The sequence below is a fragment of the Hordeum vulgare genome, chromosome 7H (genome assembly GCF_904849725.1).
Source record: "Hordeum vulgare subsp. vulgare chromosome 7H, MorexV3_pseudomolecules_assembly, whole genome shotgun sequence".
Taxonomy (NCBI): domain Eukaryota; kingdom Viridiplantae; phylum Streptophyta; class Magnoliopsida; order Poales; family Poaceae; genus Hordeum; species Hordeum vulgare.
Genome location: NC_058524.1, coordinates 47138573 through 47210083, shown reverse-complemented (window position 1 = coordinate 47210083; position 71511 = coordinate 47138573). Strand labels below are relative to the sequence as shown.

Here is a 71511-nt window from a genome sequence, read left to right as displayed (position 1 = left end):
ACCTGGAGTCGTCGTCATATGTTGCTCGTTATTCATCGCTGTTGATTGTTGTTGACAACTGAGGGAGATGGAGGAGATGAGGAAAGGAGAAGGAGGCTTCGAATGTGCCACAACCATGTGAAGATTGCACAAGTGCGGAACGTCTTGATCAGGTCGATGCGCTTGAGGGGCGACGACTCCATGGTCGGAATCTCAAGGCTTGAACCCCCTAAACGCCTCTTTGGTGTGTTGTTGTTGTTTGTTCCTCACCCGAGTTTGCATGGATAAGGAAAAAAGAGAAATGAGAAAGATAAGGTGTGGACAGTGCGAGAGAGAAGGCATAAAGAAGAAGACACGTGCCAAGCAAAGAAGGTCGACACAAATGAGAAGGGATAGAGAAGAGGAAACGTGCCAAGCAAAGGAGAAGGTCGACACAACTGGGGGATCGCTACGCTTGCTTGTGCCCCGCCCGTAAGCTGAATCCACACTCATATAGCACCCAAGTATAAGGACCTCTTGACTAAGCTTATCATCTAGGTCAATTATGCCATCGCTGAAGTCCTACTCATCTGATCTGGTCGAATTGGGAATAAATAAATTGCAAAAATCAAATACTCCATGTGTGTATTCGTGCCGAGATGGAGGTAATCTAATCACTGAAATATTTCCTTTCTCAATCATGCTATCTTTTCACTTCCATCGGCTCACAACTTTTGCCAATGCATGCTTCCTTGGTTTCCTACTTTCTACACTGAAAGTGACTTTTTCACAAGAACAACTTCTCCTCCTTTTTGAGAGTCAAGCATCCCCGACAAGGCCTCGTCGCAACCTCGTCAGAGGTGGGGACCACACGGTGTCGCCGTCAGAAGAGTTAGCAGCACGACCACCCCTGATGGGGTCACCTACCAGGGATAGGGTCATGGACCAGACATCCAGGACCCACGTGGGGTCTCACACGACCATTAAAGTCCCAGGACTACCGATGCATATCCAGGTTTCACTCGGACCCATGGAGTCACTCGGACGTCTTCCAGTCAGTCGGGCATGCACCGGCACTCGAACAGAGGCAAGCATGGACGACGTGGTAGCTTCAACGATCAAGAAACTTAAAACCATACATGAAGTGCAGTCAAGACCAACGTTACCAGTAACGGCCTTAGTTAGTGCTACAATTTATAGTAACGCCGGTAGTTACTCTTATTTAATGTTCTTGTAATGACGCTCGACGGGTCCTGACGCACTTTATATGAGCCGCCCTCAAGCTCTGTGGCAAGGGTTCAACACCCTGTTGTAATCATACCCCTAGGAGTGGTGAATCTAGCATACAATGAAGGGTAGGCTTAAAACATCAAGTTTTTAAGCCTAATTAGCAAATGCATTGTGATTCTTGCATGTAAAGCATCTAATATAATTTTTAAGTGGATGATTAGCTGAAATATGTTTGTGGAGGGTAGGCTTAAGCCTCATGAAGCCTACATAGTAGACTCGCCACTGCCCCCTAGAGAAAACACAATCCTCTGGACAGTCCATGTGGATAGGATCGGACGGTCCATGTGAAATGGACTGAAAGTTACAAAATTTTCTGTCGCCTAATCTAATCTATGGGTGGTCCCTTGGAGGTGAGCATCAAGACATGATGCGTGCGTATCCTGGGTGGGTGGCGCGCACCACAGCCCCACTCGAGCACCCCGAATTGGGACGCTGGGCAGGTCATGGGCAACTTCGGGGACACCACCCAGGATTACGTTCGATCCTGGTATGATCCGCGCCACAACAACAGTACGTCGCTTTCAGTTCAGGCCCGGTCCAACCAACGGGGAATCCAAGAACAAAGCCTAGAATTTCCCAGCATGGTCCCGGCCCATCGCACCCGTCCGTCCCTGCTGCTGTCTTGCAGTTTGTAATAAAAACTAAAAACATGAGACCTGTGCATGATTTTTAGTTTCAAAATTCAAAAAGTTCCCGGCAGACCTGCCTGTGCTGCTGCTCATCATCATAAAACATATTATGGCAGACTAGTCTCGCTACCTGCCGCTAGTCTTGACTCTTGAGGCCTTCAAATGGACCGGGAAAAAGGAGCATCAGATGACGAGCGATATTTTACAGGGTTCTTCTCTCTAGCTACTACTACCAGGTGAAGCGCTCAGGCTGCTTCAAGAATTAACAGTAGTGGTACTATATCGCGGCGGCGGAGAGGTCAACGATTGAACTGTCGGACTTGCCGGTTAGCTAGATTACTGAAACTACGTCAAGATCGTCATCCTGCCTTCGCGCGCCGCCGGCTTCGGTGTTATTCCTAAGCTGTCAAAGACGAGGGTTCAGAGACAAAAAACAAGCTGTTATTATTCTGTCGATGCTTCTTTAAGATACAGGAATGAACGGGATAAATAACTGTTCTTTTGATCTAACTTAGCAATCGTAGCTGGTAGTATCACGGGGGAAACGGTTGATTATGTTAAGGAGGCACTAGTAATAAATTCGGCTAGGTTGGTTAGCTCAACTACCTGGAGGCTAGGTTGCTGTCACTGAAGACACTGAACCGATTAAATTAGCACAAAATCTTCTTAGTCAACTACTATATGTCTAAACATCTTACCTGTTTCATTACTGGCTGCAGTGTTTTTATTTACAGGGAGTTCAGGGTTAAAGCTGTACCAATAATTTTAAGCACATCCTAGACAACATGACAGTAAACGAGACACGCCAGTTCAAACTATATTTTTTTAGTCTGGCAATCAGGTTGGGCCGCAATCGAACTCCTTAGGCTCAGTTTGTGGTTGCTGAATTATGTCACGCTGAACATAGTTTTTACAATCTACTAAGGGGAAATAGCCACGAAGCAAGGAAAAACTCGTTAGCCAAACCACAGAATACAATAGACAAAACCTCGTTGGAGAAGTTGGATTATCATAATCTACCACCATGCCAAATGCAGCCTTAGTCTAAAAGGAGAAGCTAAAAGCAAATGGTATGTTGTGCATGTGATCACACTTAAAGCATGTTTATCCTCCTTTTAAAAAACTTATCAGCGCATATAAATATTTTTATATGGTTGGCTGATTGGCTCTTGAACCATGCCAAGAAAAACTCACCTACACATGCCGTGTATTTGCTGGTACCATATCATGGGACTGCTCTTTGCTACGTGAGCATCCATCAAAATGAGTGTTCAACATGGTTGATTCTTGCCTTAATGAGTTCATCTTGTTTCCTTCAAAGGGGAATTGTCATTATGATGAAAATGTGTGGTGTCCATGAGACAAATGAAAATGCTGGCAACAATAGCTAGTTAAATAAATTGTCACAAACCTGGTGGATCAGCTCTTTCCTGAGCTGATGTTAGGTGATGCTTCAGCATTATATCCCCTCGCAACATCATCTTTAAAACAGAAGGGTGCATGTCGTGTGAATTGTTTTCCTGAAACCTCGATACAATATTTACCGGAAATAAGGTAGTGGTCGGTTTTGTGCTCTGTTACCTGAGAGGATTCAGGCAACTGAAATGACTGAAGGTGGGACTGTGACGACTCCAAGTGAAATGGGGGCTCTGGAATCGTTGTTTTAGGGCAGCTTGCTAACACAAGAGGCTGTGGTTGATTTTGTTGAGGAGAATTCATCGGATCGAATGAAAGATGAGCTCCTGAACTTTGGTTTACAGGTGGCGCTACTGCCCCGGAGCTTGGTGCCGCCACATTTCTCCCACTAGCACCAAGTGCTGCAAACATTTGTGATGCCTGCACAGGCTCAAGTGCTCCAGATAGATACGATGGGTTCAAGTAAACCCCGTTTCTCATAGACAGCATCTGTAGGGGGGAAAGTAAGTACCGGAGCAAAAACTCTGTATTGATACTTGCATTTGAACTGTATATTTAAATTTCAAACGTACAGTTCAATTATTAGCACCTACCAACTGAATATAGCTAGCTAACATAAATGCAAGCTGGCACTGAATATAGCTAGCTAGCATGAATGTTAACTGGAAAATAGACCCAACATAACAGAAATTTTGATCAGCATTATAAATCCCACTGTGAATCCAAGGAGATCAACAGTTCTACTCGTGTGAAAATTTCCCCAAGGAAATCCAATGAGTACTTATAAGATATGGCTGGAAAACACTCGACAGAACAGAAAGTAGATACTGCCGTGCCATGCGAAAATTTCCCCAGCATTGGATAAAGAATCGATAAGGACAACACCCACAGTAAAACTCTTGCTCCTACGTCAATGTTTGCAGTTTGGACCGTCAGTTAAAATGAATGCACCAGCAAGTTGTAGCATCTACTCCTACTACCGTACTGCATCGTCCAGCCATCCGGGCACTCATTTACTGACCTGTACTTGGAGCTGCAGCTGCTTGAGATACTCAATGGCCTCGTCGAGCATCGACGCCTTGTCAGTCTGTAAAAACCCAAGCCACGAACCAACGCGTTCAGATTCAGGAGCGCTAATTCTGCAGCCCCGGAGTTCATGGGACGAAGAAAGAAAAATGAAGGGGGTGGTTTGGTTGGTTTTGTGCGCGTGTGCTGCTGCGGACCTTGTTGGAATTGGGTATCAGGCTCTGCAGCGCCTTCATCTTCTCGTTGATCCTGCTCCTCCGCCGCTGCGGTCCGGTCGAGCAAGCAAGCAATGAGCGGCGGGAAAACGGGCATGGCGAGAAGAGCGAGCAAGAAAGGAAGAGCGAGCTGAGGGGGAGAAGGGTTCGCGACGGAGAGCCAGCACCTTCTCGGAGAGGTTGTGCACCTCGGCGGCGCGGGTGCGCTTGCTGCCGGACCCGCCGCCCCCGCGCGGGCGGTCGGACGTCCCGTGCGGCTCGGGCTCCGACGACCCGCCCGCCTCGCTCTCGTAGAACGCGCCTCCGGCGCCGGCCCCGATGTCGCCGTACTCCGCCGCCTGGTGGTGGTGCTGCTGCTGGCCCAGCGCGGCCGCGGCCGCCGCGGCGTGGAAGGCCGCCCCTCCGCCGAACATCTGGCGCCGCACCTCCTCCTCCTCCTCCTCCCGCCGCCGCCTCCGCTCCTGCTGCATCAGCACCAGCTCCCTCACCGCCCCGCCCCCGCCCCCTCCAAACCCGCCGTCCCGCTGCTCCTCCTCCATCCCGCCCGGCCACGGCCACCTTCTCGCCGCCGCACGCCACCCCACGGAGCAGGGGGGGAGAGAGAAGCGTGGGGAGCGGAGCGGGGGGGAGAGAGAGGGAAGGGGAGGGGAGGGGAGGGAGGAAGGAAGGAGCGTGGCTTCTTTTTAGTGTTGCGCCCATGCCGCGCTGCTGCGCTGCCGTGCAGCGGGCTTTGCTTGCGCCCGCCCGCTGCTTGCCCGCTTCGGGTTCCGTTTGTTTTTTGGCGCAAACCAACTTTTTCCTCGGGTGCGTGGGTGGCGTGTCAGCGAACGCCCGGGTTGGCTCCACGACTGTTTGGTTTTCCTCTTCTGCCTGCTGCCTCTGTGTATGTGTCTGTGCTGCGGAAGGGGAGGGGAGGGGAGGGGAGGGGAGGGTTGCATGTATGCTGGCTTTCGGTTGAGTGTGGGCTTGGGATGCCTCACCTGACCTGACCTCAGCTCGGCTCAGCTCGTTGCTTCCTTCCTTCTGGGTTTCTGCGTCGAGGGTCTCTGTGGTACGGCGTGCTGTCCGCGTCGGCTGAGGTCACCCTCTCACGTACTCGTATGTACTGCCTGTGTTTCTTTCATCAATCAAAATAATAATTCAAGTTCTGGTACTTAGTACTACGTTTGTAGCAAGTCAAATCTGCTTAGGTTGACCACATTCACAGAAACATAAGATTTTCAAGGTCCACAACACCAAAAGTACTATCTATGTGAAGGAATAAGAGCGTTTAGATCGTTATAAAGTAATGATCTAAATGATTTTGTATTTTTATCATGGAGGACGTACAAATTATACTCCCTCCATAACTTAATGGAAGGCGTTTTCTCACAATGTGAAAGAAGTTTTATATCAGACCATTTTTTGACACTATAACAGTGTTAAAAAGGTCTTATAATAAGTTACGGAGGGAGCAAAGAATCTCACGAGGCTGAATCGGTGTCCTAAATGCTAATATATTTTTATATACTTGATCAAACTTAAGCTTCAAATTACTTTGGAGCGGAGGTAGTACACTCGTCATGCAAGGAGGATAATCCGTGAAGCGACAAAGCACACAAGTTCCACTCGACACCTCCCCTGTACCAGCACAAGATCAAGTTCAGATCCCCAAGTCCGAATCGGGGTGTCACCTGTGCAAAAGGCAAAGAGTGCGCCCAAGCCATTTGCCGCTATAGCACCCACACGGCCAAAAGACATAGCCACCTTGATTTATTGCTGGGAGTACTTATATCTATCAATTACGCCTTGTAGTTGATGCATGTAAGGTTTATTGATATATTCAAATTATTTATCATATATTTATACCCGTTGATCATGATTCATATAGTGTCTTATGAGTAGATTCATTAGTTCTTGGGACATGGGAGAAGTCTTGTTGCTAGTAACCATGTGAAGTTGAATATTGTTTAATGTTTTTCTGATACGTTGTGTTTTCCTTCTTCTAGTGGTGTTATGTGAGTGTGGACTATACGACACATCACCATCATTGTACCTAGGGGAAGACATTCTAGAATTAATTTATAGATGATGTGTTGCGAAAGTGATGAAAACCTAAACCTAAATTTATGAATTATTGTACGACGGGATGGTTTGGATCCTAATGTTTAGTGCTATGATTAAGTCTATCTCAATATTTCTCTTGTGTTTGTCGATGCTTGCATGAAGAGTATAATCCTAACTCATAAGCAGGTAATCGTTCAAGTAAGAACAATGCCTTAGTTTCACTCCACCCACACAACACTTACTAAATCAATGAACGGTAACTTAACAGGTTATGATGAAAGTACCTTGCCAAAATTCTTGCGAGTCCTCGATTGCGTTTGCTATTATAAGAAACGTCGTTGGCTTGTGCTTAGCATACATAAGGATTGTACCACTTGCTGCACCCTATTATTTTTCTTACTATTTATCTTGTTACAAATTATCCTGCTATCAAACAGCTATCAAATTATCGTTACAACATCTATAGTGTAACCTTATTAAAAACTACTTGTCAATTCTTTATGCTCCTCGTTGGATTTGACAGTCTTACTTATAAAAAGACTACGGTAGATCTACTATACTTGCGGGTCATTAGTGAACATATTCAGAGATGTAATGATAAATATGACAATTTAAAAGTGCAACTTTTTCACCAATAAAACATACATAGATCAACTACTATACCAACCGTTATCATTGATAAGTGATAATGGTAATTGATTCACACCAATTGTGCATAGATGGGAAGGAGATGGAGGGGATGATGGTGTTGGTGGAATGGTGAAGCTCGCTTGGATGAAAATGCTCCCCTTGAAGCACTAAAGTTGGTGATGACGATTACTTCAGATTTGCATCCCCGAAGAGGGGTAGGACTGGCTGGGAACAATCCTCAAGAAATAACACTAGGGTTCCGACTCAAAGAGGCGACAAAAAATTTGCTGAAAATAACATGTATAGTCTTTTCATCATGGGGGCGAGAGACATGCACCGGAGATGGCACATGGAGTGACATGTGGGCCCTAGGTTTGCACCGTGTGCATGATGTCTACTACATAACTTTATTCTTATAGACTTTGTTTGGCCCCCAAGCAAATTCCCATCAAATGGATGACATAAGGTTTATCACTCTGTCAAAGGTGTATGATGAAGATGGTTCTCTCTTAAATAGCCCTGCAATCAAATACAAGTAGTCTCTTGTGTTCCGAACACACGTAACACAACTGTCAGTTGTATAAGTGAACTATTTCGGTGAAGAGATGGTGATACAAGTGTCATATGAATGATATAAATAGGTTTTTATAATATAAAAAAATAAAAATAGCAAGACAAAAAGTAACAAAAATGTATGAAAATGTTGTCTCGATACTTAGAAACAAGACATAGGGTTCATACTTTCGCTAGTGCAGTCTCTCAACATCATTAATATAACTGAATCACATGAAAATTCCTCAAAGTGTGACAAAGAATCACTCTAAAATATGTATTCCTATTGAAGAAAGTAAGATGAAATCATGTAGGTAGTAAACCACCTCAAAGTTGTGTTTACAATCAATCTTATGAACCACCCCAAAGTGTCATGAATAGTTCTAGAGATTGTACTACGACAACACCATATGATACGCATCAATAACCATTATGTCACCTAGAACACCTCAATATCACCACGGGTATCCTTAAGTTAAGACATGCATCAAGTGATTTCAAATCCAAAATATTGAATACAACATAAAAAAATCTCAAAGAGCAAGACTCAACTCACCAAGAATGTAAGAGAGGGAGGTGGACATCATGTTATACAACTACATTGATAAAGCTTGATAAAGCTCAAGATACATCAACATCGTATCAAATCAAGAACATGAGAGGGAGAGAAATCAAATACATAGCTACCGATACAAACCTTCAGCCACGAGAATGAACTACTCACGCATCACCATGGAGGCATCAAGGAGGATGAAGATGGCCTCCCCAATGATTCCTCCCTCTGGTACGGTGCCAGAAAGGCTCCATGTGAGATCGCTTCAGAACAGAGGCATGTGGCGGCGGAGTAAAAAATTTAGGTTTATTTCTCGGGCTTTCTCTATTTGAAGGATTTTCCAACGTTGAAATCACGCAAAACAGAGTTACGAAGGACCCATAAGCTAGGGTGTCCCTCCCTACCCCAGGGCGGACCTGGCGGATCTTCTTGTTCTCCCCCGAAGCTTCGAGGGTCTCTTATGTTGCAAAAAAACCGTCATTTTTGTTCTATTTTGGACATTAGTAGGTATCGGTTTTGTGAAAACAAAATACAAATGGGAAACATTAACCGGCATTGGTCACTAGATTAATATGTTAGTCCATACAAATAATATAAAAGTGCACCAAAACCATATATAATTGATGTAAATATACCATGAATACTTAATAAATTATAGATACGTTAAAAACGTATCAGTGCGCGGGGCAAGTGGGTGCCTTGGTTAGGCACCCCCAACTGTGTGACTCTAGCATAGTGTTTCTTTTCATGTGTGGATGAGCCTTATATCTGTGCTTTATTTTCTTAAGCTTCTTGAATATACTTTGTTCATGAGCTTTTATTGCCCCGTATAATTATTCCAACAGTTCTCTCCATTATAAGATGAGCTCAAGGTGTATTCAGTCAATGATTTTCATGTGGATTCAATCACTCATTCATAGCGAAGATATTGCATAAATTTGCTACTATGTTGGTTAATAACCCAAAGAAGACCATAACCCATTAGGGTGGTTTTGAGTATTTGCTTGACATTAGTCATTTCTCTGTGTAAAATGAGCTTATCGGGTTCGTTGTGATGAACACCAACCATTGGTACCGCAACAAGGTCATCATCTTCAATACGAACATGGTGAATACGATATGTAATGTGCCATCCAGCATAAGGCCCGTCCAACTGCGAAAAGACTGGTTAGTCCAACCCTCGCAATGTCTATAAAATGGGGGATAGTGCTCCAATTGCCCACTCAATCATTTTGCTGCAAACATGCATCGAAACGGATGTGGTCACGATCAATGGGATGAACAGCTGCGATGAAAGAGGTAAGCACATTCCACGAGTAGAATCTAATTCACGCAAAAGAGGACGTGTCTAAGGCTTTTCAGGATTAGTTCATGCTTGCCCATGTTAGTGTTGTGCATTGTTTCATCTATGCCCTCTTTTTTGTGTATTCTTCTTATTCCGAACAATGCGAAATCTGCTTTTCCCCCTACAAATTGTGAGTATTTTTGTAAACGTACAATTTTTTTTCAAGTTTGTGAACATTCTTTTAAACAATTGAAAGCACGAACGTTTCTTTTGAATTTCTTGAATGCTAAAATTTATCGAAAGAACGCATCTTTTAAAATCCTAATATTATTTGAAAACTACATTTTTTTGGGCAGCCCGAATAATTTTTTGAATTTGTAAACTTTTTGAATTTCTCAAACATTTTTCTGAAGGAATTATTTTGAATTTGTGAACAACATTTTTAAACAGAAACATTTTTGAAAAACACAAACATCTTTTGAAATTTTGTAGTCCTTCCAATCCATATTACTTGTCATAACTTTTAGTACTAAAGCTGTGGCAAGTAATATGGATTGGAGAGACTACATTTTTACAATTTTGAATAATTTTTGAAAGAACACGTTTATTTTGGAAACATGATTTTTTAATGTATTTTTTAAAGGAAATTTAAAAAGAAAAGGAAAAAACCCTAACACCTCCTCATCCGCTTCCGCGGGGAAAGCCGGAATATGGTATTTGCCGTTTGTTGCGTCAAGCTGTCCGTGCTCGTACGTAAATATACCATGAATATCTAATAAATTATAGATATGTTGAAGACGTATCAGTGTCCGGGGAAAGTGGGTGCCTTGGTTAGGCACCCCCAACTGTGTGACTCTAGCATAGTGTTTCTTTTCATGTGTGGATGAGCCTTATATGTGTGCTTTATTTTCTTAAGCTTCTTGAATATACTATGTTCATGAGCTTTTATTGCCCCCTATAATTATTCCAACAGTTCTCTGCATTATAAGATGAGCTCAAGGTGTATTCAGTCAATGATTTTTATGTGGATTCAATCACTGATTCATAGCGAAGATATTGCATAAATTTGCTACTATGTTGGTTAATAACCCAAAGAAGACCATAACCCATTAGGGTGGTTTTGAGTATTTGCTTGACATTAGTCATTTCTCTGTGTAAAATGAGCTTATCGGGTTCGTTGTGATGAACACCAACCATTGGTACCGCAACAAGGTCATCATCTTCAATGCGAACATGGTGAATACCATATGTAATGTGCCATCCAGCATAAGGCCCGTCCAACTGCGAAAAGACTGGTTAGTCCAACCCTCACAACGTCTATAAAATGGGGGATAGTGCTCCAATTGCCCACTCAATCATTTTGTTGCAAACATGCGTCGAAACGGATGTGGTCACGATCAATGGGATGAACAGCTGCGATGAAAGAGGTAAGCACATTCCAGGAGTAGAATCTAATTCACGCAAAAGAGGACGTGTCTAAGGCTTTTCAAGATTAGTTCATGCTTGCCCATGTTACTGTTGTCCATTGTTACATCTATGCCCTCTTTTTTGTGTATTCTTCTTATTCCGAACAATGCGGAATCTGCTTTCCCCCCTACAAATTGTGAGTATTTTTGTAAACGTACAGTTTTTTTTCAAGTTTGTGAACATTCTTTTAAACAATTGAAAACACGAACGTTTCTTTTGAAATTCGTTTCTTGAATGCTAAAATTTATCGAAAGAACACATCTTTCAAAATCCTAATATTATTTGAAACTACATTTTTTTGGGCAACCCAAATATTTTTTTGAATTTTTACTTTTTGAATTTCTCAAACATTTTTCTGAAGGAATTATTTTGAATTTGTGAACAACATTTTTAAACAGAAACATTTTTGAAATACACAAACATCTTTTGAAATTTTGTAGTCCCTCCAATCCATATTACTTGTCATAACTTTTAGTACTAAAGCTGTGGCAAGTAATATGGATTGGAGAGAGTACATTTTTACAAATTTGAATAATTTTTGAGAGAACACGTTTATTTTGGAAACATGATTTTTTAATGTATTTTTTAAAGGAAATTTAAAAAGAAAAGGAAAAACCCTAACACCTCCCCATCCGCTTCCGCGGGGAAAGCCGGAATATGGTATTTGCCGTTTGTTGCGTCAAGCTGTCCGTGCTCGTACAAGCGAGCACCGAGCAGCGATGCAATGTGTCGGCCCATATAACTGTTCCAGCGCCACGGTTTTAGGAAACTTCTAGAAGGTTTTCTGAACCGGTTTTTTATTTTATTTTTTCTTTACTTTTTTGTTTCAAAAAATAATCTGGACTTCCAAAAGAAGTTTTATTTTCAAAAAATTCTGGATCTTTAATAATTATTCTGAATTTTCAATTGTTTTTTGTGATTTTATAAAATTACCCTTCAAATCCGTAAAATGTATTTGCTTTTAGAAAATGCGCGGGAGCAAATGAACCAAAAAGCCCGCCAGTAGGCTTCTGGTGTGCGAAGCCGCATCTATGCGTCCAATAGGACTTCCCGGGAAAACCAGTAGAGAAAACAAACAGGAAAAATGGAACCTATCGGAGTGTTTCGAAAACTGGGATCGTGGAACGGTAATCGAGCCGGCCCAGTTTCTTCGCTCCCTTCGCTGCCTTGTGCGACAGGGCGACTACTTAACGCACCCGCGCGTCAAATAAGAAGTCTGAAGCTTTTCGCTCGTGTGAACCTGAGAAAAAGGAGCGGCCGAAAATTTGGCCGAACCCAATCGAGATCTCGACGTGCAAATAGAGGCGTAGCTTTCTCTTCTTCACTTTCTACAAGAAGTCAATTTTACTGGCGAACATGACAGTCGATGTCACAGTTCACAGCCCTATAAAATTAGGCCTATAAATACGCCAATCCAAGCAAAACGACATACTCCATCAGCAAGCAGAACCACAAACAGAGACAGTCCCACAGAATTGACAGCAGTTATTACACTCATGGCCAAGGCACAGTCCATGGCGGCGCTGCTCGCCGTGGTGCTGGTCCTGGGCGCGTCGGCGGACGTAGCGCACGGCATATGCAACGTCTCGAGCGGCGGCATCCGTGCGTGCCAGCCGGCGGCGGCCGTCCGCAACCCGACGGACGCGCCGTCCGCCGGCTGCTGCGCGGCGCTGGCCGGGGCCGACCTGTCGTGCCTTTGCCGGTACAAGAACGTCGGCGCCATGTGGGCGAGGCTCTACAAGATCGACGTGAAGCGCGCCATGGCGTTGCCGCGCAAGTGCGGCCTCCCCATGCCCGCCAACTGCTGATGGGTTGCGTCACGAAATGTGTAATGGTCTAATGGACTCCAATACCTACATACAATAAATGAAGCACACAAAAGACCGTTTCGTGCTTCCCTTGGTGTGTGCTCTGGAGTACTGTACTACTTCATATGTGTTGCAGGGATATGAATCACGGTTGTGCATGGAAAAAATTAATCAATGCAGAAGTAAGTGCTGGAAATTATTCCCTCAAAAAATGTGCTGGGATATTAGCTGGAACCAGGAATCTTACATTCTTAAGAAATTGATTCTAATTCTCTCGACATGCAAAGTGTCCACCTCAACATCCCACTAAACAATGCATTAAAAGTTGATCCACTTCTCTAACATGCAAATTATCGACATCAACGCCCCCACTAAGCAATGCATTTAAGCCTTTTCTTTCACCAAGTCATGCAAAATCTGCCTGAGTCATGCATTCAATTTATAATTACAATTATTTTTGCATTAGTCTATGCATGTAACGCTGCCACATCATATATTCATAGTCATCCTTCACATTTTTGTTTGAAATGACATTTTAATTAAGTTGAAAAGTTTCTGTTATATTTTTAGACACTTTCTTTTATTCATTTTAAGCTTGTAGTACCTTATTTTCATTAAATTTAGCCATTACTTGAGCAATTTTCAACAAAGTTACCGCAGCAACGCATGAGGAGAGAGTCATCCTCACTACTCATGTCTAATTTTTCCTCAATGAAGATCACACCCACGCGGACAACTCCAAGGAATTTTAAACTCACATTGTGCTACTTATATTGCAAAAATATTTTACAACAATAAACTAATCAAGTGTAATAAATCTCATATATTTTTATTTTCATGCTCATATTGCGAATTGTAATATTCAGTATCATCTAAACATATTACCAACAATTTCTGCAGCAACGCGTTAAGAATTGTCTAGTACTTACAATACACATGTAAGAGCATCTCCAGTCAAGCCCCCCAACCCCTTGCCCCATATTTCCGGGTGAACAACTCGGATACTATCCGGGGACCGTCAAAATTCTTTTTAGAATTTTTTGGGGAAAATAATTCTTTTTTACATTGTTTGAGTAACTCCTTTTAGATGAACTGTTGCGTCAAATAGGAGGCAAATCGCACATGACGCTTGCTATTGGGCCGACCAATTGGAGTTGTACCTAAGCTACCCAGTAGCGATTGTTTCTTAAGTGTTGCGTTGTTTGTAGCAGAAAACATGGAAAACTTACTTATTTTAAAATATGAACATTTCGATTTTTTTAGAACATTTTCAGAAAGTCCATTCTTTTATAAAAAATAATTTAAAAAAGAACATTTTAATTACATTTTTCTACAACACTGAAAAAAACTTAGGAATGCAAATATTTTTTAACACAATATTTTTTTTAAACCTACACATTTTTTAGACTGAATATTTTTTTAAATAAACCCAAACCCAATAAATAAAAAAGAAATAAGGAAAAGAAAAGAAAACGGCCTGAAACTTTCTACATGCTTACCAAAATCGGTAAAAACACCTGTAGAGTTTTTAAAAAGTTCTCAAACCAGGATCCTTTAGTGCGCGTACTCTAGCTTTAACGGGTTGGCCGATCCTAAGCGCTCGCTTCGCACATTATTTGCAAAAGGCCGACTACTTGACGCAACAAGTATCAAATAGGATTTTACCATGATTTGGAGAAAAGAACACGTTCGAACGAAAAACGAGATCACCTATTTATGTGGATTGTTGGGGTCTCCCCAAACACAATCCATATGTGGTAAGGATATGGGATGTACGAACATATCCGGACAATCCACCACATAAGCTTAGATCTCACCTAGACCCACATGTTGGCACAATTCTCTCATCTTCCTCTCTCATCGCATACATTTTCCTACGCCTTGCATCCCGTTTGGCCACCGAGCTAGCCCCTTCCCCGTCGAGTCGGGCCCACCCCATCACTGATGTGTGTCTCTCCTTCTTTAGTGTGGAGTTGGCTTCCTATCACGACCTTTGAAGTGAGATCTGCTCTGTCCCTATCATCCATAGGCGTTTGTTGTCGAGACAGTGAGCTATGCACCGGGCATACACTGCAATGGACTATTGAGGTTACCTTCCCGTCTAGTTCTAGACGGCGATGACACCAACTGTACGTCTATGCGCGTAGGCTGGCAGCCTATCCATCTGCCACTACACTCTTAGGGCCGCACCCGTGGCAAGCATAGACCCCCATGCTCATACTCCTCTCTATCCTCGAGCGCTTACCCTTGTTCCATCTCTAGTTATAAAACTGAAAATAGGATTCCTTGAAATAGTTGCGAGATAATATGAGGGTAATATATGAATGTATTGGTAAATGTGCTCGAGTAGAGCAGCAAGGAGGTGTTGTAAGATTATGTGGGATCATTACCTTTCTTCATCAATGAACGAACAGTTGGGAATGTCTAGTGTGCGATGAAGTCCAGGTTGAGGGGTGGTTGTATGTAAGCTCACACTAAGGTAAGATCTCGGCATGTCTACCAAACTATCCCCTAGAAGTTTCTTAGTGATGCAATACTAATGAGACATCCATCTAATGTTTAGTAGTTTCTTGGTGATACAATACTAATGAGACATCTATCTAATGTTCGTAGAAAGTGCTTGACATCTCTATGAGTAATGTGTGATTGGTGCCATGTTACTTCTTATACCTTCATTTTTTCTAGCTGCTACTCCCGTAGGAGTTATTGGATTTCCACGAAGAGGAAAGGTGGTGTAGCACAACAACAAAATGTATTTCCTCAATTAAGAATCAAGGTTTATTGAATTAACATGAGCCTCCAAGCTAACAAAATAAACAACACCTACACACAAATAAAATAAATGCTTGCACCCAACTTCACAAGGGCTTTTTCAATCCCCTCGTCTTGCTAGTCGCAAGGTTAAAAGCAAATAGTGATAGGTAATGATAGGGTAAAACAACAAAATAGTAAAAGTAAATAAAGAGCAATAATGGAGTAATAAGTATTGATAGAGAATGGACCCATGGGCCATATGTTCACTAGTGGCAACTCACTCGAAAGCAGGTAATGGCATGGTAAAAAATTATCATTGGCCAATTGACAAAAAGTAGCAATCCATAACTATGATCATTCATAGGCCTGATATGTCTCAAATGTATCTATTTTTTCAAACACTTTTGCTTTTGTTTTGGACTCAAATTTACATGATTTGAAAGAAGCTAACACGAGTTGACGTTGTTCTCGGTAGAACTACTATGGTGTTGTTTTTGTGCAGAAATAAAAGTTCTCGGAATTGGATGAAACTTTCGGAAGATTTTTATGAAATATGTAAAAAAGTATTGAAGTGAAGATCCATCGGAGGTTTTCATCGTGGTTTCCACCAAGACACCAGGGCGCGTCCACCCCATAGGGTGCGCCCCGTTACCTTGTGGGGCCCACATGGCTCCGTTGACCCTAATTCCAAGCCTATATATTCCTATTCCCCAAGAAAAAAATAGGAGATAAGTTTTCATCATGGTTTACGCGAAGGAGCCATCGCCACCTCCCGTTCTTCCTTGGGAGGGCTGACGTGGAGTCCGTTTGGGGCTCTAGAGAGGGGGATACGTTGTCGTCATGATCATCAACCCTTCTCCATGAACAATTCCATGATGCTCACCCCCGGGTGTGAGTAATTCCTTCGTAGGCTTGTTGGATGGTGATGGGTTTGGATGAGATTTATCATGTAATCGAGTTATTTTGATAGGACCTGATCTCTAGTATCCATTGTGTTGTGAGATTGATGTTGCCATGACTTTGCTATGCTTAATGCTTGTCACTAGGGACCGAGTGCCATGATTTGCGATGTGAACCTATCATGTTCTCATGAATTCGAGAGTGTTTTGGATCATATCTTGCAAGTTGTATGCATCTATTACATGTCAAGATCCGCATACCCCAAGGTGAAAATAATTGTGATTCTCTCTGGTGATTACCATAGTTTGAGGAGTCCATGTATTCACGATGTGTTAATGCTTTGTTGTGGTTCTGTATTAAAAGGAGATCTTAATATCCCATAGTTTCCTTGTGGACCCCATTGACATGAGAGGGTAGGACAAAAGATGAGATGCAAGTTCTTGTTATAAGCATGTATGACTATATAAAGAATACATGCCTACATTACATTGATGAAGTGGAGCTAGTATCGTGTCGCTTTAGTGTGTAACTGTTACATGATGAATGTTATCCAATATAATTATCCATCAGATCCAATGCCTACACTTTTCATATGTTGATCCTTTCTAAGTTACTATTTCTGCTGCTTACAATCATTACAAAACTGTCGTTGTTACTATTACTACTACTATTTTGTTGTGCTACTAAAATTTTGCTACACATAGAAATCCCAGGAGTGGTTGGATTGATAAGTCACGTGCTAAGACCAATAAATATTCTTTGGATCCCCTTTTGTTGAATCAATAAATTAAGGTGTAATAATACCCCGAAGACTATTGCGATCCCCTATACTTGTGGGTTATCAAGACTATTTTCTCGCGCCGTTTCCGGGGAGCATAGCTCTGTTAATTGTGTTCACTTGGATATCCAACTTTTGCTATGAAGAATCTGAAAGATATGAGAACCAAGATCATAACCTCTAAGATGAGGGGAGGTAAGGAACTGTCATCTAGATGTGCACTTGATTCACCTTTTGTTTTGAGTAGGCTTGCGACACCAACACTTGTTGTTCATACTGATATGTCGCAAGTACTTGATGATGCTACTTTTGAATTACACGAGACTCATGATGATGCCACTATTATGCTAGATGAAACTAAAACTATGCCACTTAATGAATTGCTTGATGCTCATATTGCTAGATCCAAAGAAATTGAAAATGCTGAAACTACTGAAAATTATGATTCACCTATTATGCCTACCACTCCTACTAGAGTTAATGTTGAAAATATGCCCTAGAGGCAATAATAAAGTAGTTATTATTATATTTCCAGTTCATGATAATTGTCTATTATTCATGCTATAATCGTATTAACCAGAAACCGTAATACGTGTGTGAATATATAGATCACAATGTGTCCCCAGTGAGCCTCTAGTTGGCTAGCTCATTGATCAATAGATGATCATGGTTTCTCGATCATGGACATTGGATGTCGTTGATAACGGGATCACATCATTGGGGAATGATGTGATGGACAAGACCCAATCCTAAGCATATCACTACATCGTGTTGTTCGTCTGCTAAAGCTTTTCTAATGTCAAGTATCATTTCCTTAGACTATGAGATTGTGCAACTCCCGGATACCGTAGGAGTGCTTTGGGTGTACCAAACGTCACAACGTAACAGGGTGATTATAAAGGTGCACTACGGGTATCTCCGTAAGTGTTTGTTGAGTTGTACAAATCGAGATCGGGATTTGTCACTCCGTGTGACGGAGAGGTATCTCTAGGCCCACTCGGTAATCCATCATCATATTGAGCTCAGTGTGACTAAGGGGTTAGCCACGAGGTGATGTGTTACGGAATGAGTAAAGAGACTTACCAGTAATGAGATTGAACACGGTATAGGGATATCGATGATCGAATCTTAGGCAAGTATCATACCGATAGACAAAGGGAATTGCATACGGGATTGATTGAATCCTTGACATCGTGGTTCATCCGATGAGATCATCGTGGAAAATGTGGGAATCAACATGGATATCCAGACCCCGCTGTTGGTTATTGGCCGAAGAGATGTCTCAGTCATGTCTGCATGTCTCCCGAACCCGTAGGGTCTACACACTTAAGGTTCGATTACGCCAGGGTTATAGGGAACTAGTGTACGTGGTTACCGTAGGTTGTTCGGAGTCCTGGATGAGACGCCGGACGTCACGAGGAGCTCCGGAATGGTCCGGAGGTAAATATTTATATATAGGAAGTGAGATTTTGGACACTGGAAATGTTTTGGGCGTCACCGGTAACGTACCGGGACCACCGGAAGGGTTCTGGGGGTCCACCGGGAAGGGCCAGCATGGGCCAAAAGGTGGAAGGGAACCAGCCCAGAGTGGGCTGGTGCGCCTCCCACCTAGGACCAAGGCGCAAGGAGAGGTGGAGGGGGGGGGGGCAAACCCTAGGCGCAGGAGGGCCCCAAGGCCCATCTCGGTGCGCCACCCCTCCTCTACCTGCCCTGGCCGCCGCCCTCCTGGCTATCTAGGGCTGCCGCCACCCCTAGGGAGGGAACCCTAGGGGTGCGCACCCTCTCTCCCTCCCTCCTATAAATAACCGAGGTATTGGGGCTGATTTGGGGCACGAAATCTCTCTCTCTCTCGGCGCAGCCCTACCCCTCTCTCTCCTCGTCCTCCGCACATCTTAGCGAAGCTCTGCGAGAGAACACGTCACCGGGCTGCACGTGTGTTGAACGCGGAGGTGTCATAGTTCGACACATAGATCAGAATCCACCGCGATCTGAATCAGTGCGAGTACGACTCCATCAACCGCGTTCATAGTAACGCTTCCGCTTAGCGATCTTCAAAGTATGAAGATGCTCTACAACCTCTCTCGTTGCTGGTTTCTCCATAGATAGATCCTTGTATGGCGTAGGAATTTTTTTGAAATTACTATGACCCCTAACAGTGGCATCAGAGCCAAGGTTCTATGCGTAGATTCTATACACGAGTAAAACACAAAAGCTGTGGGCGCTGATTTGTCAACTTGCTTGCCGCTACTAGTCTTATCTTTTTTCGGCGGTATTGTGGGATGAAGCGGCCCGGACCGACTTTACACGTACGCTTACGTGAGACTGGTTCCACCGACAGACATGCACTTGGTGCATAAGGTGGCTAGCGGGTGTCTGTCTCTCCCACTTTAGTCGAATTGGATTCGATGAAAAGGGTCCGTATGAAGGGTAAATAGCATTGGTGTATTAACGTTGTGGCTGTCACGTAGGTGAGAAACTTTCTTTCCAGAAACCCAAACCAGCCACGTAAAACTTGCAACAACAATTAGATCCAATGGCCAACACAAATGCCCCATTCAACTTCAACGCGTTCCTAAAGAAAACCAAGCTGAAAGACGATGGGAGCAACTATGCGTACTGGGCTCGTAACTTAAAGCTCATCCTCATGGCTTCCAAGAAGGCATATGTCCTTGATGCACCGCTAGGTGATCCTCCCGTTCCGGCGACAACCCAGGACGTTAGGAACGCCTGGCAGTCGCGGAGTGATGACTACTCTCTCGTTCAGTGCAACATGCTTTACAGCTTAGAACCGGGGCTCCAAAGGCGTTTTGAGCAACACAGAGCATATGAGATGTTCGAGGAGCTGAAACTTGTTTTTCAAGCTCATGCCCGGGTCGAGAGATATGAACTCTCCCACAGGTTCTTTAGCTGTAAGATGGAGGAAAATAGTTCCGTTAGTGAGCACATACTCAGAATGTCTGGGTTGCACAACCGCTTGACTCAGCTAGGAGTTGAACTTCCGGATGATGCGGTCATTGACAGAATCCTCCAGTCACTTCCACCTAGCTACAAAGGCTTTGTGATGAATTACAACATGCAAGGGATGGATAAGACTATTCCCGAGTTGTATTCAATGCTGAAATCTGTAGAGGTAGAAATCAAGAAAGAGCATCAAGTGTTGATGGTCAATAAGACCACCAGTTTCAAGAAGGACAAGGGTAAGAAAAACTTCAAGAAAGACGGCAAAGTTGTTGCCGCGCCCGGTAAGCCAGTTGCCGGGAAGAAGTCAAAGAAAGGACCTAAGCCTGAGACTGAGTGCTACTACTGCAAGGGAACCGGTCACTAGAAGCGGAATTGCCCCAAGTACTTAGCGGACAAGAAGGCCGGCAACGTCAAAGGTATATGTGATATACTTGTTATTGATGTGTACCTTACCAACACTGGTAGTAGCTCCTGGGTATTCGATACCGGTGCTGTTGCTCAATTTGCAACTCTAAGCAGGAAGTATAGAACAAGCGTAGACTGGCTAAGGACAAGGTGACGATGCGCGTCGGGAATGGTTCCAAGGTCGATGTGATCGCCGTCGGCACGCTACCTCTACATCTACCTTCGGGATTAGTTATAAACCTTAATAATTGTTATTTAGTACCAGCTTTAAGCATGAACATTGTATCGGAATCTCGTCTGATGCAAGATGGCTACTCATTTAAATCTGAGAAATAAAGGTTGTTCTATTTATATGAGTGGTATGTTTTATGGTCAGGCCCCGCTGGTTAATGGGTTATTCCTAATGAATCTCGATCGTGATGTTACACATATTCATAGTGTGAGTGCTAAAATATGCAAGGTTTATAACGATAGTCCCACATACTTGTGGCACTGTCTCCTTTGTCATATCGGTGTAAAGCGCATGAAGAAACTCCATACAGATGGATTTTTGGAGTCACTTGATTTTGAATCATTTGACACATGCGAACCGTGCCTCATGGGCAAGATGACCAAGACTCCTTTCTCCGGAACAATGGAGCGAGCAACTAACTTGTTGGAAATAATACATACCGATGTATGCGGTCCAATGAGCGTTGAAGCTCGCGGTGGCTATCGCTATGTTCTCACCCTTACTGATGATTTAAGTAGATATGGATATGTCTACTTAATGAAGCATAAGTCTGAAACCTTTGAAAAGTTCAAGGAATTTCAGAGTGAGGTGGAGAATCAACGCGACAAGAAAATAAAGTTTCTACGATCTGATCGTGGAGGAGAATATTTGAGTCATGAGTTTGGCACACACCTACGGAAATGTGGAATTGTTTCACAACTCACGCCGCCTGGCACACCGCAGTGTAACGGTGTGTCTGTACGTCGAAATCACACTTTATTGGATATGGTGATCTATGATGTCTCTTACCGATTTACCGCTGTCATTTTGGGGATATGCATTGGAAACTTCCGCATTCACTTTAAATAGGGCACCGTCTAAATCCGTTGAGACAACACCGTATGAATTATGGTTTGGCAAGAATACTAAGGTGTCGTTTCTTAAATTTTGGGGCTGCAATGCTTACGTGAAGAAACTTCAACCAGAGAAGCTCGAACCCAAAGCAGAATGCGTCTTGATAGGATACCCTAAGGAAACTATTGGGTACACCTTCTATCTTAGATCCGATAGCAAGATCTTTGTTGCTAAGAACGGATCCTTTCTAGAGAAAGAGTTTCTCTCGAAAGAAGTAAGTGGGAGGAAAATAGAACTTGATGAGGTAATTGTACCTCCTCTCGAACCGGAGAGTAGCGCAGCGCAAGAAAATGTTTCTGAGGCGCGTGCACCGGCTAGAGATGAAGTTAATGATGATGATCATGAAACTTCTGATCAAGTTGCTATTGAGCCTCGAAGGTCGACAAGGGTATGCTCCGCACCAGAGTGGTACGACAATCTTGTCATGGAAATCATGTTGTTAGACAATAGTGAACCTTCGAACTATGAAGAAGCGATGGTGGGCGTGGATTCCAAGAAATGGCTTGAGGCCATGAAATCCGAGATAGGATCCATGTATGAGAACAAATTATGGACTTTGGTGGACTTGCCCGATGATCGGCGAGCCATAGAAAATAAATGGATCTTCTAGAAGAAGACCGACGCAGATGGTAATGTGACCATCTATAAGGCTCGACTTGTCGCTAAGGGTTATCGACAAGTTCAAGGGATTGACTATGATGAGACCTTCTCACCCGTAGTGATGCTGAAGTCGGTCCGAATCATGTTAGCAATTGCCGCATTTTATGATTATGAAATCTGGCAAATGGATGTCAAAACAACATTCCTGAACGGCTTTCTTAAAGAAGAATTGTATATGATACAGCCGGAAGGTTTTGTTGATCCTAGCAGTGATAACAAAGTATGCAAGCTCCAACGCTCCATCTATGGGCTGGTGCAAGCATCTCGGAGTTGGAACATTCACTTTGATGAGGTGGTCAAAGCGTTTGGGTTTATACAGACTTATGGAGAAGCCTGTATTTACAAAAAAGTGAGTGGAAGCTCTGTAGCATTTCTCATATTATATGTGGATGACATATTGTTGATGGGAAATGATATAGAACTATTGGAAAGCATGAAGGCCTATTTGAATAAGAGTTTTTCAATGGAGGACCTTGGAGAAGCTGCTTACATATTAGGCATCAAGATCTATAGAGATAGATCGGGACGCCTCATAGGTCTTTTACAAAGCACATACATTAACAAGATATTGAATAAGTTCAATATGGAGAAGGCTAAGAAGGGGTTCTTGCCTGTATTACAAGGTGTGAGGTTGAGTGCGACTCAACGACCGACCACGGCGGAAGATAGAGAAAAGATGAGTACCATCGCCTATGCTTTAGCCATAGGCTCTATCATGTATGTCATGCTGTGTACCAGACCTGATGTGAACCTTGCCATAAGTTTGGTAGGGAGGTACCAGAGTGATCTAGGAGTGGATCAGTGGAAAGCGATCAAGAATATCCTAAAGTACCTGAAAAGGACTAAAGATATGTTTCTCGTCTATGGAGGTGCCGAAGAGCTCGTCGTAAAGGGTTACGTCGATGCTAGCTTCGACACAGATCTTGATGACTCCAAGTCACAAACCGGATACGTGTACATTTTGAATAATGGGGCAGTTAGCTAGTGCAGTTTCAAGCAAAGCATCGTGGCGGCATCTACATGTGAAGCGGAGTACATAGATTCTTCGGAAGGAGCACAGGAAGGAGTCTGGATGAAGGAGTTCATCACCGACCTAGGAGTGATTCCAAGTGCGTCGGGTCCGATGACTCTGTTCTGTGACAACACTAGAGCTATTGCTATTGCAAAGGAGCCCAGGTTTCACAAGAAGACCAAGCATATCAAGCGCCGCTTCAACTCCATTCGTGGATACATCCACGATGGACATATAGATATTTGTAAAGTACATACGGATCTGAATATCGCAGACCTGTTGACTAAACATCTTCCACGGGGAAAGCATGATCAACACCAGAACTCTATGAGTGTTCGATTCATCACAATGTAACTAGATTATTGACTCTAGTGCAAGTGAGAGACTATTGAAAATATGCCCTAGAGGCAATAATAAAGTACTTATTATTATATTTCTAGTTCATGATAATTTTCTATTATTCATGCTATAATCGTATTAACCAGAAACCCTAATACGTGTGTGAATATATAGATCACATTGTGTCCCTAGTGAGCCTCTAGTTGGCTAGATCGTTGATCAATAGATGATCATGGTTTCTCGATCGTGGACATTTGATGTCGTTGATAACGGGATCACATCATTGGGGAATGATGTGATGGACAAGACCCAATCCTAAGCATAGCACTAGATCGTGTTATTCGTCTGCTAAAGCTTTTTCTAATGTCAAGTATCATTTCCTTAGACCGTGAGATTGTGCAACTCCCGATACCGTAGGAGTTCTTTGGGTGTACCAAACGTCACAACATAACTGAGTGATTATAAAGGTGCACTACGGGTATCTCTAAACGTCACAACGTAACTGGGTGACTAAGAGTTATGTTATTGATGGGGAGATAGCTAGAGACTTTCTTGCTTGTAATGATAGTGATGATTTAAGGAAATTGCTATGTACACTGAAAGAAAAATCTATCACGGAGAAAATGAAACATGATCCTAAATTTGCTACTTCTCCTACATGTATCACTTATAAAGTCAATGATTTCTCAGTTGATCATAAATTAATCACTTTGGTAGAATTTGATCCTTTTCATGACAATGAAACTGAAGCCGTTGTGGCACACCTTCCCAAATTGCATGATATTGCCACCCTATTTTCTCATGAGGAAAATATTCGTTATTACTATATTTTTAAACTTTTTTCCTTCTGACTTATAACTAACAAGTATAGGGGATCACAACAGTCTTTGCGGGTGGTATTACACCCAGATTTATTGATTTAACACAAGGGGGCCAAAGAATATTTATCGGTCTTAGCAACTGAGTTGTCAACTCAACCACACCTAGGATATCTCTTTGCATCAAAGATTTTAAAAGCACAAAAAATAGTAGTAGTAACAGTAATGACAACATTTTTGTAGTGATTGTAAGAGTAGCATCTGCAATAGTAACTCAGCAAGACTCGGTATGTGAAAAGCGTAGGCACATGTATCGGTGACGAATAATGATTTTGATGACATCGATCATGTAACAGTTACACACTTGAGTGTACCAGAACTAGCTCTAATTCATCAATATAATGTAGGCATGTATTCTGTATATAGTCATACATGCTAGCGATGAGAACTTGCATGACATCTTTTGTCTCCTACCCTCCCGTGGTAGCGTGGTCCATAAGGAAACTAAGGGATATTAAGGAATCCTTTTAATAGAGAACCTGGACAAAGCATTAACACATGGTGAATGCATGAACTCCTCAAACTACGACCTTCACCAGAAATAATCCCAATTATTGTCAACTTGGGGGATGCGAATCATAACACGCAATAGGTGCATAGAACTTGCAGGATAGGATATAAACACTTCCATATTCAGAGAAAACATAATAGGTTCATATCCGCAAGCATGGCATTTGGGCCCTAGTGACAAGAATTAAGCATAGCAAAATCATTGCAACATCAATCATGTAACATAGTGGATACTAGGGATCAAACCCTATCGAAATAACTTGATTACATGATTTTTCGGGAAAACGCAAAGGCTCTGCGTTTCATTTCATTGAAAAGGAGGAAAGTTTAAGCTGTACAAGGCTCCGAGCCGGAGGCTCAACAAAAAAGGAAAAAACACTAGGCTAGTGAACATCCCAGGTTATCGGCAGGACAACCCCGAGGCCAACAGCCCCAGCCCGAACCCAAAGGGCTGCCTCCTCTCTGATCCTAGCACATAGCAGCGTCATGGAGGGCTGCTCGCCATCAAACACGCACGAGTTGCGGTGTTTCCAGAGTAGCCACGCCGTCAGGTGGGTGATCGTGGCCAATCCCTTGCGCATGGCCTTGGGCGTCTCCCGCTTGGCGTGCAACCACCAGTCATTGAGCGTTGCCTCGCGGTCCGGCGGTCGGCATGCCATCCGCAACCAGGAGAGCGTCTCGTGCCACACTTGTCGTGAGAAGGGGCAGGTGACGAGCAGGTGGCGCATAGTCTCGGGCTCTTGGTCGCAGAAGACACAGCGCAGGTGATGTTGTAGGCCGTGGCGGCGCAGCCTATCCGCAGTCCAACACCTGCCCAGGCTGACGAGCCATAGGAAGAACTTCACGTGCGAGGGAGCCCAGCTCCTCCAGGTCAGTTGCCAAGAGTCGCAGGCAACGGAGCCGTGGAAGGTTGCTAGGTAGGCGTTGCACGCGGAGTATGTTCCGCTCGAGGTCCATCTCCAGATGAGTTGGTCTGGCTGCTCGTGGAGGGCAACATTTTGAGTTGCGCGCCAAAGCAGCAGGTACTGGCCGATCTCGTGGATGCCCAAGTCGTCGCGAATGTCGCGCGCCCAAGCGTGGTTCTGGAGGCCATCCGCGATGGTGCGTTGCTTGCGCCAGTGCTTGGGGATGCAAGCGTAGAGCTGTGGCGCGAGCTCGCCTATGGAGCTGCTGTCGATCCAGCGATCCTCCTAGAATTTGCTCGTTCTCCCGTCGCCAACGGCAAATAAGGTGGAGGCGTAGAACAGGGCGCGCTCCTCGTTGGTGAAGTGGAGGTCAAGGCCGTGCCAGGCCCTCCTCTCGTCGGTGCGGCTAAACCAAAGCCAGCGCAGCCGAAGGGCTAGTCCAGTGCGTTCCATGTCCTGGATTCCGAGGCCACCGAGGGAGAGCGGCCGGCAGACGCGGTGCCAGTTGACGTGGCAGCTACCACCGTTGGCGGCAACGCGACCTTCCTAAAGGAATCCCCTCTCGATCTTCTCTATGAGCTTCAAAGTCTTCTTCGGGGGGGGGGGGGGGGGTGAGGACGAGCAGTTGGTGGATGGGGATTGCACAGAGCACAAACTTGACAAGCGCGAGCCGGCCCGCTTTGTTCATGAGCCGGGACTTCCAGCTGGGCAGCATGCCTCCGACCCTGTCGACCAGGGGTTGCGGCTGCGCGTTCGTGGGCCGTCGAATGGTGAGAGGGATCCCAAGATATGTGATTGGCAGGTCTGCAATCTTGCACCCAAGCGTGGCCGCTATCCTTGCAGAGTCACCCGGGGCGCAGTTGAGCAAAGTGGCAGAGCTCTTGCCATAGTTGACGTGGAGTCCCTTTCCTTGCCTGAAGAGCTGCAGGATCGCCATGATCGCGGCAAGGTCACTAGGGAGGGGTGGCAAAACAGCACCACGTCATCCGCGAAGAGCGAGATGATCGGGATGGGGCGGCGTGGGTGGAGGTGCTCCAGGATGCCCATGGTTGCAGCCCGCTGGAAGAGGCGACCCAGCGTGTCCACCGCGAGGACGAACAGCTGGGGCGACAGAGGGTCGCCCTGCCTAAGCCCCCTGCGGTGCCAGATGGGGGGCCTGGCTTGCCGTTGAGCAGCACCCGAGAGTAGGCGGATGACAGCAAGATGGCAACCAATCCAAGAACCTGCACCCGAAGCCATACTGGCGGAGAACTTCGAACAGGAAGGGCCATGAGATGGTGTCGAAGGCGCGCGCGAGGTCGAGCTTGAGAACGATCCTGGGCATACGCAGCTGGTGCAGGAGGCACAGCGACTGCCGGACGAGCACGAAGTTATCGTGTAGGGAACGGCCTGCGATGAAGGCATTCTGGTTCTTGCTAACGAACCCGTCGAGCTTCGGAGCAAGGCGAAGGGAGAGCGTCTTGGCGAAGACCTTGGCAACCAGGTGAATGAGGCTGATGGGGCGGAAGTCGCCGATCGCCTGGGCATCCGCGCGCTTGGGGAGGAGGGAGACCATGGCCTGGTTGAGGCGATGCAATCCTCGGCCCCGTAGCTGGTGCAGTTGATGGAACACAACGATGAAGTCCGGCTTGACGGTATCCCAACAAGCGCGAAGAAACTCCGCGGTGAAGCCGTCCGGACCAGGCGCCTTGTGCGCCGGCATGCACGTGATCATGTGCCAGATTTCCTCCTCCGTGAATGGGGCATCGAGGTCTTGTAGGCCATGATCCGTCTCGATAAGGTGCTCGAGGTTCAGCGAGCACTCGCGGTCGGGGGCCGTGCCAATAAGGTCGTCGAAGTGGCCGAAGACGGCCTGCGCCATCTCGTTCTGCCCCGTGAGGGTTTGCGTGCCCGATGACAGGCTGAAGACGGAATTCTTCTGATGCTTGTATGAGCACTGCCGGTGGAAGAATGCAGTGTTGGCGTCCCCCTTCCTAAGTGAAGCAATGCACGCTCGCTGCCGGGCCATTGTGCGCTCGAGCGAGGCGAAGCCCAGGAAGGCGAGCATCAGGCTCTTGTGCAGCCAGACCTCGTGCCGCGAGCGCGAGTTTGTGTTTGACGTTGCCCACTGATTTGGCGCTCCAGCTAGTGAGGCTCTTGGTTGTTGCTTGCAGGCGTAGCCGGAGGCGGCGGAATGGGTCGTCGTCGTCCACCGAAGCCCAGGCCAGCGCGACCGTTTCCTGGAACCCGTCCAGGCACAGCCAAAACTCCTCGAAGCGGAACCGGCGGTGGACTGGGGGTGTGGGGGAGCAATCCAGCAGGAGGGGGTTGTGGTCGGACACCATCGAGGCGAGGCAGTGCAAGTGACAGTCGCCGACGACGTCATCCCAATCTGACGTGCACAGGACCCTATCTAGGCGCACCAGAGTCGGCGGGGATTGCGCGTTGGACCAGGTGTAACGGCGGCCATTGAGGTACACCTCCCTCAGGGCAAGATCGCTAATGCAACGCCGGAAGCGGCCCATCATTCTCCGGTTTAGGTTCCCGTTGTTCTTATCCTCGTCGCGTAGGATAAGGTTGAAGTCACCACAAAGCATCCACGGGCCCGTGCAGTCGCGACGCACGTCCCGGATCTCCTGGAGGAACGCGATCTTGCCGTCCTCGTCTTGGGGGCTGTAGACAATGGAGATCCACCACGGAGTGCCCGCGGGAGAGGCAACCCTAGCGGTGAGGGCATTGGTGGTGAGCAATGGGTCGGAGATCATCACGACCCTGCTCTTCCACGCAAGGAGGATGCCCCCACGCGTGCCCTCCGCGGGCAAGGACAGGAACCATCGAAGTCAAGGCCAAGGGTCTCCAAAACTATCGAGGGGTCAATGAGGGCCATCTTCGTTTCCTGCAGGCACATTATCGACGCGTCAGCCGTAGCGACGAGCGAGCGGATCGCCAGGCGACGCGCCCTCGCGTTCAGCCCGCGCACATTCCAGATCACTAGCTTAAGGTTGTGAGACATAAAGAACTAGTTCGACAGTGGGATACAACGGCGGGCTAGACCTCCGCGAGGCAGCCAGCGTGCACGGACGTGCATGGGATCGGGGTGACATTCGCGGGCAGCTCGCGATCGACCAGCTTGGCGATAGCGGCGAGCACGTCCACCGAGATTTCCGTCGCGAACACGCCGTCGTAAGCTTTCATCGCGTCCGCCGTGATCACCTGGTTGGCGCCAATGATGCCCAGGGTGCACAGAATCTGCACGTGAGCCCGTCGCTCAGCAGTAGGAGGCACCGAGGTCGCCGCCTTCGGGGTGGCCGAGTGGCCGCGGCACGGCGAGAAGCAGAGGGTGGGGCGACGAGGGCGCTTCCCGGGAGTTGGCAGGGCGGCCTTGAGCTGGCCAGTGGCAGCCGCGAGGAAATCCCCCAGCGTCCAGGAGATGGGGCGCGATTCAGCTCTCGGGCGCGATCTCCGCAGCGTGATGGGCGACGAGGTGAATCGGCATGCAGTGGGGCGAGGGGTTTCCACCGAGTGTGGGCTGGCCGGCAGGGACGCGGTGCTGGGTACAAAGCTGTCGTCGAGGCCCGGCCCAGCCAAAGTGTTGCCAAGGCCCAGCCCGAGTGGGGAGGGGGGACCAGGTGTCAGCTGAGGAGAGCCCGCGCCTGGCACGAGGAGGGCGGGATTTGAATCCGGTGCGGGGTCGTCCTCGGGGTCGAAAGGGCGAGAGGGCGTGACCTCGGAGTCGTCACCACGCAGGCTGGCAGCGGGTGACGCTGCCAAAGACCCGCTTTGTCCCGACAGGGTATCCTCCTCGGGTACCGCGGACGGGGGAGGCAGGGAATCAGGGACCATCTCGTCGCCGAGCGAAACAGGGGTCGCTTCGCGCTCGACCCGCCTTGGATCCGTGGCCGGTGGGGCCGGCGCAGCAGCCGAGCCAGGCGGGGCGCATGACAGGTCGCGCTCGTGCGCGGAAGGCGACAATCCTGGCTGGTGGGTGGCGGGCCCCGTCCCGGGCGAGGAAGGGCGGCTGAGCAATCGGGGGGCGCCAGCTGTCCCTGCCGAAAGTGCGCCGATCGCATCTTGGACCGTGGAGGGCCCGACCGCACTTTTGTCAGGAGATCGGTCATTCCGCTGCCAGGTTCCTTTGCCTTTTGCAGGTTGATGACAGTGGCGATGGGGCCCAACCCTACCGGGCCACGGCAGCATGCCTTTCATGCGCGCAGCGGCATCCGCCGGCGGCGGTGTCCATGCCGTATGGGAGCGGTGGTCGGCGGACTTCCAGAAGGTCTCAACGGCGACCCCGTCAGAACAGCGCGAGCCCCCGGCGGCGGCCCATGCCAGGGAGTCGAGCGCCGCGCCATTGGCGTGGCCTGCGGGCGCAGCCGGCGCGTTGGGGCGTCGGCGTTTGCGGCCACGGCGGCGACCAGGGCCACGACCATCATTGCGCCCAGGGGGAGGATCCCCTCCGCCGTCCCCAGGGCCGCCGGCGTAGCGGGCAGGAGGGGGCGCAGGCCGGCCATTCTCATCGCGCACCACCCTGATGGCGATCTGGTAGGTCAGGGAGCGCACTGTGGGAGCCTGGGAGGGGGCGCGCGCCTCAATGCATTCGACGATCTCGAGGACGACATGGCGGCGGATGGACGTCGGGTCACGGGTGCGACTTGATTACATGATCAATGTCATCCAATCTCATCACGGTCCAACAAGCCTACAATAGGCAATACTTTAGTCCCGGTTTTTGTCTAAAACCGGGGCTAATAGCCTACCCTTTAGTCCCGGTTCTTGCCACAAACCGTGACTAATGCTCCGCGGCACGCCATGTGGCAGTTGTTGGAACTTTAGTCTCGGGTTTTGCCCCGAACCGGTACTAATGAGGTGAACCGAACCGGGACCAATGCCCCGGCAAACCGAACCGGAACCAATGCGTGGTATTGGTCCCGGTTTTCATTTGAACCGGGACTAATGGACTAATGCCGCAAGACCCTTTTTCTAGTAGTGATTGTAAATGTTGATACATTTTCTGTGCAAATTTGTTTAAAATATACAGGGACAATTTTGCCAAAGATTAACCGCAAAATAGTTTTAGTAAAAATCTTTGAAATTTGACCGGAGATAAGCCTATATGAACTATGTTGTGAAATATGTGGAGTACTTTCCAAGATTATTTCCAAGCACGCGCTTATCTGCATGGTAGATAATTTGATGCGTGAGGAGAGCTTCAAATTTCAGATAATTTAAACATATGAGTAGCTTTCAGCGAAAAAAGCAAATTAGGCTCAGAATAATACATGAACAATACCCTTTTTTTACAGACTTCAAATGTATCTTTTTCGCTAAGAGCTATTCAGATGTTTAAATGATCTGAAATTTAAAGCGCATCTCACACACCAAAATATCTACCATGCAAGAAAAAGGATCTTTTTGAATTTTCTGATATTTGTTTTGAATTTGTTATTTTGCATGCGTAGAGATGACTTTGGGCCCTGAATTGGTGCTCTGGCTTATTTTATAGTATCTACATCTGGATCCTCTGTATCCTTCTCAAACGCTTGGTACATCCTCTCGATTAGTGTTGTGTCAAATTTTTGAACCCAATCGAACTCTCACTTCCTTCCTAAACATCCGGATAGACCGACACCTCTCTATCCATCTCAAATCTGAGACGGTATAAGGGCTCGCGGACACACCTGTGCACACCCGGTCAGTCAGCCATGTAAAACGTGACCTCATTCCGGATAATCTTTTCTTTTTCTTTATTCATTCTTTTCTTTTCCTTTTTTCTGCATCAATCATGTGCAAGCGACCGGACATATTAAAAAAAAGTGTGGTTGCACGGATGAAAAAAATAAAGGCTCAAAACGGATATGCCCGATCAGTGACCTAGTACACACGCATACATTTAGGGAGAGGCATATTTACCAAGTCCGGTTGTTGATGCTCTTAGGCATTTGATGAGAAAGTTGGATCTTTAATCTCTGTATATGAACATGTAATGTAAGTAGAGTATAAAATCATAGGGAAATTAATTATATTGTGAAGCATTTTTCACGACAAATATAATGTACAATTTCTACCTAGCAAGTAGTATATGTAGCCTTGTAAGTGGTATGAATTAGTCACCACACCCTCCTCTTTCCGACGAGCTCCTGCACCTCCTCCCAGAGCCCGCCCCCGATGCCGGTGAGCCCGAGGACGGCGGGGCTGCAGGCGGCGACACGCCACAGCCCAGAGCGCACCTCGTCGCGCAGCTGCTCCCGCTCCCACCCGCAGAACCCGTCGAAGAAGCGGAAGTCCCGCACGCCGGCGACCCCACGTTTGACCAGCTCCGCCGCGCACCCGACGCTCTCCCGCGTGCCGTAGTGCACGCCCGGCATCACCTCCTCGAACAGCCCCGTCCGGCCCACCACGTCGCCGCCGTCGCTGTCTCCGCCCTCCCGCGGCCCCAGCAGGAAGAAGCACTCCTCCAGCGGCCCGCCGAAGAAGAGCGGGCGGCCGGAGAAGGTGCCGGCGATGTCGGCCTCCTCCGCGAAGAGGGACTGCGCCTCCTTGATGGACATGAGCGAGGGCCGGTTCAGGATCACGCCGACGGGGCCGAGCACCCCGGCCGACAGCAGGAGGATCACGGTGCGCTCGAAGATGTGCGACCCGTCCAGCTTCCCCGTCGCGATCAGGAGGCACCCCTTCTCCGGCTCCACCAGCGGGTGCGCCCACTTGTCCGCGATCTTCGCCGCCGGCGCCCACGACGCCCTGAGCGCCGGGTTGACGCTCTTCGCGTACTGCTCCTTGAGGACGAGCTGCGCCCGGAACGAGCGCCAGTCGATGGCGTTTCCGGACGGCGCCGCCCGGTCTTCGGGCTCAGACGACGACCTCCCGTTGGAGCTGCAGCCTGGGAGCAAGTAATAAGGAAACCAAAAGTGAGCAAGACCTCGACGTACTGCACGCACCGGCGGAGCTAGCGAGAGATCCACTCACAGGTGACGGACGAAGAGCTGGCGCGCCTGTGGTTGAAGAGCAGGTGGAGCCTGGGCTTGGCGATGCCGGCCGGCGACGGGAGGGCCATGCTTCTGCCTTTCGAAGCTTTTTGTGCGATCACTGGTAGTGACAGGGTGCAGGGGAGATCGCGGCTAAATAGGAGGATGGGATGGCCATGGCCGGAGCTTCTGCTCCACAGGTTTCCAGGGCCCCGATCCGAAGCGGATATAGCTGGGCTTTTGCAGTGCTCTTTCTCCGGTGACGGGTGACCTGGGCCAATGGCGACGCGAGGAGTGGAGTGGCACGGCATGGCCGACGCCGACGTGTGGGTGGTCCAGCCGACGTTTGTGGCCACGGCTTGGCGCGGGAGGGTTGGGGATAAGAAGAGGAGGTAGCGGCAGCTAGCTACTTGCTCTGCGTCATGGGCGTGGTGCATGGGTTTTAGGCTTTTAGCTTAGCACATCGACTAGTCGTCGACCTCTGGAGTACTGTTTTTCCCGAGCCTCGTGGGAAACGATGTGTGTGTGTGGCTGGCCAACTCTGGATCAAGAGAATCTTTGGAGAGGTCTATCAATCATATTATTAGCATCATCATCACCATCGACTCATCGTCGTCAAGATTATTATTGTAACTACGAGAATCAACACAACAACGAAGGCTGGCTGGCATTTATCAGCACAAACTCGACCGACAACGAAGGATCTTTGATACTCCCTTCATTTCTAAATATAAGTCTTTTTAGAGGTTTCACTAGGAGACTACATACGGATATATGTAGACATACTTTAGAGTGTAGATTCATTCATTTTGCTCTGTATGTAGTCCTCTAGTGAAATCTTTAAAAAGACTTATAATTAGGAACGGAGGGAGTAGATATGATGGAACACGACTAATGTCACCTGACTTAATTAATAATGGGGTACCGGGAAGAAAAACATAAAACTTGATCATTCATTGCGATATAATGTCCGCAAGGACTATGAGGGTGTTTGGATACGTTTTAGTCCCATGACTAAAAGTAGTGGGATTAAGACCCTGTTTGGAACCACAATAGATTATGATAATCTGGATTATGAAGATAGATTATATAATCTGGTTTATAAAAATAATCTACGTGGGCATGTTTGGAGGCCAAATTATATAAACTATAATCCAGGTTTTACATTGCATAATGACATGTCCGCCCTCTGTTTCTTTTTTAAAAGAGGAGGGTGGCGGTGGTAGGAATGTAATTATCTCCAACTTTACAAGGGTAATGGGTCATTAGCAATCCATAATCTAATTTTAGCTGGGGTAGAGTAGATTATGAGTTTTTAATAATCTGTCCATCTAGTTTTTATAATCTACACCATAAACTGCCCTGTTTGGAGACATAATAGATTATAAAAACTGAATTATATAATCTGGGTGGTTCCAAACAGGGCCTAACTTGCTAGCCTCACCCATGCTTGGATCCAAATATTAAAAAGACTAAAATCAAGTTAATGAGCATTTATTATCCTTCAAACCCTTCAATCCAGAACTCGCATGTGTTAAAGGAAAGGAGTTAAATGAGGAGAGAGAGGACTAATCCATATTTTAGTAGGGGTACCCCTGACTAAAAGATTTTAGCCTCAAGACTAGTTTTAGCCTCTCTTTAGTAAGGGGTGCTTGGAACTTTAGCCTTTTAAAGAGACTATTTTTAGTCAGACTAGTTTTAGTCCCTTGGATTCAAGCACCCTCATATCCTTACACCTTAGATTGAATGCGCCCGCTTTTCTGCTACTTACAACCAATGTGGAGATATAAGGGCTCTTCCAACGCATCGTCTCTCAACACGTTAGATTCCAATCAGTCAAGCTGGTCCATGTCAACCAATATGGTTTTCTCAAAACGTGAACGATTCAGGATTGCATTGTTTGGGCATATGAGTTTTTATTCCAGTGTCATAAGAGCAAACAACCAACTGTGATAATGATATTAGATTTTGAAAAGGCATTCGACAAAATTGAGCATAGCATGATTATGGCCATTCTTAAGCAAAAGGATTTTGTACCTAAATGGTGACAATGGATTGAAGCTATTTTAGATTCAAGCACATCTACGATGCTCTTAAATGGGATCACAGGGAAGCAACTCAAGTGCAGAAGAGGTGTCACACAAGGGGACCCTCTGTCTCCCTTGTTGTTTGTTCTTGCTGGAGATTTTTTGCAAACAATCATTAGTGATGCCATGCTAAAAGGTTTGATTGAGTCCCCTATCAAATCAGCACCTTGCTCTGAATACCCCATACGGCAATATGCACACGACACCTTGATTGTCATGAAAGCATGCCCTGATTAGTTGACACAACTCAAACATATCGTAGATCACTTTTCAGGAGCTTCCGGCTTGAAGGTCAACGATGAGAAATCTAATATGTCTTCACTCAATGTGAGTGAAGATGAGAAACACACTCTCTTCGATTTTGGGCTGTCAAATTGGATCCTTTCCTTTCACATATCTTAGAGTCCTTCTATGTTATGTCAAGCCTTAAGTGGTCTACTCCATGTACCTTATTGAAACGATCCAAAAACGGTTAAGTGTGTCCTCACAGCATCTAAGTTATGATGGCAAACATCTAATTGTCAATGTAGTTCTATCCTCTCTCCCTACTTTTGTCATGGTTGTTTTCTCCTATACAAAGGCATTATTGAGGAACTGTACAAGTAGAGATGACACTGCTTCTAGAGAGGACATGATCTAGAAAAGAAGAACACCCCCCAGCAGACTGGGATTTGGTTCGTAGACCAAAAGAACAAGGAGGCTTCGGTATCCTCAACCTTCACATTCATAACATCCGCCTTTTACTCAAAATTATACATAAATTCATCAATCACATGGAATTGCCATGAGTCAAGCCTTGCCATGTTCGTTTAATTGGAGAGATTGTCTAAAGCTTTTATCCATGTACAAGGATACTGCCTCATGTTTTCCACAAAATGAACTCATTGTTGGATTCTGGAATGAAAATTGGAGACCCTTGTCGACGTACCATACTTGGACACATCTTCATTCATTTTCCAAGAACACAAAGGCTTCACTAAAATCGGTGAGCAGTATGGAAAACGTAGCAGATCGCTTCCATTTACCCTTTTCGGAAGAGGCATATGCACAACTTCAAGAGATGACAGATTTTCTTCAGACCCTACAGTTGACCGATAGCATGGACCAGTGGCAGTACCCCCTTGGTGCTTCTCACTTCCAAGTTTCCGAAGTCTACAAAATTCTAACTATTCATACGGATGTCATGCCAGGTATGAAAGGGCTTCAGAAGCCTTTTGCCAGCTAAATATAAAATCTTCTTCTGGCTATTAATCTACAACATACTTAACATAAGAGGTATGTTGCACATAAAGAATTTTTTCCCTTACCCTCTTACTTGTGTGTCTTGTGTGATCGACAGACTACAAAGACCAGAGAATATCTTTTGTTCCACTGCACCTTTGCTAAGATTTGCTAGACACATCTTTGCCCGGGCTGGACCCCTACATTTGATGGCATCCAAACTGAGATCAATCACTTAAAAGATATGTTACCAGTCCCCTTCAACATGGAAATCATCATCTTAGCATCATGGGCAATCTGGCTTACTAGGAATGACTTGATTTGCAAGCACATCCCTCCTATTCTATACAAATACAGTAGTCGCTTCAACGAGGAAATCCACCGGCTTAAATTCAGGGCTCAAAATAGGAAGTATTACTCAGGCTTTGAAGCCTGGGCTTATGCATTTAGATACATCCTTATTGAGCCTATGTGCTCTTGTTGTTGTAATTTTCATCATATTTTGTGTCTTATTATTTTGTTCCTCTATCTTCTTTGTAAATCATTCTCTGCTTTTATTTGGACTTTCTTGTAGTCGGACTTTGCATCATTTATTTGAAAAAAAATACACAGCAGAGTCATGTTGTTTCTCTAAAAAACGTTATCATAGGAGATATAAAAACTTAAAACACAACTACCAAAATGCATTATTTCTTAGGGCTTGTATCTAAATTTAATGATTTGAGGCTCATAGCTCATACATTACATGTGATTGGCCTAGGAACTTCTTTTGCCTATACCCATATGCAAGGGTTGTATATTAACTAAGTTGTAGCCTCCATCTCTCTTTTCATTAACAAGTATGCCACATCGACAAATACCTACGAAATCGTGCTAAGAAACTTACATTGAGAGCGCCCTAAAAGCCTCTACTTGACTATGTAAACAGGATGCCTCAAGTTAATGCACCTCGACCATGAAATCGTATGAATTTCAAGGATGATCATTCCGTGTAGACACAACTTGGAGGATTGAATGTAAGTTCTTGGCTCTCAAATATGGTTTAGATGACTAACTCTTGCATATGTGATATTTTGACTTATCAGAAGATATTGTTAGCTAGATTAGGCACAATTAAGTTATAAAAGAAGAGAACAAGGTGGCATGTGCTGCAATTATCTAAGGTACATTTTGTTATGAAGCATGGAAGCAATATGAAGAGGAATTATTTTGATTTGAAAATGTCTCTGGTCGGCTGTAGTGTACTACTAGTTTAGGTTTGGGAGGTATATAATGTAACTGATGCAAGGATGTAAATTATTTTTCATATTTATATCAATTTAATAAATATGTTGTATGTCAATCTCTAATCTTGGTTACGGTTATGTTACAATTTTGTACATGCCAGGTTGTGAGTTTGTACGTCACCAAAATTTGTGTCTCACATGCTATGATGAATTACAAGACCAGTTTTGAAGAAGAAAAATGCTTTTAATAAAAAAGGTTTTGTTTACCAAATGCTATGTAGATGAGAGGGTTCACTTCCTCACAAGGTATGTGTGTTTGGTTTTTACATGAATAGAAAAACAGCTTTGCTGTTGGTTAGGCGCCTAAAAAATTTGGTGTTAGCCTTTTTTAGGGGCAAATCCAAGTTTTATCCATCAAAAACCACATCTTGTGGGATAGAACTTGGGTCATGAGATTGGCCAAACCAGACATGACGCCCCAATACTTGGCTACACTATGTGCAATTCTAATTTCTAATTTCTCTAATAACCGCACCATAACATCACTGCGAACCCTTGAGGATATCTGCAACGACTTGCTTGCAGTCCGAAGCGATGACACGATTCTGCACGTGGAGATCTTCAGCTAAAGATGGTGCTTCCCAGCACGAGATGGCCTTGGCTGTAACTCGATCGACTACCCCTTGTAATACGAGTGCAACACTTCCCAATTATTTATTCCTAGGACTTTTTTAAATTTTATTTATGTTTTTCGCATTTATTCTTTTAAGTAACACCACTCCCACGATTCTCCTCCTTGTATTGAAATTTATTCTTTTTTTGTCTTTTGGTGGTTTCAAAATTGAAAATATTCTTTTGTTTTTGTTTTTCTTGTTTATTTATACATTGTTTAGTTCACTATTTTAAATGGACATTATTTTCCCTTGTTCATTTTTTTGGCTTTAATTTTCAATCAATACTTTGATTTACAACATTTTTGTGTAACTGGGTTGTTATGTTGATCTTAACTCAACATCTTAAAGTGCATGCGTAAATGTTCTCAAAGCTTGATTGTGCCAATGTATTTTGTTGTTTGATAATAACTATATAAGATTTAGCATGATGGTTGCTCAAACTAGACTAAAGTTTCCGATCTTATTATTTTCTCTCTATAGTCTTCATATTTACGTGTCAAAGCAAAGCATGTATACAAAGTGATGGTTTGCTAAAGGACGCGCAGAACCGGTCGTCCCATTAAAACATCTATACCCGAGCACCTTAAATGATTTTTCATAAATCTCCGGACGCGTTCTATGAGTGATCGAATATAAGAAAAAAGTAAAAAAATGACACAACTGAATCCCTCATATCATCTCTATATGTCCGGGCTGTCCGTGATCCCTCATATCCATCTCAAATATGGAAAAAAATAAGGGCTCGTGGACGCGCCTGGACACGTCCTGTCAGTCCGCCACCTAGGACTTGATCCCACCCACGATCACCTTTTCCTTTTCGTTATTCATTCTTTTCTTTCTTTCTTTTTCTCTCCATCAATCACGTGCAAGTGACCGGACATATGACGAAGAAAATAAGGAGTGTGGCTGCGCGCACGGACAAATAAGGGACAAGCCCGGTCACTAACCGGGCGCGTACGCGGACGTTTAGCAGGCATCATATGTAAAACACCGGGAAAAATTTAATTTTTTTTAACACAGTACACACGCAAACGCTCATATACACGCGCATACATTCATCCCTATAAATGCACACACGCATACCCTACCCCTATCAGCACCTCTGAGAGACTGAGCCGGCATATCATCTTGAAATTTACGAAGTCAACATAGCCACCTCATCATGGGCGGGAACATCTCCTCCCACTAAATGCACGTCGACGAAAATCCTGAAATAAATTCAAGAATAAATGCGAGCAGTAGAATTTAAACCCTGGTCCACTACTAGGAAAAACCCTAGTAGTAGCGCTGTAAATATGCGTAGCAGTAGCGCTGGTCCAAGCGCTACTACTATCGCGCTACAGCTAAACACTAGTTGTAGCACCGGTACGGGCAGCGCTACTGGTAACTTTAGTAGTAGTGCTTGCGCACAGAAAGCGTTGCTGCTAAGCCGCGCTACTGCTAATATTTTCCAGCGCTACTGCTAACTTTTACTGCTTTCACAGATTTGCATCGTCAGAATCATCATCATCGACAATATTAGCAGTATTCAGAATATTCAGAATGCATCATCATCGACAATATTAGCAGTATTCAGAATATTTTCAAGCTCTACGTATTTAGCATCATCATCATCATCACCGACAATATTTGCATCATCATCATCATCTATATCAACAACATGGGATTATCGGTAGCTCATACTCATTTAACTCATATAACTCATACTCATTTAACAACTCATATAACTCATACTCATATAGGTCATACTCATTTAACTCATATAACTCATACTCATTTAACAACTCATATAAGTCATACTCATATAACTCATATTCATACTCATATAACAATATCACTAATAATAATCCAGTTGGCGTCTCACGGTGCAGGCGGTGGCAACTCAAAGATAAGGAACCATCACCGGATCATAGCTCGGGTGATGTCCCTGGAGAACCTGCCAGGTATTGGAGAACCTGGCATCCAACGCAGCCATGTAGCGACAGACGTGCTCGTCCTCCTCCCTGACATGACGACGTACCACCTCCGTGGGGGCCGGCTCCCTCGGCACCGATAATGGCCCATGCGACCTCCACCAAAGAAGCTCCGGGTCAATGATGAGACCCGGATTCCGCACCAAGGTGCGCCCTCCGAAAGGTAGCACCTCCCAGTGCCAGCCCGGCGGAGCCCAGTCCCGGACATGGCGCCTATCAAGCAGGCTCTCAACGACCACTCGACGAGGAGGATGCGGGCGGGGCATTGTCGAAGCCGAGACAAATTCCTCTGAGAAAATTTTCTTATTGTTTAATGTTTCAACCAAATATGACATGGCAACATCATATGACAAATTGACCGAGTTCATATGACAACAACTAATTAGCTCATGTCCAGGGGATCAACGCTCAGGTATGTAACCCAAACCCAAACCCAAACACAAGATTTTCTTCTTGATTCATGGATGCATAAGCATGATCCTCTAGTCAACAACACAGTGCAATGTACTACTTGCCCACCTTTTTCTATATCAACTGTAAATAATGATTGTGCATGTTTGCAAGTTTGAGGTAGTATGAACTAGAGGGGAGCGAGAGCGTGGTAGTACCATGCGGGGGCAGGGTCGGAGGTGGCCGGGGGCGACGTCGGAGGTGGCCGGTGGCGACGTCGGAGGTGGCGGCGCTAACCCTAGGAGAATGAGAATCGTCGAGAGGGGATGAAAATAAGTTACTTAATAAATATGGTTGAGGAACTTAAATAAATGACATAAATTACTTAATAAATATGGTTGAGGAATTTAAATAAACGATATATGATGGACACTCTTCTCTCATATATGGTGGACACTCCTTCACCGATTTTTCGACCGTCGATGATGGTCGCTACTCCTACTTCCCCTAGTGCATAACAAATATCTAGCACAAGGAGAAGGAGGAGAAGCGACCCCCACGACAACTGTCGGCATTCTTCTTCTCTCATATATGGTGGACAGTCCCTCACCGATTTTTCGACCGTCGATGATGGTCGCTACTCCTACTTTCCCTAGTGCATAACAAATATCTAACACAAGGAGAAGGAGGAGAAGCGACCCCCACGACAACAGTCGGCATTCTTCTTCTCTCATATATGGTAGACACTCCCTCACCGATTAAACTATTTCTATTAAACACTTACTAAATAAACTATTTCTATTAAACACTTACTAAAAACAGTAAAAAAGCTACATTATACTTATATTGAAATATAATGTAGCACAAGGAAATAAACTACTTGTGGCTAAAAAGTGAAGCATTGCTAGATATATGTACTAATTCACCCATCCACCCATTCACAAGAACTTTGAGTCCGACTCCTTAGTGACACCTCCAATGCTAATTTAAAGTGCCCAACATGTTTTCACAAAGACCAACAAATATGCTTCTTAACGAAAAAGAGCCCAACATGTTTTCACAAAGACCAACAAATATGCTTCTTAACGAAAAAGAGCCCAACATGTTTTCACAAAGACCTATCGTATAAGCCTAGGATCCTTAAGCAATGTAAATAGAGTTGCCAAGTAGCAACAATGTTATTTCGCATAAAAAGATAGCAACAATATTTAGTGCAAGTTCGTCAATGTAATCAAGATTACTATATTCAACATTGATACTGATTTCACATATACAAGAAAAATATACAACATTGATGAACTCGAACGACGGGGGTGGGAGGAGGGAGGAGAGAGGAGGAGGGGGGAGGAGGGAGGAGGAGAACCAGGATCGGCGGCGGCGGGCGGTGGGCGACGGGAACGGCGGCGGCGGAGGACGACGGGCGACGGGAACGGTGGCGGCTGCGGACGACGGGCGATGAGAACGACGGCGGATGACGGGGGGTGCGGGGGGAGAGTGAATTGGAGTGGAGAGGGGAGTAGGAGGGGCGGCCGGTTGGATAAGGTGGAGAAGATATACGTATCAGTAGTGCTCGTTTAAGACAAGCGCTATTGCTATTCAACCTATTAGTAGGGCTTTACACAAGCGCGTGCTGCTATACTAAAGCTACTGTCTCTGCACCTCGTTGGGCCTCCTTTAACAGTAGCGCTGGGTATATATCCAGCGCTACTGCTAAGGTGTTAGTAGTAGCGCTTGACTGGATCAGCGCTACTGCTAATTAGCAGCAACGTTTTCTTTTTTCCAACGCTACTACTGAGGTCCCGTCTATAAGGTTTTTCCTAGTAGTGGTGGGCTGGAGATACCATAATCCCTCTAACCATCCAAGCACACGTTGGTTCGCCGGAAAATTTTAAGTTGGTGTGTCGAGTCAAACTAGGTGCCTGAAAAATTCTATGTAAGTTTGAATCATTTTGCATGTGAGGGTTATTAGTACACTCCAAATATCTACTCGTGGAGATCTTGCAATATTACTCTCTCCGTTCTTAAATATAAGTCTTTTATTTTTTTTAGTAAATGATTACATATGGAGCAAAATAAGTTAACTTATAGTTTAAAATATGTCTATACACATCCGTATGTAGTCCCCTAATGAAACCTCTAAAAAATTTTATATTTAGAAACGGAGGAAGTAGAACCAAATGAATAATATAATGTGCGATTGCTTATAGAAAAATGCATGAACATTCCGAAATGGTTAGTGTAAACAAATTTTTTCTCAACATAGTGCTAATGTCACGACTTGGGTTGCTCGGAGGCACTGGGTTGGAACATCAGTACTAGTGGTAGTCAACTAATGGACGAAGCTTAGGTTTACAATCCATCCTAGATAGGCCCCTTGTGCGCAACAACAATGAGAGGTGGAGGAGCGCGAAGACGAGGTAGGGAAATAGACTCAACTTGGTTGACTGCTAATCCACTAGGAGCCCTTACAGAGACAATTACAACTTCGATTAAAAGAAAGCTACTTTGACTGATTTTGGAGACGACAGAAAACTTTCGTGGGACGAATCTTTTCATATCCAATTTCTTGCCCTAAATTAGCAATAAGTTTTATATATCTCAAATTGATTGATTGTCTCGTGAGACATGAACTCCTGGTTTGATGAGATTGGGCCTCCTCTCTCACTCATATGTGGCCCCCGCATAACATCTAAAATATTCACCGTGCTAGGCTGAGTAGGCGGCATCACCCTCCCCCTCGCCCTAGATAGATGCATTGTGCGCAACAACAATGAGAGGTGGAGGAGCGCGTAGAGGAGGTTGGGAAATAGATTCAACTTGGTCGACTGTACTGATCAACTAGGGTGGCCTTATAAAGCCAATTACAACTTCTAGTAAAATAAAAGTTCTCTGACTGATTTTGGAGATAACAGAAAACCTTCTTGGGGACGAACATTTCCATATCCAAATCCAAGGCTATAATTAGAGATGCAATATATATCTCAAATTGATTGATTGTCTTCTACGACATGACCTCTTGGAGTGGCCATCTTGGTCCTCCTTCGTCGCTGATATGTGGCCCCACATGATATCTAATATATTCATCTATGCAACGGTTCTTGATTGAATCGCGAAGATGTAGCACTACATCTACCGCGTTGTTGAACGCTTCCGCTTAGCGATCTACAAGGGTATGTAGATTCAGTCTATCCTTTCGTAGGTGGTCATCACCATGGATAGATCGTGTTTGCACGTAGGGAGTTTTTTATTTTCCATGCAACATTCCCCAACCTACCTGACTGTGTACGTGCCGATGGTGATGAAGGGGTGGGAGCCGTCACAGCGGAAGCAAAACCCGTCGATGAAGAGCCAGAGGAAGCCAGGAGGCGCTTGAGCCGGATAATGTCCTCGTCAGTGAGTGACGGAGTCGAGGAAGATGCATGACTTCCACTGGAGGAAGAACGCGTGTGGTCTCACTGTTTCTGGCGACAATCAGACTCTGGGTGATCTGGCCTAGAACAGTAGCCACAGAATGTATCACGGCGTGACCGGCCCTTCTCGGCATAAGGAGGACGACCCATCCCCCCTGTGTGTGTGGGCAGGAGCGATGGTGCAGTGGGATGAGCAGATGGCACAGGATCTCGGACACCCAAAACAGAAGGAACTACAAGCAACCCAGCAGAACGAAGGCGGGTCTCCTCAGCACGAAGCTCAACAAGTACCTCTATGATAGGAACACAGCCACGAGCAAGCAAGTGAGCACGCCGAGGCTCAAACTCGGAGCGGAGGCGAGCTAAGAACTCATGGACACGTTGAAACTCCAAGTTGTACCGCATAGTTTGGCAACAACGGCAAGCTCCACAAACAGTTGTCCGAAGAGAGTCAAGCTGGCGCCAGATGGCGGAACTCTGTGTGCAAAACTCATCAACAAAAAGAGTCACCTTGCTGATGAGCGTGCTCCTGATGCATCATAGATAAGTAGAGAGCATCACGAGAGGGCTGATAGCGCTAACAGAGATAAGACCACATTGCTGCAACAGTGTCGAGACCCATGAACTCTGAAGCAAACTGAGGGAGAACACTCGCAGTGAGAACAACAACAGCCCGAGCATCATCATTGCACCACTCAGTGTAAGCACAAAGATCATCACGGTAGACAGAAAGAGCATCTAAATAAGCGGATACCTGTTGATCATAGGCATCGACTGCAACATCATCGAGAGCCTTGGCCGCATCCCGGTCAGCCTGCGAAGCATCAGCAGCCAGAACAGGAGGCACCGGCGGGGTAGGAGCCACGGGAGCAACAGGGAATGGCGGACAGGGAAGCTCACCAGAGAGAACGCCCCACGACAGAAGACCGCGCATGTAGATACGCATGAAGCGCACAAACTCAGCATAGTTGGTGCCATCGAAGATCACCGAGCACCGAGGAACAGCGACATAGCTTGAAGAAGACATGCTGATCTCCCCCTCTCTTTTTTTGGATGGACACGGGCATCCCGATCTTGATCAGCCCCGAGCAGACCAGCGGCCGAGCGAGGCGGCAGCTGGCGATGCACGAGGCAGTCATTGACGGCTAGGCTTAGCAGGGAGCAGGCCGGACGGCACCGACGGTCGGGCTAGCAGGCAGTAGCCGTAGGCTAAAATGGCGGCCACAAAAGTAGCAACCGCGACACGGGCAAGGAAGGCAGCAAAGCCGGGCTGACTGGACGATCAGCAGCCGGCGGCGACAGATCCAGGCGGGGACGGGCGAGGAGCGGCCATCAATGGTGGATTCCGGGCGGGGCTGGGCTTGGTGTGGTTGACGGCGGCAAATTCGGTCGGGGCCGGGCAAAAAGGGGGTCGACAACGAAAACCGGGGCATCCAGAGGAGGAGAGGACGGTCGGAGTGGCTAGGGGGTGGCGGGACGGCCGGAGTAGCTAGCCGGCGGCGGCAGCTAGCAGCGTCGGCGGCGATGGAGGGGAAGAGCACGAAGCTGTAGCGTGCGGGAAAATAGCCTAAGCATATGATACCATGTTAGAGCATCTCCAACAACCGCGCGAAAAGGGGCACGCGCGGTAAACCGCCATTTTAGCGCGCGCGGGACGGAATGGCGCGCTCCAGCGGCGGCGGGAAAACAGCACGCGCGGTAACCGGTTGCGCGCGCGCGAAAAGGCGGCAGCTCGCGCGCCTTTTTTGCCGCGCCGCTTCGCGCGCGCGCCTATAAAAGCGCAGCGCTGCCTCAACCTCGCGCCGCCACCGCTCCACTCTCTCTCTCCCTCTGCCTCTCGCGCCACCGCTCCACTCTCTCTCTCCCTCTGCCTCTCGCGCCACCGCCGCTCCAGCGCGCCGCCACCGCTCCAGCGCCCCGCCCCCGATGCGCCACCATGCCGCCGCGCCGCCGTTCTGCGTCCGGCTACCGCGGCGTCCGCGAGTGCCCCAACGGCGGGTTCTATGCCGAGATACGCTCCGGCGATCTCCGGCTTAGCCTCGGCACGTACGACACGGCGCACGAGGCCGCCCGCGCGTTCGACGCGGCGGCGTGGCGCCTAGGCAGGCCGCGCCGCCAAATGAACTTCCAGGACGTCTACACGCTCCAGCAGGCGTTAGACGTCGCCCCGCCGCCTCGTGTAAACTCCGCACAAGACCGTGCAGAGCACACTGCGCGGCAGCGCCGCTTCCTCGTCGCCCAGGAGGATGAGCGGGTCATGGCGGAGTGGCGCCGGCGCCACCCGGAGGACGTCGCCTACGAGCAGGAATATTGGGCAAGGCGCCGCGAGGAGGACACGCGCCGGCGCCGCGAGGAGCGGTTGGACATGCGTCGGCGGAAGGCATTGACGAGTGCGCAGGCCGACCTCGTCAATGCAGGCGGGAGCTCCTTCTTCACTGAAGAAGACGAGCGTTGGTTCGACATCTGGCTGTCAACCTCTGACGACACCAACGACGATGATGATGGTGCAGATGATTGGAGCGACTGAGATTTTAGTTTTTATGTTTTCGAACTATCTAGCACCGAATTATCTATCTATGTTTTTGAACTACCTATCAAGTTGCAATCTATGTAAAATAACTTTGTATGCTTTTTATTTAAATGCAATCTATTTAAAAAATGGTTTGCGCACGCTGTATTTTTAGGCACTGCTGGAGCGACGCGCGCTGCATTATAGCGCGGCTACTGGAGCATGCGCCTAACCCCGCGCAAAACCAGCCGAAGCGCGCGCGGCAAACGTATTTTTTAGACGCGGCGCGTTGGATATGCTGTTAGGAATAAACAACTCACATTCACAAAAGGCCAAGGACGAGTACATCTAACAGAATTCACTCTACATTGAGCACCAACGAAATGTAATAGCCAACTGCCATCTCAACTCCAAGATCAAGCTATTTGTCCCCGTTCGTAGTTTGATCGCACGACGGGCATCTTCCTCATCACTCACTGGCCACAAACGGCGGGATGCTCTGCTCGTTCCTGAAGTAGTCGTCAGGATGCACCATGGCCTTGGCCATGGCGAGCCTCTGGAAGTTACCCCGTAGTACTTCTCACCCCAAACCCTACCGGCCTGGTAGCTGGTGACGTTGCCCACAACCACATTCCGGCCGAGGTCGAGGTCCCTGTAGTTCACGTACGCCGCCCCGGGGTTCTTGCTCACGTACGGCTCCATCAACGCGTACATGTCTCCGAGCCACCTCGTCTGCGCCGCCCCGTCCGTCGCGGCGGACCAGAAGTTCATGTACTGGATGTTGTACAGCACGCCGCCGCGGTGCGGGAACGGCGTCGCCGTCTCCGGGAGGCTGCTCATCTTGCCGCCGTAGGGGTCCATGATCATCAGCCCGGCCTCCGGCTTGGCGAACCGGGCGAAGATCTCCGCCCACACGTCCTCGGCGATGGCATGCCGGACGTAGTCGGAGGTGGCCTTGCTGAAGGAGGCGCTGGAGGTGCTTCGGTTCAGGATGTTCTCCACGGAGGCAGTGGCGCCCAGGTAGATGTAGGGCACGGACTGGATCCACGTCATCTCCCTGCAGTGCGTCCGGTTCACGCCCAGCTCCGGGAGGCGGCTGCCCATCAGCCGGTTAAGGGCATTCACAGCGCGTTGTACACACAGCGTCAATCCTCACCGCTAGCCGCCGGGCGCGACGATTCGCACCAGCTGGTCCCACTATCGACGTGATTTTTTTGTTCCGACCGCACCTCCCACCATATACAGCCGGAATACATGTGTACGATACGGTTGGGGCGCTGTACTCCGTATATGGTTGGCCAGTGTACATACCCCCCAGTCCCGAGTCGCTTTCTCGTTCAAATTTATAATATCCAGGCTCCCCCTGTTCAAAGCTCGCCGGCAGCCTTGGCCCTTAGCGTTCTTGCAGATCTGCGCGTGCCTTCGATGGACCAGCCGCCGGATGCCGCACATGATCCACCCCAAGCTCGGCTCTCTTCCTCCATGGACCAGCCGCCGGAAGCCGCCCATCAGCCACCCCAATCTCTCACCGAGCTCCTTCTCAGGTATGTGAAAAATCCATTCTCGAAGAGCTCGCCCATGATTGGGATTAGTGTGGACATTATCTCGTTTGCTCGTCGTTGCGCAGCTTCTCCGTGGTCCCAAGCATAGATCCAATCCCTGTTCGCGCCATGAAGATCAGGAAGAGGACAGTCAAAGCCGACCTTGGAGAGGAAGAATGGGGAATGGGCGAAGGACGGGAGGACGAAATGGGGTGTTCAGATCCAGGACAGGAGGTAGTTTCAACAAGGGAGGACGAGAGAAGTTTCTACGTCTACTCTGAAGAAACCCGATGCGCATCAGAGGCCGAAACAGTTGTACAAATTATTCGTGAAGAAATGTCACCGCCGCCGGATTGTCAATTGCCTGCAGTTCCAGAAGCAACCACAGAAGTAGCGAAGGAACAACCTGCTGATGAACAAGTCCCGTGGAAAACAAGGTAATGTACCTGAGTGATTAGATCGATCCGGAAACATGAATCGTGTTGTTAGGATGTATATAGTGTTCCGTCTTGAGAATACCGTAGATAGGGATTTATATTTAATTTTTCGACGAAAGTGGGAATGTTAAAAACGTTTACATCACGGTGACTGCACTTAATAGATAAAAACAACAAATAGCCAATTATGGTGTCACTGATAGTTCGAAATCTCAGTTTTGTACACGTTAGAACAGATAACTGTGAATATTAGGCAACGACTCTGAATATTATACGTGTGGGGCACCAGACTTGTACAATTCACATCGAATATGCATCTTGGCAACACAACCACCAGATGCATTGATTCAAAAACTGCAAAGGCAAGTATAGTCTGAGTTGCTAATAAAAGTCCACTGTCATTTAGCTAGCTCTAGTTTCTGGAAATAAGTATATGCGGCGAGCTTTTACCAAATCAATATCCTTTTAAACTGAGCTGGTCTTGCGTTTAACTCAATCGGATGCGACGAAAAAATTAATGTCCTTTACTGCTGATACTGTATATGCATTCATTCTACGTATGCAGGTTCAGGCATGGACAAATACCAGACCATCGAGAGCCAAAACATGGGAGAGTTTCTGCACTTGAGAAAGCGATGCGCACCTACGCTGACTGCAAGTCCGGACATGTGGTAGCCCCTGAGATAGGAAGAGAGTTTGACTCACTCGCTGAGGCATTTGATTTTTACAACCTGTATTCCTGGGAGATTGGTTTTGGTATACGTTATGGTCAATGCAGGAGAAATGCACAGAAGAGCAGGACCGTCCAAGACTTTGTGTGCGGTTGTGCGGTGGGTAGATTGAACATACGGTTCTGTTTTTCGACAGTAAACATATGTAAATTTGTTAACCATGCTAATGGATTGGTAAATTTAATATTTCAGGGAAAGCCAAGAAAAGAAAACACAAGTTCCTTGGCATCCAATTGCCAAGCATTGATAATGCTATTCCTCACCCGAGACAATGGATGGTATATACATCAATTTAGACCAGATCACAACCACCATTTATCATCATCGTGTGGTGAGAAGGTACATTGGCCGTCACACAGGGCAATCGACACACACACAAAAGACATTGTGAAGCACCTGAGGAGTAACAACATTGGTATAACTAAGGTCTTTTCAGTCATCGGAAGTTTTTTCGGATCAATGGAGAACGTACCATTCAACAAGAGATCTTTGAACTACTTGTGCAAGAGGATGAACCAGGAGACTGCAGAAGATGACATCAGGAAAACAGTGGAGCTCCTATCTGAACTTAAGAAAAAAGATCCAATGTTTGCAAACAACGTTCTAGTCGACAGTGACAACAAGATTCAGGCACTTATGTGGACCAATGGAAGGAGCAGATACCAATATTCGACCTTTGGAGATGCGATCACCTTTGACACAACATATCGTACAAATCAGTACGATATGCCATTCGGTCTGTTTGTGGGTGTGAACCACCATTTCCAAAGCATTATACTAGGTGGTGTTCTGATGAGGAACGAGAAGGAGAAAACTTTCGACTGGGTGTTCAAAGAGTTTGTGTCATTGATGGGAGGCAAAGCACCTCTTACTATACTAACAGGTACACCACTTTTTATGATTGCAAAATCCCATAGTCGTTTGCTTTCAACACTGTTTTTATATCGGCTGACCCTGATTCTTGAAACAGACCAATGTCATTCAATGGAATTGGCTATCGCTAATGTGTTGCCCGGAACAAAACACCGGTGGTGCAAATGGCACGTCCTGCGTCGCACGAAGGAGACACTTGGACCAGCATACACAATGAACAAAGAACTGAGGGATGAATTACACAAGATTTTGGAATATATGCCAACTGTCGAAGAGTTCGAAGCAGCCTGGCAAACGTTAGTGCAGAAGTACAATCTTCAGGAACACCCAATGATGACCCAGTTATACGAACTCAGAAAAAAATGGGCAAAACCATATTTTGCAGGTGTGTTCTGCGCAAGGATGACGAGCACGCAAAGGTCAGAGAGCGCCAACCATATGCTGAAGAATTTTGTACCTCCTGGAGCCTCAATGCACATGTTCATCAAACATTACCAGAAACTCCAGTTTGACCGTGATGCGGAAGAGAATTTTGCTGAGAAGAAGAGCCGCTTGGTCAGTATTTATCTGAATTTTACAGAACATCCTAACAACAGTTTGGCATTTACTTGAACAGGTCAGCCCAGTGCTAAAATCAGGATTGCCTTCGGAAAGACATGCTGGGAAGGTTTATATACCGGCGTTGTTCAAGCTCTTCCAAGAAGCATGCTTTAAATCTGCATCCTACTACGTCGAGAACATATTGGCTGTGAACGATACATATTGTGTGACACACCTTTATGCTGACCAGAGAGAAGCTTGGTCCAAGACCTCCTACAATGTGAAAGTGCAACAACCTGACAACTATCTACAATGCGAGTGTGGCATGTACGAACACATGGGTTTGCTCTGCTGCCATGCGATCAGGGTAATCCAACTTGCAATAATTTAATTACCATATATATACAGTTATGTGGCGACAACACAGTCAATTGTTCCATAGCACCAGATTTGCATGTGTTTTGTCAGTACTATTAAGTGCGCGTACGATGCTGTTTAGTTTTTTGTCGAAAATAACAATTGGCCTGATGAATTCAGGTCATGGCACACCTGAGATTCACGAAGATACCAGAGAGGCACATCATGAGGAGGTGGACTAAAGAAGCATGCGAAGATCTGCGAGAGTACTTGAAAATATACAAAGGACGCAACCCCATTCTTGGGTCAACCACATTCAGGCACACAACTCTTTATACAACAGCACTAGACATTGTGCGAATGGGTGACAGCAACCCAGAGGCTTTTGAGTTTGCAATGTCAAAATTATCTGATGCAATGGTTGGTTTAAAAGAGAAAGCAAATGGGTCAGACGGCAAATGTTTGGAGGACATCCTAGACAAAGAAAAAATTGATATGCAGCAGAATATCAACGGAAAAACTGTGCTGAAAAATTCCATGATAGTAGAGTCTCGCAAGAGAGATCGTGGCAGACCGACGAATGCAAGATGTAGACCTGGATATGAAGTAAGTCAACCAAGAACTAAGTTCTGCAAAAATTGTCGTGGAAAGGGGCACAACTCCGCAAAATGTCCAGCAAACGGGGGGGGCAAACAAGAAGCAGAGGAAGGAACCCAGGTGTGATAAGTGCGGCTTGACAGGACACATCAGGACTCAATGCGGCCGTGGATGGGAATCATTCTTTCGATGACGAGGTGTGTATCATTTTTAAAAAGAATGCAGAGACATTATCTCAATGTCATGATAATGCTGTTAACGATTGGGGGTATCAAACTTTTTGTGCAAACTATTATGTAGTTCTCAGTTGATAAGTGTATGCATGCTTACGAAGGCAGCCTAATATGTTGGTACCTTATATTGCGAATTTGCATACTCTGGCATGGAGGTCTTGTTTCGCCGATCGTCTTGTTGGCATACTGAAATGTTACGGGGCTATCCATTTCTTGCGGTCTCTGAAAAAAAAAGCATACATCATGGCAGCAAACTTCAGGAGGTACATTTTGGTGGAGGTCATCTGGTTGACCATCCGTAGCACATCAATCGTCACGTTATTTGGAAATTATAAACAACCCCACTTCCAATGTTATAGCTATGCCAATAATAATTTTGTTCCTTCGAAAAACGCCGTTCCTTCTGATGAAAATTTTGTTAATTCAAGTACCGTACTTGAAGGATCTGGGCGTAAGAACTTAACCATCATCCGTAACAAGAGAATGAAGGACCATCTGGTGAGGAGGCTCACGGCGCCCTGGTCGACGGACTTTAGCACGGTGAACATCGTCACCGTCGGCGGGACGAGCACGAGCTTCACCTTCCACGACAGCACGATGGCGAAGCTCCCGCCGCCGCCCCCTCCGCGGATGGCCCAGAACACGTCGGGCCCCATGCCCTGCTTGTCAACGAGCTCCCCGTTGGCGTCGACCAGCGTGGCGTCCAGGACGTTGTCGGCGGCGAGGCCGTACTTGCGCATCAGCATGCCGAACCCGCCGCGGCTGAGATGGCCGCCCACGCCGATCGTCGGGCACAGGCCGGCCGGGAACGCCAGCTGCTTGCTCGCCCGCGAGATGGCGTAGACGCGTAGTACAGCTCCCCAAGCGTCGCACCGGAGTCCACCCACGCGGTGGCGGCCGCCCGGTCGACGCGCACGGAGCGGAGGCTGGCCAGGTCGACCACGGCGAACGCCTCGCGGCGCTCGGACCGGTAGGAGAGGCCCTCGTAGTCGTGCCCGCCGCTGCGCACGCGGACGCGCACATCGTGCCGGCGGCCGCACACGACGGCGTCCTGGACGTGGGAGCCGTTCGTCGGCGCGACGACGCAGAGCGGCACCACCGTGCCAGGCGTGGAGAATTTGGCGTTCCGGATGGAGGACCTGAGGACCGACGTGAAGGAAGGCGAGCCCTGGGTGTACAGGAGCTGCTTGGGCATGGCCGCCGACAGGCATTGCAGGAAGCCGTCGGGGGAAGCCACGGAAGGGACGACGACCGCGTCGCAGAACAGGAAGCCGAAGAGAAGCGCCAGCGCTAAGCTACGACGCGACGCCATGGCAGTGTGTTGCTGTTGCGACGATGCAGTGCTAGCTGTTGCAACTTCGCTATATCTGCATGGTGTCTGGCTCCACCTTCCACGTACGTATAATTGGGCTTCGCTATCGATCTTCGGCTGACAGCCATGCAGAAATAATACGGCCATGGCGATCAGATAGGATGTCACGATAATGTATTGGCATGGGGAAGTCTGTTGTTCTCTAGTGGAGTAGTCGATCATCGGGCTGTCTGAACTGTGAATCCTAGATCTGTCTCTCAACCAAATGATGACTTCTTGTTCCCGTGAGATAAAAATATTAGGTAACTTTTGTTAGGCTGGTTGTAATGGGTAGTATCATATACTAGTATCATGTATATGATACTAGTCTATGATACAACATCTGTAATGCATAGTATCATATGTTAGTATCACTACTCGTCAATCTGTGCATACGCACGGCTTGAACTATATAAACTATAAGTTCGTAAATTATTTGGTCCATTTATGCTAATTAATTTGTGTGCATATTTTAACTGGAAATCGTTAGGTACCTTAAATCTAGTGTCCTACATTCTCAATGATGTCAAACTTTCCTAGCAGGATGTATTGTCTTTTGTTGTAAAATAGTTAACTAATGCTTTAAATGTAATCGTACACTTGTTGTTTCCTTACAATTTCTCCTAACATTGACTCAAACATATAATCAAAAAGTGATTAGTCGAAGCCCATTTATTTATGGTAAACTACAAAAATTATCGAACTAAAATGTCTTAGTTGTTGCTTCTACAAATAGGTATACAAAATTAAATTTCAAGCATCCTGAAAAATAGTACATAATTTGCATCAATTTACTATAATATTATCTATAGATAATCAGTAAAAATAATTTACCAATTCGGTTAGGCCCAATTCTACTATCCCCAATAAGATTTTCACCATGAAAAATGTAGCATGCACACATTAATTTTCCAAATTCATATATAGTTTAGTTGGTTCTTACATTTTCATCGATTCTTCTGTAACCCCTTGTATAGTGAATTGATCTTTTTAAATGGGTTGGAGCTTTATTTCTATTCCGGATACAAAATATTGCCTACATATAGTATGAAAAGGGAGTTAACAACCATATTTGATCGTAACTATGCCACTATTAGAGTTCCCTCATCATGGGGATTTCAACATGTGCATTATACAATTGGATTTCCTGTAGTTGATAGTCTTCATGAAACAATGTCCCATAGAATCTCCACCAATTTGTTAAAGCTTTTCAGGAAAAATCTCGACATTCATATTTGTATGGATCAGTTATATTCTATGACAAATAATTCACAACCAACTATTAGAAAAATCATCGTTTACCATGTGTTTCTCTCCGATATGTCATACATAAGTTCTGAATTCAACGACATGCGCTAAATTGGTTATTAGTTATCAATATATAGAAAACCATGGTAGTGTTAAATCATGCCCACATTTAGCATGTGCATGTTTGTCACGGTCAAAACACGTTATCGTGCAAAAAGTCTAAGGCTCTATACTTGTTATCTCTAGAATATATGTCGTGCATAACTCACTGACTGTCTTCGTCAAGTTCCATTGAACATATATTTGTGTCCAACTGTAATCATAATGTTCATTTATCTTGCATATCATTTTTCTTGGACCGAATAAGTGAAAAAATTTCGTATATTCAGTATATGTACCATGGTGTCGCTGAACAATCATGGTGATGAACTATTATAACTTATATATATAGTCTAGGGACATGTAATTATTTTTATAGATCAAGAACAACTTCATAAGCATGTGAATCAGATGCTCAATAAGTTGATGTTTTCCAAAGTTGAAATGCACGGACATTTATTTTTCGGACCTTCAAACTCTCAAGAAAATTTTAATGGAAATTGTCAAAAGGAAGCTTCTCTAATGTGGTGTAGGCAATGGTGTTAATTATAAAGCAAAGTAAATTTCAACAATGATCTCCGACACAGAAGTTGTTCAATGTTCTGCCGGCCATCGTGCTGCTCTTTTCTCGCCTTTGTACCACACGACATGGAGTTACATATTGACACCATAAACATTTGTTTGTTTGCCTTATGAGAGTCCTCACAATTGATTAAACAACTACCTACAGCTTAAGGTTTGCAAGATGAGATTCCTCACAAGTAATCAATACATCAAGGGTTCATCTCTTAAAGTTTGTAATATGTGTGCTATGCCTATGGAGTCTATCTCTATATGAATGTTGAGTTATCCGCTCTCAGGTCTTGATCTTTTTGGAAAATTTTGCTGATGGAATTGTTGCAAGGATGGTAGTGCTTTTAGGGTAGTATGGTTTGTAAAAAAAATAGATGGTTTCTTTAATACAAATCATAGGGCACACTTTTTCTCAAAAATAAATATCTGCAGCTAGACAGCTGGCTACAGAGCTGGCTCTTGTTCATCAGCATCAAGGTCAAAGACGTGTCAGAACAATCCTAGTAGAAAAGAAATCTATCATGTTAGAGAACCAAGCATAAAGATATTATAATATTATGATAGGGTGCCTACACCTTGAGAAGCGATATACTGTGGAGAGAGAACAAAAGTGGGAAAGAAACCCTGAAAATGTACCAAGCCAAACACTATTTAATTAGGAGTAGAACCTGAGAAAAAAAAATCAAATCCATGTAGGAGAAAAACGAACTGATATAACTGATCCTTACTCTTGACCGTTCTTTTGAAATAGCCAACATGGGAACTCAGTCAAGCATAGTTGGTAAGAAAAAAACAAAAATATCACTATTGCTTTTTCGAACATCTACGTGGTGCAAGAAGAAACATTCATAGTTCTGGACGTACACCAAATTTGTGTCAGAAAACATGAGAGACATTATGGTTGATTTGGTCTGCAGCGATAAACAATGGCCAGTCGAAAAACTGTTTAATCTGCACATAACACAACAACTACTATTACATGATGAGTATTATTTTCTTATTCAGTTCATATATAGCGAATAGGAATCTGCAAGCATGTGGAAAGCGTATGTGCAGATTAGTAGTCAATGTTACTTGAAGCCTATGCCATGTCATGTACCATGTCCGAAATTTACCTCAAACATTGATTTGAAGCATATATTGTTACCTTTTATACATAATTATATCCCTTCTGAATTGTCAATCACCATAGTCATCTGAAGAGAAAGAACCCATGCATAGCTGCGTTCTCTAAATTTTACATCAAAGAAATTGTGAGCAGGTCCAATAGTTAGTTAAACGACTTAGTTGGCATGATTGGAACTGGCTAGATAAAAGGGTATGATGCAAAAGGTTATTCTATTATGTTGACGGGAGTAATGCTTACAGATAGAGGTCCGTCTCGCCTTCGTTCTGTCGTAGACGGCCTAGTTCGTAAATTGTGCTACGGGTTAAAAATAAATATCTCGCCTACGTACCGTCGCTTGAAAGGGCGTCACACATGTACGTGGCTTTGGCTGTTCGTGCTACGGCATTACTGAGCTACAACTTAGTAGATCAGAGTGTTGTTTAGGCGACTGCCGAGCTGACGTGCCTCATCTATACTACTAATAAACAAACCAACATATTCATCTCTAGAGCCACCCAATCAAAAGTACATAGAACAACACAAATAAATTACAACCAGACGATTACATAACTTAATTTAATCTAACCGCCGAAATTAAACAAACCCACCTTCGAAGTGCGTTTAGCGTTTTTTCTGGCGGACGAAAACTCTGCCGTCCCCCGTTTAGCACAAATCCCACATCCTCGCAAGGAAACATCCCACATCCACATCCTCGCAAGGTGCCGCCTGCCCCTGCCCGCACCCCTTGCCCCTTCGGTGCCTGCATGCCGCCGCCAGGGACGTGGCCGGCCTCGCCTCGCACCGCCGTCAATGGGAACTTGGACTGCCTCACCTTGCATCGCCGTCTGCCCCTCGCGGCCTCGCCCTTCCCCTCCTCCCACATCCGCGCACTCGATCCCCCTCGCACCATGGAGTCCTCGACCGCCGCCGCGCACGCCAAGGTCACGTCCCACACCAACTTCGCCGAGTCCACCGAGGCCGTCCTCAACCTTCTCTGCGTCGACTGCGGCAAGCCATGCCGCTCTCAGACCGTAAGATCTCGCCTCCCCCCTTTCCTCCCCCCGTCGAAACCCGGCCGGATTCGGTGGTTTCCGTTGATCTTGCGTACTAGATTTACATCTCCGTCGGTGCTTGATCCAGCTTCGCCTGTCGATTCGGTGTGTGTAGGAGGTGGACCTGCACAAGAAGCGCACGGGCCACGCCGAGTTCATGGACAACACCATGGAGGCGGCCAAGCCCATCGATCTCGAGGCGCCGCCGAAGCCGGCCGCGGAGGCCAAGGATGTGGACGCGTCGGGGAGTGCGGAGCCGCAACGTGCGGTTTCCAATCTGGGATAAGCAGCGAGTTCGGTTTCATCCATGGCAGATTTTGGGTGTTGATGGTGTGTCTTGATTCTAGCAGAGTTGGTGGAGGTGAACAAGGAGATGCTTGGGGAACTCGAATCGATGGGCTTTTTGGTTGCGCGTGCCACTAGGGCACTTCACTTCTCCGGTATGTATATAGCTATAGTCTCCGACTCCTTTGACCGTCATGTTATTAGCTGCTGATTTATTCTTCATTGAGAGCCATTCCTTAATTTACTTCATACTCACCAATGAAGCATAAGCTTACTCATAACCATCATAACATACAAATGTGAACCAGGATGATAATATAACCAACTACTCCTTCCGTAAAGAAATATAAGAGCGTTTAGATAACTAAAGTAGTGATCTAAACACTATTATATTTGTTTACGGAGGGAGTATATCAAACTGTAATATATTTTTATTAAACTATAAATTTCTTGAAGACAACAGTGGCACCTAATGCCTAAATTACCTGAATGGACTACCATAAACAGTGTGTAGAAATATTCTTTTGCCATCTCCAGTTGTATGTTATATGTCCTTTTTTTACATAATCTCATGTAGCTGCAAATTAATAAGCAGTGGTGTTCATATAAATTACATTGTTCAGCTGTCTTGCACAGAAAGACCTCTATTGTTTAGTAATTTCAATTTTCAGTAATGATGGCTGATGTGAGCGGCTGGTTGGGATTGGGTTGCAGGTGGCGCGGTGGAGGAGGAGTACGAGGATGTGCTGCGACGGCTCTCCTCTCTCATCACGCAGAAGGTGCAGGCGCACACCGGCAACCAAGGGCAACCAGTGGGAAAACATGGACGCTACCTCCAGGCCCATCCCTTCCTCCTTGTGCACCACCTGAATCGCGATTGGGGAATGTGTTGTCTCATGCGGGTGAATGAAGGTCATCCATGTATGCGGGACCATATACAAGGTGAATCACTAGATAACAAATAACTCGCTCTTACAATACCAGATGTTGTGACCCCTTTCATTTCTACTATGTTGTGATAAGGGAAAGATTTTCAGTAATGTGGCACTCTAATTTGGTGTTGGCATCTAAGCAACTATGTGAAACAATGAAGTTTTACCAAATCAATAGTTTAGTGCTATTTGGCACTGACACGCAGTGTAACCACTTACAGAGTTTTGACGCCTCTGCTTTTACTGATTTACCACTTTTCCGCTGTGAGTTGGTGGCAAGGATTTGAGAAGGTGAACTAATACCAATAACCATGCCGCCGACCGCCGAACACCATACGACGGATCAACCGACCGTCGATCAGTACATGTACTCACCACGACGCCGTTGTCAGTAGCTCCGCTCATCGTTGTCGTCACCCGACTCCCGGTGAGTGAAGGAGCCGACGTGGCGGCCACTAGGCAACCGCCGATCAACAGGACCAAACTGAGCACTTCATATTCGTCAGTACAAAGAGCACTACGGTGGGAAGGTAGATCCTGTTATTGTCGGTGCATTCCGGAAGAGATGGTCCTGATGGTCGAGGTATTCGAGTCTTCCATGTTAACTGTGCTTGGTTATTACATAACCTCCACCATTTTGTTAATCATGCATGGTTCAAACATTTAGATTTTGGTTAAGCATTTTCTCTACGTAAATCATGCAGAATAAATATATCAATTTTCTTATCTGGACCTTTAATGGCCTTCTTTTATACCCATGCATTTTTCTTCTGTTCACTTATAATTTTATTTACCATTTATTTTTTGAAACAGATAAATGGTGCATTGGATGAACTTGTTACTACAGAGTTTTCCACATTCATTCTATGCCCATTACTCATTTGCTTCGTAAGTTCCTACAATATTATTTATGTTGATTTATTCCACTCATAATCATAATTCTCCGGGCCGCCGTCGCCGCCACGTTGAGGCCTTGGACACCAAGCGACATCCTTTCCCATGAGGCTTAATTCAGTACATGCTTCTCTGAATTTCTACGAGCTTAATTCAGTATGTGTTTCTCTGAACGTGATCCTGTCAATCGTTACTTGTTTGATAAGATTTTGATTTCAAGTTACATTATATTAGTCAAGTTTGAAGGTTCTGAAGTATGTACTTTTAACTACTCTCTGTCCTCTCCATAAATAAGAAATGGTACTCTTTATTTTTTAAATAAATGACAATTAATCTAGCTCTTGCTTTCCATAGACTCCTTTAGCGGAACATCATCAAATGTTTGCCCTCTTAACTAGAGTGGCATTCGCTGAAGGATGCACAACTTTGAATGGAAATTAGTAAGGAAACTCACTATTATCACAACCAATGGCTTTATTTGTTGTGCTCTTGCAAACTGCAATACCCTTAATGCTAAGAATTTTATTTAGATGGACACCTGAACGTGCAAGTCATTTCTTCTGAAGTTTCGCAACCCCGGTTTATGATTTAAATTAAAGAATAGCCTCATGCACGGTAGTTTCTCATCAGTGTATAGCAACTTTCTCGCATTTAGTATTGTTAAAAAGAAAATAAGCACCACCTTTAGCATCAATTTCATATAATGTGTTCTGCGCCAATAATTCATGTTGCTGTCAAAAGATTTCAAAATCAGTATGAGCCAATCCAACACATTTTTATTTTGTTCCAGCCACCCAACCGGAGCACCAACTAATATCTCTCAATGTGTTTTCAATTGTACACTCAAGTGCAGGTACGGTGATCATAATTACGAACAAGTTTCTTCAAGTGCTTTAAGACGCGAGTGTGCTAGAAAGTTGATGATTAATTATGAAATGTTGGCTCGAGATAAACTTGCAGTGTATTTTTGTACACTTCCTTGAAGTTAATCGTATAGGTTTACAACAATAGCTTCTTTAACTTGAAGTAGTCCGCGTAGGAGAGATATAAAACAATCCAGTTCTCTCACCATGAATAATGCAAGAAATTTCAGATTATTCGATGGAAAAAACATTTTAAAAAAGTAAAGGTAAATATTTTTGAAATGGAAAATTCTCTAGCGTGCATTTAAATTCTAAGTTGCGATACTCTGCCTTCACCTTCACAATAACACTGCACATAGATGTACTCTGCCTTGCACTGCACAATACCATTGCCTTGATATACTATTTGGAAGGAATATGCAAAATTACATTTGCTCGGAGAATATTCTTTACTGCCTTCTTAACATCAATATTTTAGTGACATGATATGCTTCACTCCAGGAACAATAGATCATTGGGAGTGCTTCTACTTGAGTTCATATTGGGTGTATATTCCAGTTGTAATATGCCCCCAAACTTTAGCATTGGCACTATCTTGCCTGTTCGCTCATGCCAGGAGTAGTATTGCGTGCCACTATGACATCTGCATGCCCATGACGGTATGTGGCATGGTTGGACAAGAGCGGGTTCTCGCCAGTGACGAAAGGGCGCAGGAGAAAGTGAAGGTGTTAGTGCTGGTTGTTGTTGTGATGGTGCATGTGACCGGATAGTGGCATCGCTGAAGCCTAAATTACCTAAAGCCTAAAGCCTACATTAGAGGATGTATTCATTCATTTGTTTGTCTTGATTTTGAAATTGTTCAACAATTTTTCAGGGTTATATTTTTATGGTAAAGGTGTTTTCTTTTTTTGACCTTTAACACAAGTTCATCGCATTATGAAATGAGTATACATATTATTGTTTATCTGATAAGTGGAATTTATGATCTACGGATGTAAATTGATTTTAGTTAACATTGTATTGTATGTCAATTATATTAGTAAAGACGTGCATTGCACGTGCATGCTTACTAGTACATGATAGGTAGGGGCCATCCCTGAAAGATAGGAAGAAATCAGTGGCACAAAGCCAACCGGGAGAATACTCTGGAGAGAGGTTGGAGAGTCTATCCATGAAGAACATGTAAAAAAATTGAATCCGGATTCAAAGGAAAAGATATGGGTTATTTAAGTCTAAACATGGAAGAAAACAAATCAAGAAAGAACTGTGTGAGAGAATGAACCTGATCCAGATGAGTTATTTTTTTATGCGATGAACTCCTTCAACAAACAGGATATACATGCCCCAATTTGCTTGCTTTAGTTTGAGGGAGAGTAGATGTATTTGTGTTTGAGTCGGGTGGAGAGAGAGAGACAAATATAAAGATTGGAATAATTTTGATGCTATGAACTCCTTCAACACACGACATCCATGCCACAAATTGCATGTTTTAATTTGAGGGAGAGAAATTGGATTTGTTGTTCACGTACGGAAGAGAGAGTGACAAACCACCGTAGAGATTTCCTGTGGCCAGATTGTTTCCAAGTTTTGTTATCTTTTCTTTAAACGGGGAGAAGAGGAGATGGCTAGATAGAATTGAGATGGTCCTATATATTTGGACTTCGTGAGAGAAAAAGACATGGTCTCTTTTTCTACAACCGTGAAAGGATTATTGGCCCCATGAGAATTTTTTTCCAAGAATATAAGGATTAATCTACACCGTAATAATTCGGTCCCACCAGATGAACGGCTCGTAAAATCTGATTAACGTGAGAATTTACAGGGATTTTAGAATTAGTATAGGTATAGATATGATAGTTCATTTATTGTCATGCAAGACACGTAGTAATACATCATTTAATATGATACAATATCATGATATGATACTCAACTCTTTCTTTGTTCATTTAATTCTATGCCACCTCATCGATATTGCCTAGTTGGCATGCATGATACTACATATGATACTCCAATGCTAGTACCTACAACAAAGAAGAACCTACACAAGCTACCACTACACTTGCTAGCTTCACCTAGGATAAACTACTAGGAAGCACCACCATGCACACACAACATGTATAGCTAACTCCATATTTGTATGGCCTCACACACACATGCACCTCTTACAAGCACATCCACACACACTACATCACCTAGCATGATTATATCAGCAAAGAAAAATAAAATAGAATCAAGATGCCATGGCCACCTATGGTTGTAACAGGATCAGCACTAGCAAAGAGGAAATAAAATTGCAGCAAAAGAGAAAAACAAAAGGGGGGGGCTTCCTGGGATTCGAACCCAGTACCCTCTGATGCCACAAACTTCCCCCTACCACTCTGCTACTGTCAAGTAATCGACAGAACACAGAGTTCAGGAAAGGTAAGGCAACCCCTGCAGTATACTGTGCCGAGAAATCAAAGAAACAAAGAGGTGCCGCGGGGGGGGGGGGGGTCGAACCCACCACCTGCATCAGGCACAACAGGACACAAACCACTGGGCTACGCTACGGTGTCTGATCTAACATGCGCAACAAATGAATTGAAGGAGGTTCCCTCTGCTGATCTACTACCGGCGGCAGACCGAGACACGGGAAGGCCCTCGCCGGCGACATGGGTCAAATCAATCAACGGCTCGTGGAGGGGAGTAAGCCCACACACTCACGGGCTCATTTCATGTGCTAGCTGCACCCGAGAGGCTCTACTACAGCGCAGCGACGGCGAGCGGCGGCGCCGACGACAGAGAGCAAGCACACGTCGACCCTACTACTACTGCACCCGATCTAGGACAGGGAGGAAGAAGGAGGAGCGCTACCTCGAGTACGAGTCGAGGAGAGGAACGGCTCGTAGAGGAAGTAGTGGAGGAAGGCCGTCGGGGAAGCTACTCGTCGGAGGGGATGCGCCACCGGGAAGCAGTGGACGCAGCATGGGGGAGGTCGATCTCGCGCCGGGAACGGGCTCCTGGAGGCGTCCTCGAGCTGCTGGAGTCGTCGTAGAGGAGGTAGGGGAAGTAGATCGACGGCGACTACGAGCTTCTACCCGTCGGCCATGGCGATCCTGTGCCGTCCTGAACTTGCTGCAGCGAGAGAGAGGGGGGGGGGATCGGGATCTGGGCGTTGCGGCGGCAGGGAGGAACCCTAACACGACTGCACGGACGCCAAGGGGGTTAAATAGCAGGAGAGGAGGAGCGTGAGGGCGTCCCGTCGGCCATGTGCTGCCGTTCCTCTCGGTGGAGCACAGGGGGGGGGGGGGGTAGAGAGGATGACATGTGGGGTCGCCTGCCTCGCTGGAAAGGGAGGAGGACGACGCACCGTGCGCGTGAGCTGGGAAGGAGTTGGGCTGGGCCGCGCTGGTCGCTTTGCCACTGTCGGCAGATAGAGGAGGGGGCCTGAGAGGGGTTTGTTCTTTTAAATAAACACAACAAATGATTTAAAACCACTGGCAGTTCTGTTGGGGTAAAAATCAAAGCAAAAATGCCCATGGTCATAAGGAATTATGACCTATTTGAATAAAATAGAAAAACAATATTTGGAGCAATTTGAATAAATGCAAAACAGTAATTTATTTACTGTTTTGGATTTATTTGCACCCTTAAAACCAAGATACAAATCAGCAAATACACACCTTGGCATCCTCCACAAAATACACTAAATCCTGGGCATTTTTGAAACAAGGTTGGGACAAGTGAATTTTGAATTGGGGAATTAAAAGAGAGAGAGAGAGGTTGCAACAAGACAGGCTCACTACATTTAGGACCATCATCACATTGCATCATAGAACACCTCAACAGCACACAACATCACAAAGTAACTATTCCCAAGACCACCACATCACAAGAAATGCTAAGATCATATGGCAACAACATAAGACAAGGGCATGCAATGATATGCTATGCATGCATGCATGGGAAGGAAAGGAAAAGAAACAAGGGACACCACATGAGATCATGGCACAAATGCTATCATCAATACACTGACAAGGTGGACCCACATGCAATAGGTTCCAAATAAGGCAAGGTTACATCTGGGGCACTACAAACTCTCCCACACTACAAAGAAGATCTCGTCCTCGAGATCTAAGACTGAAAGAACTCGGGAAATTCAGAACGGAGGTGATCCTCGCGTTCCCACGTAGCCTCTTTATCGGAATGGTGAGACAACTGCACTTTGATGAATTTGTCAGTCTTGTTACGGGTCTTGCGCTCAGTCGCCTCGAGAACCGCAACTGGATGCTCATGATAAGAAAGGTCAGGCTGAAGGTCGATATCTTAAAGATGCACAGTGCGCTCGGGGGTCTTGAAACACCTCCGAAGCTGAGAAACATGGAACACATCATGGACATTTGCAAAGGTTGACAGAAGCTCGAGCTGGTACGCAAGGTCGCCCCTCTTGCCAACCACTCTGAACGGACCAACGAAACGAGGCGCAAGCTTGCCTTTGATGCCAAAGCGCTGCATACCCTTCATAGGCGACACCTTGAGATAGACAAAATCATCAAGCTCATAAGACATGTCACGGTGCTTGCTATCGTAATAGCTCTTCTGACGGGACTGAGCTGCTCTGAGGTTGTCGCGAATGATCCGACACATCTCCTCAGCTTCTTCTATCATATCATTGCCAAGGATCTGACGCTCACCGGTCTCGAACCAATTGAGCGGAGTACGACACTTTCTACCATAGAGAATTTCAAATGGAGCCTTGCCATAACTAGCTTGATAACTGTTGTTATACGAGAACTCCGCGAAAGGCAGACAATCTTCCCACTTCATGCCAAAAGAGATAACACAGGCTCTCAGCATATCCTCAAGAACTTGATTCACTCTCTCCACTTGACCACTAGTCTGAGGGTGGAACGATGTGCTGAAGCGGATCTTCGTGCCCATAACAGACTGAAAGGAGTCCCAGAACTTGGAACTGAAGATACTTCCGTGATCTGAAGAGATCATCATGGGTACGCCGTGCAAAGAGACAATCCTGGAGGTGTACAACTCTCCCAGCTGAGCTGCTGAAATGGACTCCTTGACTGGAAGGAAATGAGCCACTTTACTCAATTTGTCGATGACGACGAAGATAGCATCATTGCCCTTCTTGGACTTCGGAAACCCGGTTACGAATTCCATCTCAATGTGATCAAACTTCCACTCGGGAATCGGCAAAGGCTGCAAGAGGCCTGCTGGTCTTTGATGTTCTGCTTTCACCCTTCGACATACATCACACTCGTTTACGAACTGTGCAATTTCACATTTCATACGAGTCCACCAGAACGTCTGCTTCAAGTCATGGTACATTTTGGAGCTTCCAGGATGAATAGAGAGCAGAGAGTTATGAGCTTCTTCCATGATCACCTTCCTGAGATCGCCTTTTGGGACGACAAGGCGATCCTCGAAAAACAACGTGTCCCTGGCATCAACAGTGAAACACTTATACTTGGGGAGACTCTTTCCCACGCCAATCTTGACCTTCTTCACCATAGCGTCAAGAAGCCGAGCTGCTCTGACCTGATCTTCCAAGGTAGGAGAGATCTGAAGGTTCGCAAGAAAATCCTGATGTACTAGTTGAAGATTAAGCTTCCTGAAAGACTCAGAAAGACCCGGCTGGAGAGGTTGCAGAATCAGACTGTTGCAATATGCCTTCCTGCTCAATGCATCTGCCACAACATTTGCCTTGCCTGGCGTATACTCAACACTCGGATTAAAATCCTGGAGCATTTCCACCCAACGTGTTTGCCGAAGATTCAAGTTAGGCTGAGTGAAGATATACTTGAGACTCTTGTGATCGGTGAAAACTTCAACCTTACGTTCCAACAAGAGATGTCTCCAAGTCATCAAGGCGTGCACAAAAGCTGCTAGCTCGAGATCGTGCACAGGATAGTTCTTCTCCGCAGGCTTCAGCTGCCTGGAGGTATAAGCAACCACCTTCCTATCTTGCATCAAGACTGCACCGAGACCGTGGAGAGAAGCATCGCAAAAGACCTGGTACGGCTTGGAATCATCCGGAGGGGCCAAGACCGGAGTGGAGATAAGCTTCTCTTTGAGTGTAACGAAAGCCAGTTGACACTCTGGAGACCAAACATACTTGACACCCTTCTGAAGAAGACTAGAGAGCGGCTTGGCGATTTTGGAAAAGTTCTCAACGAATCTTGTGCAATATCCGGCAAGCCCGAGAAAGCTTCGTAGCTGCTTCACATTCTGCGGAGGTTCCCATACAACAATGGCTTGAACCTTGGACGGGTCAACCTTAATGCCCTCGGCAGAGATAATATGCCCAATATAAACCACTTCTTTCAGCCAGAACTCGCACTTGGAAAACTTGGCATACAGCTTGTATTCTCTCAGTTTATCAAGCACCAACCTGAGATGTCTTTCATGTTCTTCCTCATTCTCAGAAAAGACCAAAATGTCGTCGAGATAGAGCAAGACAAATTCATTCTTGTATGGTGAGAAAATATAGTTCATCAATCGACAAAATGTCGGAGGAGCATTAGCCAGACCAAAAGACATGACCGTATACTCATATGAGCCAAAACTAGTCCTCAATGCCGTCTTCGGAATGTCTTCCTCGCGAATGCGAATCTGATGATAACCCATTCTGAGATCAAGCTTGGAGAATACTTTAGCACCTTTCAACTGTTCGAACAACTCAGTTATGTTCGGAAATGGATATTTGTTCTTGATTGTCTTCTTGTTCAATGGGCGGTAATCGACACATAGCCGGTCCGAACCATCCTTCTTCTTGACAAATAGAACACCACATCCCCACGGAGACGAGCTTGGTCTGATCAAACCCAAACGCTCCTGCTCATCGAGTTGCCTCTTGAGTTCCTTCAATTCTTCTGGACCCAGCTTGTACGGCCGTTTGCACACTGGCTCTATGCCTGGCTCAAGCTCAATGACAAACTCAACTTCACGGTGCGGAGGCATGCCTGGCAGCTCTTCAGGAAACACATCTTGATATTCGCAGACCACTGGAACTTGCTCAATAGGATTGATCTCACCCTTTTCATTCAAGGAGAACAGACGGATTGTATCATCGCGCGCCGCGAATATAATCACATCCTCCGAAGAGTGGGTAAGCTTGACTTCTTTAGCTTCACAATCAATTGACGCCTTGTTCATGGCCAACCAGTCCATACCAAGAATCAAGTTGATGTCGGAATTGCCCAAGACAATAGGAGATGCCAGAAAAGCATAAGCGCCCATCTTGACAGAAACTTCCGGAACCAGACAATTGGAATTCATCAATCTACCAGGAGACACTATAGACATAGGCTTAACCAAATCTTGACAAACAAACTCATTCTTTGCAAAGAAAGGACGGGACATGAAGCAGTGTGAAGCACCAGAATCAAATAACACTTTAGCAGGAATATCATTGACGAGGAGGTTACCCATGATCACATCAGAGGAGTTGTCTGCTTTGGCTGCATTCACCATGTTGACTCGAGCTGATCCGGGGTTGAATTTGACAAGAGCGTTGCTTGGAGGTTTGCCTGGAGGAGGAGGCGGCAGACGGAGCTGAGAAGTACATTTGTTGGCATAGTGACCCTTCTCCCCACATTTGTGACAAGTGACATCTGCTGGCTGCCGGAACTGAGTCCAAGGAGGCCCTTGCTTCTGATGCTGGTATCTCTGCTGGAAGCCAGGGTTAGGTGGGTGGGAAGAACCACGTCCACTTGAGTGCTTCCGCTGCTGTGAGTGCCGAGGAGGAGGAGGAGAAACCCAAAATCTATGTTGCTTCTGAACCACCTGAGTCGAGGAAGAGCTGGAATTTCTGAAGCGCTTCCTGGAGTTTTCCACCCTGAGCAAGGTTGCCTCTGCTCTGAGAGCTAAGTTGTAGAACTTGTCAAACTCCTCAGGATCGTGCAAAGCAAGCGCTAACTGCAAGTCTTCCTTCAAGCCACCCCTGAACTGGTAGATCTTGCTCTTCTGATCCGGGACATCCTGCAACGCGTAACGGGCCAGCTCGTGGAACTCGACATTGTACTTGTACATAGAATTGCTGCCCTGCTTCAAACGCCTGAACTTCTCGCGCATCTCCTCCACAAAACTGGAAGGGATGTAGTGGCACCTGAAGTCACGACAAAACTCGTCCCAAGACATCACCCTGTCACCTCTGGAATCCTTGAGCTGCTGCCACCATATAGAAGCCTGTCCCTTCAACTGAAACGTTGCAAACTTGACATAGTCCTTCGGACGCACATTGCTACACTCGAAATGCTTGTTCATGTCAAGGATCCAATCTTCCGCATCAAACGGCTGGTCGCAAGAAGTGAACGTCTTAGGCTGGTTTGACAGGAACTGACTCAGATTGGCGAAGTGATTGCCACCCTACTCGAAATTGCCCTGCTGATGATTAGCTCTCTCCTGGATCAACTGCAACAGCATCTGAGTGTTTGCATTAGTAGCTGCCATCATCGCCTACCACGCCTCTGCAGGAGGAGGCGGCGGCGGCGGAGGAGGAGGAGGTGGAGGAGGCATATCCTCACGCGCTGGGGTCTGACGAGTCGGTGGAGCCATCCTGAAGACGGACATCATATTAGTCCACAGAATAATTGAAGATATTGTTGAATCAAAAGACAGAATATCTGAACAGAATTTAGCATTGCACTCGAACAACATAGCAAGAGTGCATCCTCAAAGTAACAAACGACAAAATTCCGATAAGGACCACTACAAACAAGTGTGAGCTAGAACTGCTCGGAACAAACATATGACCGAGATTTCCCAAATCTCAATCAAGCGTCTGTAGGAAGATAGTCCTATAAGATACTACTAGATATCCCACCTATGAATTCCCGAAATAACTCGTCATGCAATCAGGTACACGGATACAAGGAGTATTTCACACAACTCCTTGTGACATCCTCGACTTTTGCAACAGTAATTATTGTGATTAAGCTACAGTGATCACCCGCTAATGATGCCACGTCATCGAATTTTGATCTCAGACCCGCGTTGATTCGAGTCTGTCCGGATCCAAACATTTGAAAACAAAAGAAAAGTATTTTATAAATTCATGTTAAATATCAAAAGAATATATATGCAAAAAAAGAAAGTATTAAGAAAATCATAGTGATAAAAGGAAGTATAAAGAAAAAGTATTTAAAGATAAAAATCAGTTAGTAAAATAAATAGGAAAGAAAGAAATAATAATAATAATAATAATAAAGCAACCCCCACCCCCCTGGCCGAGCTGGGCCAAAAGGCCCAACTCGCCAGGCCCCCCCCCCCCCCCGCGCCCCCTCCCGCTCAAACCCTAGCGCCCCCTGGCGAGGGAGCCCCCCTGGCTCGCTCCCTCTCCCTCCCCTTAGCGCCGCCACCCCCCCACTCCCTCGTCCCAGCCCATCACCCCCACGAGAGCCCCCACCCCCACGCCAGATCCCGTGACTCCCTCCCCCACGAGAGACCTCTCTCTCCCGTAACTCTCTCCCCTCTCGCGACCCCCTCCCCACTCCACCGCCCGATCCCCCCTCCCCTCTCCCTCGGTTCCCCTCCCATCGGCTCCCTGCTCCTCCAACCGCTGGCGGCCTCCCCCCGTCGGCCCCTCTAATCCCGGCCGGCGAGCCCCTCGGCCTCCTCCTTCCCGCCGGCGAGCCCCCCCCCCTCGGCCTCCACCCCGCCGGTAGGGGCCCCGGCCACCTCGGCCCTCCACCGTCGGCCGGCCCCTTCACCAACTCCGGCGACCACCACCACCACGACTCCGGGAGACCCTCGGCGGCGCGTCACCACCATCACCACCGTCCTCACCGGAACCGCGCCGTCACCGTCACCGTCACCGCCTCGTCCGCCTCCACACCGTCTCCTCCGCCCCTTCCTGCGAACTCCGGCTTTGCCGACCCCTCCCGTCAACGTCGGTGAGCCCCTCCTCGGGCTCCTCCCACCATGTCGTTCTCCTCGCCGTCCCGGTTCCGTTCTGGCAAACGGGACCCCGATCCGTCGACGGTAGACTCCGGTAGGAAGGATTGAACATTTGGTTCTTCTATGTTGAGTTAGCAGAAAGTGAGTTCTGTGTCTCTGTGTTAACAGAGAGGGAGATGAGAGTTTTGAGAGAAAATAGAAAAAAACAAATGTTGTATTCGGTATGTATGTATGTATGTATTTGATACCCGTATTTATGTATGTATTTGCGTATATAGGCATGTGGAGAAATACGACATGTGTATGGTTATGTATTTGTGATTAATGAAATGAGTAAATGGCCTTAGGTCACTTACCGGTGGGGCCAATGCACCCGCTGTCTATGACAGGGAGGCCCCACGCGATAGTTAAAATAAAAATAAAAATAATGTTTTTATTAAATAAATAAATAGATATAATAATTAATTAATGAGTTAATGAATTAGTTAAATAAATTTATTAGTTAAATCAATTAATTCGAATAATGAGGGATTGCCACGTGGGTCCCCCACTAAATTAATCTGATTAATTAATATTTAATCTTAAATAAAACTTGTGCCTATGACGTTCGGGACCCGCAGGTCAGTTGACGAGTCAAATGTTGATGTCAGCATGACATCGCGATGATGTCATAATAGGATTTGATTAAAATAGCTAAATCTGTTTTTAATTCCTAAATAATTAATAAATTTTTGAAAAGTAATATAAAATAATCCGTAAGTCAGATCAAAATAATTTCAACATGAAAGTTGATCAGCAAAACGAGACGAACCCGGATACACGGCACGTTCGTCTGTCACGCGTCCCTAGCATAGCAAACTTGGAACTTTTCCTTCGTTTCCAGTATAACCGGTAGTAGCCCGAGACCCGGAAAATATCGTCAGATATTCTTCCGACCCGTCTATGACGGCTGTTGCTGCGTTAGCTCATGTCTAGCCTGCATCTTTCCATGTCATGCTTTGTGTTGCATCGGTGCTATTATTTATTGTTTCTTCCCCCTCTTCTTACCGGTAGACCCCGAGACTGACGCTGCTGCCGGGTACATCTACGACCCTGCCGATCAGTCCTTTGCCGCAGAGCAGCAAGGCAAGCAAATTCCCCTTGATCATTCCTATATCGCCTATGTCTTTCTTTCTACTGCTTGCATTAGTATTTTGCTACTGTTGTAGTTAGCTCCTATATCTGATGCATAGCCTGCTTTTGATGAACTGCTACTTTCAGTCCTGTACCTTTAATATGCTTAGTATAGGTGGAGCAGGCATCCCCTCAGACCCCGTAGTCCAGTTGCCCCGCTTGTTTTCAAATCTCGATCTCTGATCGACGAGCCAGA

At 46.1% G+C, this 71511-nt stretch overlaps 4 protein-coding genes and 1 pseudogene across 6 annotated transcripts; 2 read left to right on the top strand and 3 right to left on the bottom strand.

The window, feature by feature from the left end:
* Positions 1 to 1900: 1900 nt before the first annotated feature.
* Positions 1901 to 5226, bottom strand: LOC123407232 (transcription factor PIF3-like). 2 transcript variants are annotated; one of them, XM_045100319.1, is made up of 7 exons: positions 4702 to 5226; positions 4517 to 4582; positions 4315 to 4380; positions 3459 to 3782; positions 3289 to 3358; positions 3072 to 3190; positions 1901 to 2280 (listed from the first exon to the last, which is right to left on the bottom strand). In XM_045100319.1, exons 1-6 carry the CDS (start codon positions 5071 to 5073, stop codon positions 3072 to 3074), a joined length of 1017 nt encoding a protein of 338 aa, XP_044956254.1. In that variant the 5' UTR covers positions 5074 to 5226; the 3' UTR covers positions 1901 to 2280. The 2 variants fall into 2 exon arrangements, with proteins under 2 accessions (XP_044956254.1, XP_044956255.1); XM_045100320.1 differs by having other exon boundaries at positions 1901 to 2275.
* Positions 5227 to 12507: 7281 nt separating this feature from the next.
* On the top strand, positions 12508 to 13108 carry LOC123412006 (putative lipid-transfer protein DIR1). The gene has a single exon (XM_045104962.1). It carries the CDS (start codon positions 12564 to 12566, stop codon positions 12873 to 12875), a length of 312 nt encoding a protein of 103 aa, XP_044960897.1. The 5' UTR covers positions 12508 to 12563; the 3' UTR covers positions 12876 to 13108.
* Positions 13109 to 31807: 18699 nt separating this feature from the next.
* LOC123412564 lies at positions 31808 to 33496 on the bottom strand. 2 transcript variants are annotated; one of them, XM_045105514.1, is made up of 3 exons: positions 33046 to 33496; positions 32148 to 32959; positions 31808 to 32048 (listed from the first exon to the last, which is right to left on the bottom strand). In XM_045105514.1, exons 1-2 carry the CDS (start codon positions 33479 to 33481, stop codon positions 32190 to 32192), a joined length of 1206 nt encoding a protein of 401 aa, XP_044961449.1. In that variant the 5' UTR covers positions 33482 to 33496; the 3' UTR covers positions 31808 to 32048; positions 32148 to 32189. The 2 variants fall into 2 exon arrangements, with proteins under 2 accessions (XP_044961449.1, XP_044961448.1); XM_045105513.1 differs by lacking the exon at positions 31808 to 32048 and having other exon boundaries at positions 32080 to 32959.
* A 13507-nt stretch (positions 33497 to 47003) lies between these two features.
* Positions 47004 to 53200, bottom strand: LOC123412210 (annotated as a pseudogene).
* Positions 47815 to 51977, top strand: LOC123412209 (protein FAR1-RELATED SEQUENCE 5-like). The gene is made up of 6 exons (XM_045105149.1): positions 47815 to 48078; positions 48162 to 48512; positions 49078 to 49342; positions 49436 to 50126; positions 50214 to 51023; positions 51194 to 51977. The coding sequence occupies exons 1-5, from the start codon at positions 47825 to 47827 to the stop codon at positions 50726 to 50728; spliced, it is 2076 nt and encodes a 691-aa protein (XP_044961084.1). The 5' UTR covers positions 47815 to 47824; the 3' UTR covers positions 50729 to 51023; positions 51194 to 51977.
* Positions 53201 to 71511: the final 18311 nt, after the last annotated feature.

Coding starts and splice junctions, on each gene's coding strand:
- LOC123412564 (XM_045105514.1), bottom strand. CDS start 33,481: ATGCACCACGCCCATGACGCAGAGCAAGTAGCTAGCTGCCGCTACCTC. Junction 32,960..33,045: donor CAGCTCTTCGTCCGTCACCT/GTGAGTGGATCT, acceptor ACTTGCTCCCAG/GCTGCAGCTCCAACGGGAGG.
- LOC123412006 (XM_045104962.1), top strand. CDS start 12,564: ATGGCCAAGGCACAGTCCATGGCGGCGCTGCTCGCCGTGGTGCTGGTC.
- LOC123407232 (XM_045100319.1), bottom strand. CDS start 5,073: ATGGAGGAGGAGCAGCGGGACGGCGGGTTTGGAGGGGGCGGGGGCGGG. Junction 3,359..3,458: donor AGTTGCCTGAATCCTCTCAG/GTAACAGAGCAC, acceptor TCTGTTTTAAAG/ATGATGTTGCGAGGGGATAT. Junction 3,191..3,288: donor GGAAAGAGCTGATCCACCAG/GTTTGTGACAAT, acceptor TCCCCTTTGAAG/GAAACAAGATGAACTCATTA.
- LOC123412209 (XM_045105149.1), top strand. CDS start 47,825: ATGGTTGGCCAGTGTACATACCCCCCAGTCCCGAGTCGCTTTCTCGTT. Junction 49,343..49,435: donor ACTTTGTGTGCGGTTGTGCG/GTGGGTAGATTG, acceptor TTAATATTTCAG/GGAAAGCCAAGAAAAGAAAA. Junction 50,127..50,213: donor ACCTCTTACTATACTAACAG/GTACACCACTTT, acceptor TTCTTGAAACAG/ACCAATGTCATTCAATGGAA.